Source organism: Chelon labrosus, assembly GCF_963514085.1.
Source record: "Chelon labrosus genome assembly, chromosome: 23".
NCBI classification, from domain to species: domain Eukaryota; kingdom Metazoa; phylum Chordata; class Actinopteri; order Mugiliformes; family Mugilidae; genus Chelon; species Chelon labrosus.
This window is the reverse complement of record NC_140356.1, coordinates 649598-721686: the sequence shown is the minus strand read 5'-3', so window position 1 is coordinate 721686 and position 72089 is coordinate 649598. Positions and strand designations below refer to the sequence as shown.

The following is a 72089-nucleotide window of genomic DNA, read 5'->3' as shown; positions in this document are numbered from 1 at the left end:
GTGCCAGAATATACATACAGCCCAAACAACAGCATACAGTGCAAAAAGTACAGTACACTTTTATAACAGGTAGAAATAAGAGGCACAGGTTATGATCTGAAAATATTAATATAGCGTCATTAACAATACAAATTGTCTTGAGACGCTTTACAAAACCAGCTCTGAAACTCGGCCTGAAACCCCCAGATCAAGCACGAAAGCGACGGTGGCAAGGAAAAACTCTCTTTTAACAGCAAAAAAAACATATGGAAGGACCCATCTGCTGGGGGTCGGCTGGGTGGAGACAGAAAAGGGGAGAGAAGAGAGGGGAGATGGAGAGAGGGACACACAGCTGTTAACATGCTATACAGTAGTAGCACACATTGCATGAGTAGTAATAGATAAGAAATTTGATTAGAAATTAGAGGACAGAACCGCGGTGCCAGAGAGAAGACATTTTCCTCAGTGCATCGTCCCCCAGCAGCTTAGACCTATAGCAGCATAACTAAGGGATGGTTCACTGTCACCTGAGCCAGGCTTAACTATAAGCTTTATCAAAAAGGAAAGTCTCAAGCCTTACCTTAAAAGTAGAGAGGGTGACTTCCTCCCAAACCCAAACTAAGAGTTGGTTCCACAGGCGAAGGGCTTGATAGCTGAAATCTCTACCAGACTTTTGACGTTACAAGACCTCCCTAAGTGTTCCACACCTGATATACCTCTGTACGCTCAATCCTATTTCATGTGGTGTGCATGGTTCTTATAAGTAGTTAGGTATAACAGTGGCATCCAATTCAAAATGAAAAAAGAGTCGTCATCCAGAGAGAAAAACAAACAATAAAAAGAAAGGGGAAAAAGAGAAAAGAAAGCAAGTAAGTGGTACGTGAAGCAGATAAGGATGATTAAACTATGAATGAAATGCTTTCAATTAAAATAATTTCCCCTTAGCATTGCATTATTATGTTTGTTCTTTCTATGAGGTCTAACGTGATTAACTTAGCTAGAAGAGAAGTTCCACTTTGTTGTCCAAGTTTACTGAGTGCGCAGCCAGAGAGAGCTGTAGATTTTCATTGCTGGAGCCCATCCAGTGACGTGCGGTGAGGTTTGTGGCGGGTGAGGCACCAATTTACAATTATGAACCCAATAGCTTAAATTCGCCATTCAGTTGGCTGCTTCTACACTAACTGGTTACGTTTCATAACTCAAATGAGCATTCTTTATACACATATAGGTATAAAGTACATATCTGGCCAAAGGAACAATGTCAAATCTATAACAGAGAGAGAATAAGAGAGCAGGTTTGCCGTTGCAATTCCACAATTCATTCATACTAATTCAACATGAAAGTACCCAGTGAGAAAAGACAAACACAAATATTTGAATCTAAAACCAAATCGTCACCTTAATCAAATATATATTATATATAGTAATACTGAGTTGTTAAATCTTCTGATGATTTGACTTGATTTTATACAGACATATCTTGCATCATTTACCACGTAAGATCAACAAGACTAAATATGTTACACTCATACATGAAATGCATTACCTAGGATGTCGAAAATTAGGACACATGATAAAAATGTGCACAACCAATATATTGATGACATACCAAGGACACGAGCCTAACCCAGTTTGTGAGAGATCGCTGCTGCCTCAATTCACGTCATGGTGGCTCTGTATTGACGCAGGAAATATGTAAATTCAGCGACTTTGACTGAAAAAAATGATCTAAATGACATGAATCGTACAGAAATTGCATTTATAAATTGCTTTTATATCACAGACCAATGGACAAACAGTATGATTTATTTTACCGTCATGATAAAATAACATAAAATGATAAAATATGATGATAGAAAATATGATGATGATGCCAAGTGAGGCTCTCACCTGCCTCCCCTGACCGCAGGTCCCTGAGACTATCCTCATTGGGCAAGAGGCGGGGTACACCCTGGACAGGTCGCCAGTCTATCACAGGGCTAACACAGAGAGACAGACAACCATTCACACTCACATGCACACTTACGGCCAACTTAGAGTCACCAATAAACGAGCAAGTCCTTGGACAGTGGGAGGAAGCCGGAGTGCTTGGAGAGAACCCAGCAGACACAGGGAGAACATGCAAACTTCACACAGAAAGGCTGAAGTTATGATCACCCAATGTCAAGTAAGTAAGTAGTAGGTGTTCAGTAGGCGTAGTAGTGCTGCACCCTTCATAGAAGTTGTGGTCAGTGCCAACTGATGAAATGTGTTGCCTTTAACAGATGGTGCCATCTCTTCGTGTAGGCACAAAAGACACGCTCTGTGAATATTTCAGCAACTTACTTGAGACTATGTTATTTCATGGGGATGCACATGAAAGTCAAGGGTTAGGTTGGAGTTGGTGAAATGTAATGCTTCTTTTATCATTAGTTTCAATACTTGTGTGATACAGATCACTGGAAACAAAAGGTTGGACAGAGAGATTATTTAAACATTTCATCCTGAAGGACATGAATTGAAGGATAAATGGAGATTCCAAGCAGAAAACTAAAAGGTCAGTTTGAAGAACCCCAGGATCTGTTGAGGACCGGTTTTCGGTTTCGTTGATGGAGTGTTTCATGGCTTCATCCATCATGATTTCTGTATATGTGGGAGGGGCCTGAATGGAAACAAAATAAATACGAGACAAATGGGAACTGAAAGGTCCATGCAAACAAAGTTGCAGGATCCCTATTGATTTTGTTGCGATTTTTATTCTTATAATAATTATTTATCTTTCTTTCTTTCTTTTAAGTGTCTGCCCAGGACAAACTGCAAGGGCAAAAGCCATCAAACCTGGTAACTGGGTAGAAGTCCATGTCACTTTTCCAAGGTGTCAATACAAATGCCTACAGCTAGGTGGTGCTAGTGATGATGACTGGCTAAGGTAGAGTAAAATTGGGTAAGCCAATCAGCGGCAGGGCAGTGTTCAGTTGGGCGGGTGTTGTTTACACACAAACACGCGTATAGCAGTATCACACAAGCGATCAGAGATAGACTGCAGCAATGGAGTTCGGAGCATTCAGAGGTAAAGTTGACGTTTTCAAGGTGGAAGTGTAGGCACTACTTTAACCCCACTGAGGTAAAAGGCAAAAACGTACACATGAAGTGTACATTACGCTCAGGAAAGAAATTCTAATTCTTGTATTTAAACTTTTTTTTTTTTTTTAAAGTAACGCAATAGTTACTTTCCCTGGTAACTAGTTACTTTTATAGTGGAGTAATTCAGTTACTAACTCAGTTACTTTTTGGGAGAAGTAACTAATAACTATAACTAATTGTAAACTATACAAATAACTATAACACTGTTCCTTACATAGCCGTGGTTCTAATGGACTAGGCCACACCCATTTCCGCCAAAAAGCAATCAGATGATAAGACAGACTGAAGCAAAACAGAAGTCAGTGACCAGTATTTTGTGTCTGACCTCCTTGGCCATGTGAATGAAGTGCATTTTAAATGTCCTGGGTGGAGTGGGACTCATTGGTAGCCAAGAAAATGACAGAGAATCTTGCTGCAGGGGCCAATGTAATATTGGTCTATTTTATTTCAAACCTGTGGACCATGAAAATCTACAGATTATATAATTCATGTTGTGGTATTTAAGTGAACTGTGACTGTAAAATTCTTTTTTGACAGTCACTTCCAGTAACTTCCTATAGTTGTAACCCATGTTGTAACCCAACTGGTAGTTGATCGTACTAGTGATCGGAAATTTTGAATACAGTTGTATAGTTATATAGGATTTTCAAATTAATAGGTGAGACAGTTTTATAAGACTGAAGCTATTTGGTTATTATTAATTTGCATTCTAATAATTTATAACCATATTAATGATTATTAAGGGCAGCACAATGGTGTGGTGGTTAGCATTTATGCCTCAGAGCAAGAAGGTTCTGGGTTTGAATCAACTGGCCAACTGGGTCCTCTCTGTGTCCACTGTTCAAAGGCATGCTCATTAGGTTGATTGGTGATTCTATATTGGCCGTAGGTGTGAGTCTGAGTGGTTGTCTGTCTCTCTGTGTTAGCCCTGCAATAGACCGGTGACCTGTCCAGGGTGTACCCTGCCTCTCGCCCAGACAGAAAATGGACATAGACCTTCTGAGGGTGTCCTCAGGCCTTTGGGTCCTATGGGTTGAGGGGAGGGGCCTCTGTGGATGAGGCTTTTTCCAGTGCATCGCACAAATGGAGCTTACATTTCTGTATACATTTTATTTAAGTTGGCTCCTGCTGACCTTAATTTCTATTTGGTTTCCTGACCTTTTCTTTTCTTTTCATCCTCGCTGACCTTTTATTATGTTGAATATATTGAAATCATTGTCTGTCGACCTCATGCATCATTCAGGTATTTTCATCTGTCAAACCTTCATTTCTGTTCATAATTGCTGACTTTATTTTGTGCTTGGTCTCATGACCTTTTTAGTCGGTTTGGTCTTTGTTGACCTTTTAATATGTTGTACATAGATTCCAACTTTTGCTCTATATTCAACTCATATTTCCGTGCTCCATAGAGGAACCTCATAACAATATAACTAGTAATTTTGTCCCCTCACCTTGCATGGTTATTAACACGGGTTAATAAAATAGTTTATCTTGTGACAACTTTAGACAAAAAGAGGTAGTATTCATAACAGAAGTACAGATTTTTACAAAAGGCTCTGCTGTCACTAAGTAGTATAAATGGTAAACAAAAGGTAATCCAACAAGGAGTCCAAACAACACCCTACAATGTGTTGATGACAATCCACAACCCCACCTATGGGTGCCTTTCTGTCTACGATATGACAGATCTGACAAGATTGGACTGGGGCCATAGCACATGTACGTCTTTGGCTGGGGCCCCTCAGAACCTAGGATCCCCTCCTTGGGTGATCCTGGCTCTGGATTTAGGTCAAGCAGACAATCGGCAGCGGAGCTGAATAAGAGGGAGCCGTCATGCAAGTCATCTTTCTTGTGGGGGCTATCTTGAGGACTAGCAGAGTCTCCAAGAGAGAAGACTCCTCAGCCATTAGGATCAGTTTGTAAAGTCACATTCAGTTGAAAAGTAGGATAATCCAAACACGGTACCACTGAGGCAGGCAAGAAAGAAAACTATAACTTAATGTGACTGCAAGTCTCAAGCAGGCAACATATGGACATTTTATCTTGAAATTAATATTTGTATTCTTTTACTACATAACCACATTTGATGCCTCAGAGACATGGATGTTAAAAGCTCTACTACAAATGTGTCATCAGGGAAACAGCTTAATTATCTTAGCACATTAAATTCCTGTGATACAACCTAAGGCAAAATGATGCCTGAGGAAGTAATAACAATATTTTCACAGCTGGAGTGCTGGAAGCCTGACATGGGAATGAAGAAAAGACCATAAAATATAAAACAGTAAGAAAAACAATGAACCCAAGTTGGAGCAGGAGCGCTGTTGGGTTAGCAAAACAGATGCTATTGAATGATTCTGTCATGTATGACATCTGTGAGGGGCAAACCATACTATATGTGAGCATTCTAATTTCCTCCCAGCCATACTGATAGACAAAGAGTGAGAGTGGAGCTGAATGTGGGGAAAAAAGGTGTTACTTCTCTTTTTAGTACCATAAATTCAGCCTCATTGCTGGATTATTGCTGAAGCAATAGAAGGCAATAAACATATAAGTATGCAGATGATGTAAGAGTCTTTGTTTTTGATTGTCTTGTTTTATTTTCCTGGGTTATACAAGGTCACAATCTATGTTTTCAGCCCACCCTTACACATTACATTCAGCGCAGATTTGTAAAAAACACTAACCGGTTTTTATGATTCATGATTCGTCAGTGAATAAGAATTTAAATTGGTTAATTATGTTAAAATTAAGTTGAACTTGTTTAGTTGTTCCGGCTCAGTTGGCCTACAACTACCACCTACACCTACAACTACAACTACCACAGATTTAATTTTGTTAAAATTAAGTTGAACTTGTTTACTTGTTCCAGCTCAGTTGGCCTACAACTACCACCTACACCTACAACTACAACTACCACAGAGCCACAGCAACCCCTGGGTTGCTGTGGCTCTGTAGTTATCCAGATGTGCCAGTTGCTCCCAGGCCCATGGGATAATGACACACCCAGTGCAATATAACAATCACAGGTAGTACAGTTGAGTAAGATGCTATCTGGTTATTTTTATGATACACGCCTTTACCGCTGGTGAGCTGGGTCGTAACATAAATTAGGTGCTTTGGATATCTGGTTCGGGTGCCTCCTATGCCCCTCCCTTTGGACGTTTAGCGGGCAGCCAAGAGGAGACCCCAATGTAGACCCAGAACTTGCTGGTAGGATTGTATATCCCGTCCCAGATGTGTATGTATTTACATGTCCCGAAACACAAGTCACTATGGAACCTTTTTGACTAAGTGGGTCTGCTGCTATGAAGCATTAAAATGAAAATAAAACAGAAGAAGAACTGTCCAACGTTATTCAACCCATGACTGCTGACTTTTGGGCAGCAAATGAATATATATGAGACAACAATTTCTACATTCATTTATCTTATCTTATATATTGATATCAGGGAGACATAAGCAGACAGCCAACCAGTGCAATCAGCATGTGACGTTACTAGAGATTGAAAAAACTTTTCTTTATTGCTAAATCCCCAAAGACTTCAGACCTTTATCTGCTAATCCTCATCAAAACTGCAGCACATTGATGCAGCAGAAATATATGATAGGCCAAGATTCAGAATATTTCTAAGTTAGCCCTAGTTAGTCAACTCATCCTCAACCCTGAATAGTTGGACTGAAAACACAAGAGACCCTTACATGACTTAGAAAATCAATATTTGAACCATACAGTACTATAGTGCATGTAAGTGATTCATACCCCCAGAAGAGCTCAGTAATTGACATGGCACATTGGATTATGATTCTAAGTCTCCCTATGTGCGTAGTAGTCAGTTTGTATCACTCACATTGATATTCTGTAATGAGTTTCACAGGGTGCAGTGATCAGTTAGCCCTGCTCTGCTGTACTGATTCATAGACTGGGATGTCATTTCATTAAGTACAGCAGCTGGCACAGCTCCTTGCCTCTGGTTGCCCAGAACACAAAGCAGGACACATCCCTCAAATCTGACATGTCTCACTACAGATCGTCATTATGAATTCCAAACCACAGCCAGCCAAAGGGAGGTCTGGTATCAGATGCCTAAAAAGAAATAAAACCCCAGCTCCTTATGTCCACTCTCAGAGTTGTAAAGTGACTACAGAATCAGTGCATTTTTTGGCCTTTGGGTTATATGTTATTTCTTGTTCAGTGAGAAAAAAAATATTTTATAGATGTTGGAAGGAAAAGTGGTAAAATAGGATATGGAAGCACAATGCATCCATTGTCGTTTTCAATTATATTTTATGGATATGTGTGCTCCCAATGAAGTAGAACCCCTTCCCTCCACCCTGATGTAGAATTATCAGCTTTATTACCTATCTTGGCCCAGACACTAGACAGTAAAAGCCAGATTTTTCATTTCTTGTCCTTAAAAGAAATTTTCCAAGTTTATACCGCCTTATGTATCTGCGTTAAATATTAATCTACGGCAACCTGCTGGTTAAATTACATCAGCATAAAGACTGGAAGTATGGGGATTTAAATATGAACAACATCTTCTTTCTCGATTGTGCTTGGTGACCACCAGCACCTTTGGATATCCTTTTCTGCCACTGTGCTCCTTCCAGTTTGAGCTCAACTGAACCAATAAAGTTCAGTTGAGCTGAAATGGAACCCTTCAGGCCACTGGTAATGTGTGGTCGTCAATGTAGTGCAGAAATGTACAGTATTTCCCACTCAATAGCAGCAGAAGTGAAGGATAAAGTAGCAAAAAGTGAACTGCTCAGTAAGAACTTTTAAACTGATCCTCAAGTGTCAGTGGTACACACAGGAAGTGCATCTACAGTTCTGACTAGCGTCCATGGCATCACTAGTCCCTTATAATGATGATGAAGTCTAATACTATTTACTAGACATTCTACTGTGTTATTGAAACCATTTACTAAAGCAAGGTGGTTCTAAATCACAGTAAGTGTACAGATATGACAGATAGATCTATCTATGTGTGTATGATGCTGGAGGCGAAAAGTGAAGTGGCTCAGGAGTTTAAAGGGAAGAGGGTCTGATCAGGGAAGAGGGTTACTCTCATGGCTTACACATTTTCTTGTGTTACATGTTCTAAAATCAGACTCACTGACTGTCTACATTCATCAACACACATAAACATGTATGGGCACACTGTCCATTTATTTGAATCATCATCATATAGCTTGTATTAGCCTCATGTCTCATTGGGCTCCATTTTTGCTGTACATGACTTGAATATATATGTTAAAGGCACATACATACATATAACAACTGCTAAAAGAAAACTACCACAGTTGCCACTGATGATAATAATTCTGCTACTAGTTTCACTACTAAAGCTGCTACTAAACTGATGAGGTTATATCTCATCCTCATGCAGTAAATCCTTCACTGCATTAGCTGTATTTCTGAAATCTCATCCAATGCCTACTGATGTATTGCAATTGCAGTAATTAATACAAGTGATTGCTAGACATGATTTTCAGCCAAGCAGATGTCTTTGGGGACAACTGCTCCACTAGATATTTGTTCTGTCTGTTCAAATACATCTCTAAAGAAAGAGATGCATACAGCAATGACCACCTCCCACACAGCTGGCAGGTTACCAAGTAACAGCCTGCCAGCTGTGTTGTGCTTTGGCGGTGAATTCATTATTTTGCAATGAAAAATCAGATTCAGAGTAATGTGTCAAGCTTAATGCAGAGGTTTGGGGGCTTCACATATTTATGCGCAGAATTCGTAAGTTTAATTGCACTGTCTATACAAGAAACGACAAGGGTATTTATAAAAATATGTGCATATACAACTTTATGCATTATCCATCTGCTGGTATACAAGGTAATTTACACATCCAAACTCCAAATACACTGCCTGGCCAAAAAAAAAAAAAAAGTCACCACCTGGACTTAACTAAGCCTCCTATTGGATAATTACTGCATTTCAATTAAAGGTTTTCTTATTCTTATTCTTATTCTTATTATCTTTCAGCTGGCAACAAGTTATTTAACCCCAACTGACCCAATGAGTAGCTTCTCATTTCTTAAACCACCATGTTGAAAGACACATCCCATGGTCATGGAAAAGTTAGTCTGTTTGAGAAGGGTCAAATCATTGGCATGCATCAAACTGAGAAAACATCTAAGGAGATTACAGAAACTACTAAAATTGGGTTAAGAACTGTTCAACGCATTATTAAAAACTGGAAGGATAGTGGGGAACCATCGTCTTCGAGGAAGAAATGTAGTCGATTGATTGATTGTGATTGGCGATCACTTAAACGTTCGGTGAAATCAAATCAGTACAGAACAGTAGAACTCAAGGTCATGTTTAATAGTGAAAGCAAGAGCATTTCCACATGTACAATGTTCAGAGAACTCAAGGGATTGGGACTGAACAGCTCCACGTGTTGAGCTCCAAGTGTGTTGAAAAATTAATGCAGCACTGGATGGAAATAAATTTTGTGAAATTGGAGAAGCTTATGGAAACAATGCCACAGTGAATGTGTGCTGTAACCAAAGCTAAAAGTGGTCCGAAATATTAGAGTGTGTGATCTTTTTTTTGGGTGACGACTTTTATTTTGGCCAGGCAGTGTATGATCAACACACTACTTGCTATTATTTCAGTGTTCAGATGTGTTGTGTGTGTATATGTACATATATATGACACAAATATATAATACATGCAAGGGATGCACAAAACAACAAACAACACGTCTCACAACTAAATAACCTTAAAAAAATGATGTAATTATGTTAAATCTACTGCGGCCACATTATGGTTTCAAGAGCCTGCACTTAATGAAAATATAGTGTGTGTTTACAGTCAAGCTGCACAGGACAACATCGACACTGCAGAGTCTGGAACGCTTTTAAGAAATCGCCCCAAGCTTTCTGACATTTCCCATTCGCATATTGGAGTATCTAATTTTTTTCAAGTTTTAGGCAGGACATGGTGTCTTGCAGCCACTGTGTGTGGGTGGGTGGAGAAGAGTCCAACCCCTTGAGCAGAATCGCTCGACGTGCAAGAAGGGAGGCGAAGGCCAAATTGCGTTTCTTTTCTGTGGTCAATTTAACCTGTCCTTCCATGACCCCAAATACAGCGGTCAAGGGCTTTGACTCCAGTTTGACATTTAACAGCTGAGATAGTGTAGAGAAGATTTCTCTTCCATATCTAGTCAGGCTAGGACAGGATCAGTACACATGAAGAGAATCTTCAGCAACATGACATCTGGCACAGCACGGACTAACTGCAGGGTACATGGAAGATAGTCTTGCTTTTGAGATATTTGCTCTGTGCACTTCTTTGAAGTGAAGTAGGCCACATAGTAGCCTCACATAGTGAGGAGGAGTTGGCAGTCTGAGTATGTTAGCCCAAGCATCCACTGATATGGAAAAACCCAGGTCTTCTTCCTATTTTAATTTGAGCTGACCTATAGGGGCACATCTAGAGTCAAGCATCATGTTATACAGATTTTAAATAAGACTTTCCATAGACCCCTTTAAGAAAAGTCTTATTTAAAATCTGTATAACATGGAGTCAAGCATCATGTTATACAGATTTTAAATAAGACTTTTCTTAAAGGGGTCTATGGAAAGAAGAAATTCTGTCCACCATAGGTGAATCTAAAGAAGTCTGACTTATTTAGGCCAAATATGTAACTAACCCAATTTATGTATTAGTCTTAGAAAGAAGATAGTATTTGTTGCTATGATGTATCTATGTCTTACGTTAAATCTGAACTTTGCTAACTTTTTATTTGAATAGTTATTTAATTAAGTTAGCATTAGCTAACGTTATTTAGCATTAGCCAAATATGAGCTATTGTTAGGCTATGTTATGCAGTGAGACTGTGTGGGAAAGTACTTAACATATTATACTTTGTTGTTTTGTGTTTTGTAAACAGCTCTTATGTTGGTTTTGGGATTTTCATTAAAAGCTGAAATTATCAGTTCTAGTGTGAGACCATCTTTTAGTGGGATATGCTACAAAATGTATAACTTAGAGGAGAAGTACTGTTTTGTACAACCTGGACCTTATTTCTGGCATAAAATATGATCGTTTACTCACCCATATAACTTCTGTGTGACTTGTAGTCCTTCGTGAGATATTTAGATCTGCGTTTATCCATATGATGGGAGTGACTGGGGCACCGTAACACAGCCTCTAAATAACACATTATCTGCCGCGAAACTCATTAATTTCACCAATATTTTGTTATGATACGCTAGTGCTATTCCCCGTTGAGTCCGTAGTTACCTGTTGTCATCTGGGGTCTGTAGATTGACCTACAGACCCCGGATGATGTCTTCTGTTTGGAATGGGAATAGGCTAAAATTCCTCCAAGCTGTTGTAGATGACTGATCAGAGGTTACCGGAGACATTAAGTTCCTGTAATTGCTTCACAAGGGGGTCACACTGGATGCTGGAAAACAAAGGCCCACATAATCATGCATCTCACAAATACGCACAAATTACAATTTTTCTTGAATAAATAAATGCACGATTATAATATTTCTGTTTCATTTGTTTGATTGGGTTCCACTCTGTCTACTCTCAAGACTTTGACAATGTTTTGAGTCAGCACCACCAAACAACATACAATCAACATTTAGGTAGATTCTGAGAAGAAAAAAAAAAAAGAAGAAGAATGCACTGCTGAGCTCAGCAATGTAAAAAGGCCTGGACATTCAGAAAACACAAAAGAGATGGATCATCTCGGGATCCTTTCAGAGATGACTTCACAAGAGCATATTCAGAGGATTCATCCTACAATACAAACCATTTATAAACCTGAAAAATAGAAAGGCCAGATTAGACTTTGCCAAAAAACAGAGCAGTTTGCCAGGGCAGTTTTGGAAAAGCATTCTTTGGGTAGTTAAACTAAGATCAACCTGTGCCAGACCGATGGGAAGAAAAAAGTATGGAGAAGGCTTGGCACTGGGTCTCTAGTGTTTATTGATGATGTGACTGAAGTCAGAAGCAACCGGATAAATTCTTAAGTGTATAGGGATATATAATATGCACTGTACAGAAATCTATAGTAAGTACTTTAATGGGAACTCTAATTTGATTCTTGCACTGATTTAAATTAAGAGAGCACTTTGAGTTCCAGTTTTGTAGTATTGCTTTCTTTGCAATAGTTAGTGAAATCAACAAACAAAATAAAAACAAAGCAACATATTGTATTTGGCTGGTATGTTAATCAGTGCAGGCTCTTCAAGCAGACAAAGAGAGTGTTAAATGGGGATTCTGCTTCTTAGGATGGTGAAGAGTTTTTGTATCTGACAACCAGAATTATGGAACTGGTAGACCAGTTCAAACTGCATGAAGGTCTGTGACACCCAGTGTACATTGTACGCAGAGTAATCCCATTTTGTATTTTTTATATAACAAGTAAAAATGTTCTATCAATAATTTTGTACTCAAGCTGAGCTGTAAGTTGGTGTTGTCATTGTGAATGTGGTTTTACAGATGGCTATCCATAAATCAGATGTAGGGCAGTAATCTAATTTAAAACTTAGTTGTACTATATATTAACTACTGAAAGGGGTCAGTAGCTGATGGTTTGTGTTAGACGTTCAACTGGTTTTAGTTACGCTGTTAATGGCCATGTTTATATGTGTAGCCCGGTGAACAAAGGGGCATTGCAGTATCTGTGCAGTGTGGTATGTATTGTGTATGAGGGAGGAAAGCTACTGATGTACTGTAGATGGCATACTAAAAGTCTTCATCAATTATATCATTTGACAAATAGTATGGAAAATAAGGGTCATTTTCAGGTCAACTATAGTTATACTTAATTTATATAGTAATGTATATATGTATAGCTGCTGGATAGGTCAGGCAATGACTTTGTTACAAGGGTTTGAGCCTCAGGAGGAAGAGTCAGTACTGATAAAGTATTGATGTTGGGTAACCAGGGCAACCTGATGACAAGTTGGCTACTGGAACAAAATATTCACGGACAAGAGAGCAATGAACTAATTGATTACTTTACCAGCAACCCTAGTGAGCGGGGTAACATGCAGAGGATGTGGGACCTATGGAAACTTCCAAATGCAACATGAAGATTTACATTGAAACAACTAGCAACTCAGCGTTACAATATCTGACAGTGGTAGCTACAATCCCAACTAAGGACTGATGAGGTATGACACAAATGCAGCGGTCAGGGTGACAGGTCAGACAGTAGATATCATCATCGCCACCATCCAAGATTGGATACCAAGCTCCAATAAGAAACCCTTCAGAGGGGAGATATTATCATCTCCACCATCCGAGACTGGATACCAAGCCCCAATAACAAACCCTTCCCAGATCAACACAAGGACAACTAACTTGAGATTGAGGATCAAAAGCAAGCTGGACACCTGAAACCGCAGAGGCCAGTTACCAAGTGAAGGAGTGAAAGTCTACTAGAATACACGAATGCAGCATTATGAACAATCCCTACTATGACCATCGTGAGGCCAACAAGCTGATATATGAAACAGTGATCCTAGAGGAGCACTATCTGCCATGGAAAGAGAAGTTGGTGCCAAGATCAAGGCCAGCTATTGTAACTACAGAAATATATGATGTGAAAGGGGTTACCTAGAGGAACTAGAAAAGATGTGGAAGATGAGCGTATCAGTTGTCCCCATTGTGATGGGAACACTCGGGGCAGTTACCCCCAGTCTGGAAGAGTAGCTTCAGCAGATTCCAGGAACAACATCTGAGATCTCTGTCCAGAAGAACACAGCCTTCAGGCTTGCTCTGGGGGTTTCAGGCTGGATTTTGTAATGCGTCTTGAGACAATTTGTATTGTTATTGATGCTATATGAATAAAATTGAATTGAACTGAAGAGCGCAGTACTAGGACCTACTAGGTCAAAGGCCTCACAAGGGGTAAAGGAAATCAATACTCAATAAGCGATAATAGTAATAGTAGTCAATAGTAATAAGCCTGATATCTGACTCCAGCTTATTGACTGCCACTTTTCATTGATTTTTTTGGACGTAAGTTGTTTCAGTTTGATGAATATCAGTGTTGAAAGCATATTGGCGAGGGGTGGTTACATAAGATTAGGATATCTGTATTCTCTGCTGTAATATGCTACGTGTTGTTATTACTAATTCAAGAACTGTAGAGTTGTAACTGTGGCTACAGTATGGCCCCTAGACTGATTTCATTTATGCCCCGGGACACAGTGGTATATCATTTGTTGACCTGAGTTAATATGTGTACATAAATTATTCAGAAAAGAGCAAGACAGTGTGAGTCATTGAGTTATTGATTTTGCATCAACGCTTTGATTGAATCTCTGTGTCTCCTTGGCTAACTGTGGTAAAACACATCCCATGACCTTTAATAGTATAGTCATGAAAAGCATTTTTTATTCCAAAATGAAATGCTGATATTTAGTGTCAGATCTTTGGATTAGTTGTCTCATAAATTTGCCTGATTTCACTATATTGATCTATATATTTAGATAGGGCATATGTAGGTACATAAATGTATACCAACACCAACCAAAAGTCATAATCTTTGAGATAAATACACTTATTCGCAATTAACCTCTCACACATATGAAATCAAACTCATTCATGGATTTAAAAATAAAATAATTAAAAATCACTCTTACAATCTCACTTTATTTTTCTTTCAACTACTTTTTAATGCCAAAGACAGTTTCAAAATTTTTGAGTTTCTGAAAAAAAAATGTTTTACGAGAATTATCGTATTACTGAGGTAAAAAAAGAATCTAACAGATTGATTTGTTAACCTAAATGTGGATCACAACTAGAAATGTGCATTGTTTATAACAACGGTGAGCTTGTTGCTATTCGCCATCCTTATGATGCCATGATTGCCTTGTGATTTAGAGCCTTGTTCGGCAAGGTCTCAAATAATTAATCACCTTCACTTGTGTTTGTGCGGAATAAGTTAATTAATGCCGTGGCTCACAGTTTATCATCTGACCAACAGTCCATTAATCAGTCAGTGGTGAGCTTGTTGCCAGTATGATACAGATGTACTGGTCTTTTCTAGACCCTTTTTAGGTGGACGGCATGCCCATTAAATTCTTGGCTATTTATGTAGGATGAAAATGGCAGATGGTGTTTTCCCTGCTTTCTGCCTTCAAGGTGTGTTTGTGGCCCAAAGCTGTAGAACAAGCAGATGCATTTCCTTTTTCAGCTGAAATTACTTGTTCATCAAAGCAAGAATACACACACACACCAGCAATTTTTATTTGCTTCCCATTTTGATGTATTTTAATCCATTTATAGGTAAACCCTCACACTAATTTGTACTAATCTTTTAATCAGCCTGTTGTCTGCTTTCATCCTCTCTTACAACGGTTCCATTAGCCTCTATGTGGCCTCTATTCACAAGTGAGTGTTAGGCAGTGTTAGGTTGATAACAGTGTTAGGCAAGATTCTTTTAAAAAGTAATTAACTAGAGTTAGTTACTTCTCACAAAAAGTGAGTTAGTAACTGCATTACTCCACGATAAAAGTAACTAGTTACCAGGGAAAGTAACTATTGCGTTACTTTTTTTTTTTTAAGTTTAAATTTTTTCTGAGTAGGTTTCATAAGCCAGTTGCATAGAGTAGAACTGAAGACAGGTACCTACACAGAACTTTTAATATTTATTGCACCTCAACAGACCACAACTGGTAGACATACTCTACTTCAAGTACTTTCTTAAAAAACAAAAGTAAACACTTTAACAATATTAAGATCTTTTAAAATAGCACTGAAAAAGTACATGAATTTCTTGGAAAAATCCAGGTTTAGCCCCTAAACATTCATTCCTTCTTCTATCCATCCATACACTCCTTCCTAACACTTATCCATCCATGCATGCATTTATTCATCCACCCAGCCAACCCAGTCACCTAACCATCTTAGCCCTTAAGCCAGTGATTGTATCATAAAAGTAGAATGTGGAGTAAAGTCAAGCTTTCACAGGGTAAACAGTCTCTATACGGGGGCACTGGATGGAGTGGCTGCATTGTATTTGAGTGAAATTATCTTTATCAGTGGAAATCCATTAAGAGTGTCCATCCACTCCTGATTAGAAATAATCGGGGAGTTGACTTTCAGCTGTAGCAGAGGTGTCATCCTCGTCCTCAGAGGAAAAGAACTCATCCTCTATGGCTGAGTCTGTGTGTTGTTGGTGTGCTGGTAGTATCCGTTTGCTGGTTTTCGTCTCAGGCACTTTTCCGGCCCTCTGCCTTCCTGTCCTGTGACCGCAGCCGACATAGTTTAAACCTGGGCAGAGTCACAGCAGCCAAGGCAGCATTCTCGTTTTCCAGCACCTCTGCAAATCTTGTATTGATTGCCTGAAATGATATACTATAATGCAAAGAACATATTATACTGAGTATCTACACACACACGAATGTGCACACACACGCACACAACATTACACATTATGAGAATTGTTGTGGATATCACGGTTCCAACTGGAGCCACACAAACCACCAGGAAACAGAGGTTGCTTTTCTTTTAGTTTATTTGTCTCAAACTTTAGTGCTGATGCTACCAAGTGCCACATAGCAAACTCTGTTGAGCACCAACACATGCAGAGTCTGGAGACAAAGGGAGAAAAGAAGGAAGGCCTCATCCAGGCCTATATTTATAAAGTGGGAGGATCACTGAGATTGCAGGAGGACTGAGATTGCAGTTTGTAACAAGCATATTAAAATATATTTCATTTTACATTCTATTTTTTTCTTAATGTATGGATGTATTTAATGTATTTAACGATAAATCATAGTTCTTACCGTAACCATTGCCTCTGGAAGGTCATTGAGGATTTGCAGGCCACTTCAGGTCCAGGGTCTTGAACATCAATGTCTCCAGCGTGGGTAGGAGTGTGCCATGGAAACTGTTGTCTTCTCCCTGAAGAATGTCTGAGGCTACGGTTAGTGGCTTCATTACCATACAGTACTCCCTGAGGAACTGATTCTCCCGTTCTATGAAGGCTTTCAACCCGAACTTGGAGGAGATGGTGTTCAGTCTGTTGTGGTGACAAAGTAATCACAACATCATCATTATTATCATCACCAACACTGTTTTGCAAGACATCGCTGATGTTCATAAATGTCACCTCATCCTCATCATCTCCAGAGTCATCGCCTTGACTGGCTGGTACTTTTTGAAGGCCATTATGAAATTAGAGCCTTTATCAATGACAGTTGATGTTATTTTGTGGGATATGCCATAGGATGAGTGACTGTTGTCAAGCTCAGTTGCAGTACTGTCATGAGTATGACAGCCCATAAATCGTCTGTATGCCAGGGCTGCTTTCCTTTGTTCCATGCTATGTGAATGTATCCAATGAGTAGTTACACCAAGATAACTTTTATTATGTGCAGTCGAAATGTCTGCAGTAGTATTCTATTTCTTTAAATCCCTTTTTGAGCTCGGCATTAATTTTAGTGTGCTTGGCATCTATGTATTTAGAAAATGTCTTTATGCATGGCGGACCGGCACCTGCTCTGAAGGAGTCTGAGTCAACTGTTCAACAACATACCTGCCTATCATTCTATTCAGTTGAGATATGATTCATTAGATTTGAGTTGCTTACAACGGACGTGGACAAACTCCTGGACATAATGTCCACTTCATGTGTACGTTCTTGCCTTTTACCTCAGTGAGGTTAAAATAGTGCCTATACTTCCACCTTGAAAATGCCAACTTTCCTATCAACTCGCCATTGCTGCAGGCTGTCTCTAATAGTTTGTGTGAGAGTGCTGTGAGTGTGTGTGTTTGTGTGTAAACAACACCCCCCTCATCAAAGGAAAAAAAACACCTTTGCAGCTCTTGTGGCTGGTCGGATGACAGCTTCAGTGACTTGCTTCACTTCACACTTCATTGTTGGTAACGGTAACGGTGTTGTAACGCTGGAAATAGTAATTAGTTAGATTACCCGTTACTGAAAAAAATAACGCTGTTTATTTTAACACTATTATTCCCATTACTGGTTGATAATTAGGTTATGCTGACACTGTTTATACCTAGCTAGATTAGCCATAGCTTTTGCATTCCCTTAATATCGTATAATACAACCTTTGACAGCATCTCATGGTCTTCCTCAGTGGAAGAACTTTTCTTGTTGTCATCTGCTGAGGAAGTCCATCTTACACTCCACTCCAAACAGTCAACTGCAGCCACTTTGGATTCTTACATGAAGGCCATTAGGAAAAGTCATGGGAGCTCCACTTAAACCCCACTTCTCAGTTGTAATAGTTTAATCTGTTGCCTCTGCTCTCTGTCTGTTTTTGTGTACAGAAGGGAGGGTATGAGCTTAAGGTTGCGGTTAAGAACCTGTCTTTATATATAGATATATAGGTACACATGACTCCATACATGAGCAGAGCCCAGATTGGTTGGAACACCAGGGGAGCAAAGAACCAGCAACTAGTAGATATCTGAGACTGTAATACTAAACAAACTAACCTGTGTACCACCTGGATTGACTGCAAGAAAGCCTATGATTCAGTGTCTCACACATGGATCCTGGCATGCCTAGAAGTTGTACAAAATCAATAGGACTCCAAAAAAACCACAGTGGGGCTGTGGAAAACAATGCCAGAGGCCAACTTCAAACCAAGTGCGGCATATACCAAGGAGATGCTGTGTCCTCACTGCTGTCCTACACAGGTCTACACCCTCTCAGCCATATCATTACCAAGAGTGGGTATGGATACTGTCTACGGAACAATGTAACCATCAGTCATCTCTATATGGATGACAACAAGCTGTACACTGGGAGTGAGTGAGACACTGACTCACTGATCCACACCACCAGGATCGACAGCAGCAATACTGGAAAGTCATTCAGATTTGCTAAATGTGGTCAGATGATAACAAGAAGAGGGAAGTTTGTTAGAGCAGAAGGGATTAAATTACTAGAAAGCAACATAGCAGATGTTGACAACTACAAATGTCTTGGAATCCAACAAGCAAACTGAAACCATGAAGAAGCCACCAGGAAGTCACTTGCAAATAAAGATAACTGTACATACATAATGATAAAAGTGACCCACTGTTATGAACTGTATGCATGACCACATTATATTTGAACATCCTGCTGTAAAATGCTCCATAAAAGCAAGAAGCTCAATGACTTCAAAACACATGAAAAAACAGTAGTCACCAAAACCAATCATCAACTTTCTAAATCCTAAGACCTCAGTTATCAAAAGATGGCCATTTTCTTTAAGCATGTAAAATTGATCGAAGTGAAACTGAACTAATTAGGTCATTCTGCAATATTTAAGGGGATTACACCAGAGCAGAGGCCAGTCTGACATTTGCACAGAGTGTGCATCAGCATGCAAAACAGAGTACAAATTCACACTATTAGAATGGATATTATTCTACACAGCTGGAAAAATATGCACATGGGAACATAAATATGCACTGAGAAATGAGCAAGAGCTGTGGACAAACCCCTGCAGGCTTTTATTTGGCAGGAGAGCCACATATTCTAATTTAAACGTGACATTTGTCTTGCGAGCAATTTATTCAAACCAAAACTGCACATATGCAAAATATTCTCTAAAGTAAGTTTCCTTCTTCCTGCATCATATTAGCTTCATGATAATGGGAAAACTTTCAAAACAGAATTCCTCCCATTATTCATGTTAGTGTAGCAGGTAGGCCACATATAATAAAATCTAAGCCTTTGTTCGTATGATCAGACCAGACCAGGCACCCCCACCCCATAGCAATGACACTCCTTGATGGCAGCCGCCATCCCCAGCAGGATGCTGCCTGACACAGGAACACACACAGAAACGATTTAGGAACAACTCAAAAAACATGAAACACAGCGCAAGGTGTTGACCTGGCCTCCAAATTCACTAGATCCCAAACTGATCAAGTATAAATGGGATGATCCACAGAGGCCCCTTCCCTCAATCCATAGGGCCCAAAGGCCCCCACTAACAACATTATGTTGCCAGACACAAAAGGACACCCTCAGAAGGCCCATGTCCATTGTCTGAGTCTAACCCTAACCGATCTGGAGGGACAAGGGAGACCGACACAATATTAGGAAGCTAAAAGTGATCTAGGGAATAGTATTGAATGAATCTGATGTGGCACCAGTTCAGCAGTCACAACCAGGGTGGCGACTGTGGCTCAGTCGGTAGAGCGGGTTTTCCATGAACCAGAGGGTTAGTGGTTTGATCCCCGGAATGTGCCACTGAAGTGTCCTTGACCAAGACACTGAACCCCCATTTGCTTGTGTGTGTGCTTGTGTGAGTGAATGGATAGATGTGTCTGTGACTGTAAAGTGCTTTGAGTACCAATAGGTAGAAAAGCACTATATAAAAGCAAGGCCATTTACCATGTCCAGAGCCAAGAAGTCACTCTTGGCTATGAATCCATGCATTCCACAAAGAAATATATCCCTCTTAAATCAGATAAAGGCTGGTCAGCAGAGATGTGTCTGTGTGAACATTTTCATCCCACTTTTCAAACTGAAACTATTAATTGATTGCATTACACAGGCAATTTCACTTTTTGTGTGAGCTAATTTAACGGTTGATGAATATGGCATGCTTGTTAGAATATGACTGGTGGAGTGTAAGCCAAATAAACACATTGTAATACGTTAAACTGCTGTGCATACAATTCAGTGATTTATCATTAAAGCAGCTGACCTTTTTTAACACAGATTTCCACACAGCAGCAGATAAGAATAAGTGCTATTTTTTGAGGGGCAGTGTGGTAACAGTCTTCTGCTCTGAATGGAAATTCCAACTGCGATCGGGACAAAATGAAATGAACTGTAGTGGGGGTGGTATGATTTTCCCAAGAATTTGTTGAGATTTTTAGTTCATTTCACACATAATGATCGAGGGGGGCCAGGGTGACACAAACAACAAAGGTTGTGTGATTGAACCATTATTCAAAGTAAGGTACCTGATTATTGTTTCAACTCTGAGAAGTCACCTTGTCACTGCTGGCTGCTAAACAAGATGGAGTTCTCACAAAAATCTCTCTCTCTCTCTCCAGCGTCTGAATTTGTGTTGCTGTCATTTAGTTTGGGCTGAAATTGCCCTTCTTTATATTTCTCTTGCAGAGAATTCCTTTTAAGATGGGTTCTACAGCAGCAACAAATGTGCATCAGATCCAAGTGCAATCTAAGCATTGATCAAATACACCGATCAGGCATAACATTATGACTGCTTGGCTAATTTTGTGTAGGTCTCCCGTGTGCCTCCAAAACAGTGGTGAATCATCAGAGAATGGACATGGACCTTCTGAGGGTGTCCAGTGGTGTCTGACAACAGAATGTTATTAGTGGGGGCCTTTGGGTCCTATGGGAAGAGGCAAGGGGCCTCTGTGGATCATCCCACAGATACTTGATCAGTTTGGGATCTAGTAAATGTGGAAGCCAGGTCAACATCTTGTGCTGTATTTCATGTTTTTTGAGTTGTTTCTAAACCGGTTTTGGGTGTGTGCCTGTGTCAGGCTGCAATCCTGCTGGGGATGGCTGCTGCCATCAAGGAGTGTCATTGCTATGGGGTGGGGGTGCCTGGTCTGGTACCACATTAATCTCAAAGCCAATTTTCTTTGTCTTATCCGAGACTGGCCTACGGGTGCAACAGGCTAAGAATGGAATTCCAGACATCCTTCTCTTAAGCAACACATTCTAGTTCATCCTGGGGGATCCCGAGATATACAATCCCTCCAGCAAATTCTAGGTTTATCTAGGTTCTCCTCCCAGCTGGTAGTGCCCAGTAAACGTCTGAAGCGAGGAGCCCAGCAGTCATCCTTTCCAGATGACCGAAGCACCTCAGCTGGCCCCTTTCAAGCACCTTTCAGCTGGCCCCTCTCTTCTCTGAGCTCCCTGAGCCCAGCCTCCATACAGAGGCATTGCCATTCTTTTGCTCACTACCCAAAGTTCATGACCATTGGTGAGGTTTGGAATGTAGATGACCTGGTGAATCAAAAGCTTTGCCTTACAGCTGAGCTCCTTCTTCACAAAGATTCGATACAACACAAACATTACTGGAGCCACTGCACCAAACTGCCAGAAAGTCCACATTAGCTGTGCTGCTTGGCCTCTAGATGACCGTCAGTGTGGTAGCTTTGTTTGTGGTTCCTTTATATTTTGTTGATAAGGTATACCTTTAATTTTTATTTTTGTATTGATTTTGTGTTCTTTTGCTGATTTGTTTTGAATGAAGGTACTGTTATGTTTATTTTTTGATATGAATATTATTTTTGAAAGTGTTCTCTTGTAATTCTTTTCTTTGTGTGGACTCTCACTGATTTTATGTTGCATTTCAGAAGCTGAGAGCCTACAGTGGAGGTGGCTGGGCCTCTGTGGTGGCGACATCCATCTCCTTCACAGTACCCTGTTTGCTTGTTTACGTGTGTGTGTTGGCTTTGTGTGTTTGAGGTGGCCCTTCTCCAAGATACCTCCTCTTGCTAGCCCTCCTCTCCACCGGTAAGCCTCAGCTCTGAACCAACTTTTAATGGGTGAGTGTGTGACAGTCAGCTCTTTTTAATATTTGGAGCCTCGTCTCCTGCCTGTTTGCATTACGAACCTGAGTATGGGGCCATTATTGTAGCAAAACTATCTACAAATGTGTATTTCAATCCGTGTGTGTGTAACTACATTTGCAAATGTGTAAAAAAAATCTGTGTGTGTGTAACTGGATTTGCAAATGTGTGAAAAAAATCCGTGTGTGTGTAACTGGATTTGCAAATGTGTAAAAAACATCTGTGTCTATAACTAGATTTGCAAAAGTGTAAAAAAAATCTGCGAATGCGTACATCGATCTGTATGCGTAGATAAACCTGTAAATGTGTGATCTGTAAATATCTGGCCTCTCCATTGGATGTGTTCTTACACGTGACTTTTGCTACACTTCTGCCGCGGCAGATCCGCAAATGCGCGCAGCGATTTGCAAATGCGTGTGGAGATTTGTCTGTGTGCCTCCGTAGCTATACAGCTACATACCACCAGTGGGCGCTAGGCTAGCACCCAATGATATTAGCTACCGGCTACCTGGGCTGGCTGGTACCACAGACTGTATGGCTGGGACGAACGGTGGGGCCCGATCCCGATGCAATGGAGGCTGGATGGCGTGCTGTAACTACATAACAGGGCTCTCACGCATTAAAATAAGTTCATCCTCCCGGGCTTCCACTTCCAGCTCTTCTTTGACGTGTGCACGCGCTACTATTTCACCTGGCGACTAGAAATACTATTTTGTCCCCTCGATTTGCTGATAGATAGGTCGCTGATTCAAGCAGAGGAGTCTGCTTTCGCCTCATCCATTCGTAGATTACTCATTTTAAACAGCCTATGTTAATAATTTGCGGCGAATTTTATCACTTCTCAGCGTGGCGTGTGAGCGTGTGAACTTATTGAATGTGTGTGTCTCATTTGAGAGCCCTGTTATGTAGTTACAGCACGCCATCCAGCCTCCATTGCATCGGGATCGGGACCAGTATATGGTCTGTGGTACCAGCCAGCCCAGGTAGCCGGTAGCTAATATCATTGGGTGCTAGTCTAGCGCCCACTGGTGGTATGTAGCTGTATAGCTACGGACATATGGCTACGGAGGCACACAGACAAATCTCCACACCCATTTGCAAATCGCTGCGCGCATTTGCGGATCTGCCGCGGCAGAAGTGTAGCAAAAGTCACGTAAGAACACATCCAATGGAGAGGCCAGATATTTACAGATCACACATTTACAGGTTTATCTACGCATACAGATCGATGTACGCATTCGCGGATTTTTTTTACACTTTTGCAAATCTAGTTATAGACACAGATGTTTTTTACACATTTGCAAATCTGGTTACACACACATGGATTGAAATACACATTTGTAGATAGTTTTGCTACAATAATGGCCTCATACCTGAGTGCCTTATAAGAATTTATTTATAATTTATAATTTCACCACCCTGAATGAAATTCCCAGGGTGGCGTAGTTGGATTCTTCAAATTCAATTGGGGCCACCAGTAGCTGCCCCCTCTTGCCACACATGTTTCCAACAATCACAGTAAATAATACATTAAATACATATTTGGACCTCAAAAATAACTAAATTTGGGGAATAGATTGAACATAAGCAGCGCATTTTGGGTTCTGCCATCCTCCAACAGTTGGGTTCCATGTATAATGACATGCAGCAGCTCAATAGATTATTATTAGAAATTGATATGGAACAACGTTTGCTTTTTTTATTGGGTGATAAATTCTGTTTGGTTATGTTTACGTTTCAGATGACGGCACAAAGATTGAAGGAGGATAGAGAGGAAAAGAGACATAAAACTCATGTTTACTGAGTAATTAATTCACTGTTATTGTTTTATTTATCTATTAATTGAAAGGCGCTGTATGTTTGACATTCTGAATTGTGGGCATGCTTAATATAATGCTGATGAATACAAATATGCACGCTCAGAAATGCATTATTTTTCCTTCACTGAATTTTGACCTTGACTTCTTTTATTGTTTTTATACCCCCCAGTTGGATAATCAGCCTTCTATAGCAGTGTGGTTATGCTAGATAGTACAGATTTAAATTTACACAAGTGTAGTTGTAAAGGTTTGCTCAGTCTGATATGAATCTGACTTGAATGCAAAAATGCTCTTGCACAGACTCCAGTCTAACCGGCGCAAACAGGACAAGGAAATGAGAAGAGGACATACAAGCCAGAGACTATACATCTGTAGTAGAGTTTCGTCTTTTAAATAGACATATAAGTTTAATATAATGGGTTCATTTGAACAGCAGTGATAAGTATTTTGTTGAGCATATCAAACGTTCTTATTCTGAGATTCCACAAACACATACACTAGCAGAGGGCTTTACATTTTAGTCTTGTTTGTTCTTGTTTGTGCAATAGTGTCCATTAATATAAATAAAATGGAGTTATCTGTTACAGAAAGGTGAGTTGTTGTACAGCTGGACTGAGAATGGTATGAAAGAAGTCCTGTAGCCTTCACTGTAGGAGCAGACCTGGATCAATCTGTTGGAGAATGAGCTCCACTGCCCTTCTATTGTCTGGTGTAGTGGATGAGATGGATTCTGGTTTGACAGGAACAAGTGATACCAGTTTTTGAAGAATGATGTGTGGCCGAACACAGGTGAAAGCAGAGCTAAAATCATTGAAGACTAACCTGGCATATGCAGAGGGACTCTCAAGATGTTTTAAAACTAGATGCATTATAGTTAGAATGGGATCACTCGTACTCTGTTTCCTTTTGTACACAAACTGATATTGATCCAGGTGTGACTCCACCTCTGTACGAAGCTCCTAAATTAACAGTTTCTCTAATGCTTTCATTATATTACAGGTTATAGCCACCGGCCTAAAATCATTGTTTACTTGGGGGCATGCTTTCTTAGGGACAGGAATAATAACTGATCTTTTCCAGAGCTCAGGTACTGAATGAGTGTCAGTGGAGAGCTGGAAGAGTTGATGCCAAACTGGAGTGAGCTTCTCTGCAAATGCAGACATATTGTCTGCCCCTGTTGCTTACTTAGTATACACTGATTTTAAAACCCAAGTGATCTATTGTGGGTTAACTAAACTTCTGTCCTCATGCAAATTACAGTTAATACCTTCTAAAACTCTCCTCCCAGTCACCTTACCATGATGGAGGAGTTTGAGTGCCCTAATGACCCTAGGAGCTTTGCTGTCTGGGGCAAAGGCGAAGGGAAAGACAAAGAACGGTTCAGAAGACCCTTTATGGAGAAGAAAATCAAGAGTCTGTCTACCCGGCCCGGAGGGTTACCAGGGCCCCACCCTTTAGCCAGGCCTGGGGCTGGGGCTTGTGGCCGAGCGCTTGGTGGCCGGGCCTTTGCACATGGGGTCCGGCCGGGCCCAGCCCGAACATGGGCTCGGCTCCTTGTAGGTCCACCACCCACAGGAGGAGCATGAAGGGTCCGGTGCTATGTGGATTGAGCAGCAGACCAAGGCGGAAAGCTTGGTGGTCTGATCCTTGGCTATAGAAGCTGGCTTTTGAGACATGGAATGTCACTTCTCTGGCTCTGAAGGAGCTGGAGCTTGTGGAAGAGGTTGAGTGCTATCGACTAGATATAGTCAACCATCTTCTTTGTTAGAGTTGCACCAGGTGGGAGGTGGAGGGCTGGGGTTGGCTTTTTGCTTGTCCCCGGACTCTCTGCCTGTACGTTGGGGTTCTCCTGGGTGGACGAAAGGGTTGCTTCAGGAAATGGGTCCTGACTGTTGTCTGCACGTATGCGCCGAGCCCGCTGGTGGACACCGGAGGTGAGGGGAGCCATCAGGCTGAAGAAGGAGGCCTACAGGGCATGGCTGGTCTGTGGGTTTCCTGAAGCAGCTGACCAGTACCTGATGGCTAGGCGGTCCGCGGAGAGGGCAGTCACTGAGGCAAAAACTCGGGCGTGGGAGGAGTTCAGTGAGGCTATAAAAGAACACTATCGTTTGGCTCCGAAGAGGTTCTGGCAAACCGTCCGGCGCGTCAGGGAGGGTAGGCGGTAACTCGCTCACACTGTTTTCAGTGGGGGCGGGTAGCTGCTGACGTCAGCTGGGGATATCGTCGGGCGGTGGAAGGAATACTTTGAGGAGCTCCTCAATCCTACCAACACGTATTCCATAGAGGAAACAGAGCGGGAGGGCCTGGGGTTGGATTGTCCAATCTCTGGGGCAGAAGTCGCAGAGGCAGTGAAACAACTACATGTTTCCTTTTTGTGTCCATGTTTGTCACGCGACGGATAATAAAGTTGTCATCTTTAGAGTCATTATTTTCTGAACTGCGTTTGCATCAGCTGAGATGAATAACATACATTTTTATTGAAAACCGTGCTTGGATGCTCTCCACCCACTGTTCGTTTATATTTAGAAGGCTAGACCAGTCAGTGTATAGATATTTTGCATCTTAAGCTCCACATCAGTGACATGTTTTAAATTGCATGGAGAAGAGTGACAAAATAGCTGAGATAAGACACAAGAAAGAAAACAAACAGAAAAGAAATGTACATTTGACACGCCTCAGTGAACTGGAAATCTAAATTGACACAATGTTTGGGTGTAGGGTGGGAGACTGTGGTGAAAAGCCCATACTGAGTGGACAGAGAGATTTATTTACATTCATACTGAGGAAAAGTACAGAACTAAAGAACCGTCCAGACTTAATTTTCACAGTTATGGCCATCATCACCATTGCACTCACCAAGACAAATAAAAATGACAGCATTGCATAATTTAAGGTGAGCCATGTAGTGTAAAATAGATTTAGAAGATCACAGCTATACAACCATGATTGAAAGTGTGCATTGGGTGTACTGTATGTTGCTGTGACAACATAATGTCATGTGAGTATAGCAGCATGCTTGAACTGACTGTGAATTTTTAGTTTTCACATATTTTTAGATATTTTACTTGATTTGTGCACATAAGCAGTTACCCAGGCAGTCTGGTTTAAGGGACACTCCCCTTGAGCTTGACACCACATGAACAGAAGCTTGTTCAGCCACAACAAGGAGCTGTTAACACCTTCTTACACTAACCCTGTTCATAGGTTTAATTTTTTTTTTTTATCACACCTTGCTGGGCCCCCTTGTGATTTTTATGACAACCTGAATTTAATCTCACAGTTTTAATTTTTAGTTTCCAATTTCTGATATAAGCAGTTCTGTACAGGCAGTTCTATTGTGACTCTTTTAGAATATTGTGGATTTCATACAGTTCATACATACAGTAAGTGTGTTCACATGTAGGAGGTAATCTCTAATCTCTAATGATTAACAAAACTCGGAAACAGGTGAGATCAATGAAGCAAAGTTTGCTATACAATATATGAGGCTTAATTGTTAGCCTCGCATATCGTATAGATAAATGATGGATGATAGTATTTTGCGATCAAAACAAATGGCACGTTTCAGTTGATTAAACCCCCCCCCCCCCCCCTTTATGTCTCTTCAGGCTTCACAGAAATTGTGTTTTTCCCCTTAAACAGGATGCTGCTTTTCTCTTCTTGGACTGTTGTAGGGGTCAGTTCACCAACTTACCACTAAAAGCAATTTTTTTAATAACATATGCTATCCATGTGGATAGAATTGCAGCATTTTGTTTAGAGAAAGCATTTCAAAAACTATATCTCTACACAGTTGATAACTGAAAGTTGGAAACCCTGTGCAGCAGTAGCAAGGTTCTTACTTCCCCCTTTAACTCCCCCTGTAAATAAGTGAATAGTGAAAATCTTGATGAGGACATTTGATCTCCAGGTGTAGTTATACGATACCTTATCAAGCCCTTCTAAAAAATACATTTACACTTGAAGTCAGCTGACAATCCAGCATCTGAGCAGATAGACTGCAGTTTAATTTTGTTCTTCCTTTCCTGGTGGAGGAAGCACATTTGGCTTCTCTAATAAAAATAAAAAGAGGAGAATCAATTGTTTCCGCTGCACACACACACGTGTTTTTATCTTCGGAGGACATTCATTAACATAATGCATTCCTTAACCCTTTACCCTAACCCTAACCATCTCAACTAAATGCGTAACCCTAATCCTAACCATAAGTCTTAACCCTCAGACAGCCTTGAAAAGAAATGAGGACCGCCAAAATGTCATCACGTTGCACAAATATCCTCACTCCGATTTAAAACTAAAAGTGGTCCTCTGAAAGACAGCTCTACAAGAGCACCCACACACATATGAAACCTGTTTGTTTTAGATGAGCTTCTATATTATCTTTTCGTTACAGTAATCTTCATATTCTGTTTGGTTATGTGGCATCACACCCTGCTGGTCCAGATATAATCAAATCAGTTAACATCAGAAGGTGAAAAGCAAACATTATCTATTAAATACACTGCCGTTTCAAAGAAGGGCAGCTGTGGCTCAGTAGGTAGAGTGGTTTGTTCATGAACCAGAGGGTTAGCAGCTCGATCTCCGGGACACACCACATGCTGAAGCGTCCTTGAGCAAGACACTGAACCCCCAGTTGCACCCAGTGCTCGTGTGAGAGAGTGGGTAGATGTGTTACTGTGACTGTAAAGCGCTTTGAGTACCAAGAGATGCAAGTTTGGTGTAAGTTGAAACGTCTGTCTTCCCTCAAGTGTAATGGAAGATGGTCATCTGGAACATTAATCATCTGGAAAAGTTGGTAGTGATGAATTCACAGATAAAATGGAAGTGATCCAACAAGTAGACCTCCTCAGAGACATCTTTCCCCCAGAGCAGAAAGAAGATACAATGGTGAAAAGAGAAGCTTTCCCCATACAGTGAGTATGATACACATTAAAAGAGATTCTACAAATCACAGAACATGATTGCTCTTAGTGAGCGTGCTGCTGGCACTAAGCACAGTATAAACAGAGTGATTAGTATAATTAAGCTGCAATTATAAGAACACATACTTAACCTCCCTACATGCGCAGAACTGGATGGTTTTTAAATAATAGGACCTTGGATGAGCAGCTAAATAAATAGTTATTTCATCTGTTTCCTCGGTAACCGCTCAGTGGAAATTAGACAGACACAAGAGATTTTTTTGTAGCTTTTAGCTGCGTTGCTGCCATTTTTTCAATTCTAATTGAGGTTGCCAGGCTAGTGGGAGGCTGCTTCTTCAAACTAGAATGATGATGTACTGGTTCCCAGTATGGAGGCGATGTCCTCATTCTCATGAGACAGTTTCATCCTCACAGTGAGAGTCAGTGTGCTGCTCACTGCTCACTCATGGCTGGGTCGACCTCTTTGTGGTGCAGCTGTGGATGTGCAGGTAGAAAGGCAGCTTCAGAAACTGAGGTGTGGCTGTCCACTGCTTGTATGGAATAAATACAATCCAGAGAAAAAAGTCCTTGTGAGTATTTAAATACATGGCAAATAATGCTGATTTGAATTTGACAGAGGATGAACTGGCATAATAGTGTACTTGCCATCAGCTCTGATCTGTGCTTGATCCAGGCCTGTGCTGGCATCTTATGGAATGTGAAAGTGTCTCAATCTTTAAAATAATGAATAAATAACAATAATGAAAATCAACACTGTTGGGAGGTGGGCCATAAGCTGAGAATAATATTGCGTATGTGCAATATTTGTTCGTAATTGTTATTCTGGTGTAATTGTTCTAGGTTGTGGTCCAGAATTGTGAGTGCTCATTGTTGCTCTTGACTTGTGCTTTTCTAAAATTGTAATTTGTATATCTTTGCACTTCACATTTTAATGCTAAGCATACCAAGTTGCTTGATTTCAGTTGCAAACATTGCAGTTGCATACAGTTGTCTTAAATCTCCTCTTTCTTTCACCCACTTATAAATATGCTCATTAATAGCTATTAGTGCAAGTACATCAAACTGTACCATGTTCATTTGTATCAAGGTTTCTGAACCAGCAAAATATGTGTTCAATTTTAACTCTGGTGCTTTTTCTTGGTCCTTCTCAATGCTTGTCCTTGGAGTCCAGTATTAATAGTTTTTCTTGCCCCTAAAACAGATAACAGACCCACGCTATTCAGAAACATGGCGACACAGCCCCAGAGAAAGGACCCTCTTCAGTGCAAACACAATGACATTCGCCCTACTTAAATCTAGTTCAACCTTTCCCCCAGTGTTTCTCAGCTAAATACTCTCTAAGGACAGCAGCTGGAGCAATTTAGAAGCTGGCAGAGCTGACTTGGAGCAGAGTGATGGGAGTTATTGGCCCATGTCATTGAAGAGAGAGATACCTCTAAGGCTGCTGGAGGGACAGCCAAACACATCCACACCATGGGCCTGCAATAGGAACATAGCTTTTTTGTTTGTTTGTTTTTTTGTTTTTTAAATAATGCAAATGCTGATATGTTAGGTGGTACATTTTTCATTTCTTCACACTAACTTTTATCATCTTGATTATAACTAGGCCTGGGTTCCAACAACAGCCACACACTCAAGCCATGACAAGGTCATCAAGCAAGCATTCAGCAAAATGCAAATTATACAAAGCTTTTGTATAATTATATAAATAAAAAAACATCAAAACATCATGTAAAATAGCATTAGTTATTACAGCCACCCTCATCCCACCTCACCCATCTTCATGTAGGTCCAATGGGTTTAAGTTATCTGCTCTGTAAGTACACCAAGTTTTTAATCTTGTCATTCTGATTAATATTTTTCTCATTCAGCCCTTTTTTAGAAAACGGGGCATGGTTCTTTCTGGTTGGTATTTTCGAATCTCAACAGCTTATATGGACATATGGAAAAGCTTGGTATAAGTAGTGCTGCTGATTAAATCATTGACAGCTGGTAAACTATTCTTCACACCTGACTCCTGTAAGTAAGCACAAGAAACAGAAAGGGGAAAGAAAACAAGCCTCCACGAGACAGAGGGCAAGACACTGGGCTGGTTGATGGGGCCAGGAGACGCAGTTCAGGAGCATGTAAGCCAGAGATAATGGAGATCCTCCAGTATAACTAATGATGACCAGGGTCCCCTGAGCCAGCCCTAACTGTAAAAATACTAAATCTGCATTTAACCTATTCATTCATTCATAAAGTAGTGTGTACACTCAGAGCAGAGGGCACCCAGCTATGCATTGCCTGGGGAGCCCTGTCCATGAATACAAAGGGATGTCAACCTGTGACCCTATGGTCCCAAAGCTACCTTTTTCTGATCCCTCTTTTCCTTGTTATTGTGAAGTTTTAATGTTGAGTGTGAAGTTTCTCAGTCATCCAGGTCATCGTATATCCAAAAAAAAAACGTTTAAGAAAGGCAGTTTATGCTGTTCAGTGCGAGGAGGAATGTACAGACTTGTACAATGGAGAAACAAAACAACCCATCTACAAACACATGCCCCAACACAGGAGAGCCAGCTCATCAGGAAACGATTCAGTGGTACACCTACACCTGAAGGACAAAGATGTTCCTTTGAAGACAACAACGTCCAGAAGACGGATGCTTTAAAAGAGGAGTGTAGGAAGCATCTATGCCAAATTGGAAAAACCTTCTCTGAACAGGGGAGGTGGACAGAAATATAATTTGCCATCAGTTTACAATACAGTCTTAACAACTTTCCCCAAGAAGTTTCAACCCCATTCACATCTTGAGACTGGAGTCTGATAATTTGTTGTTGGAGCAGGGATAGGGACAAACATTCCCCCCTTAACGACAGGTAAGTATCTAGCCATTAACAAGATGATAGTCGTGCCAGCATCTGGTCGTTAACAGACACTAGTTAAGCAAGTTTCTGATGGACTACATTCACAGATGTTCCTATTTAAACCTCAACTCCCAACAGTCCTTCACAACTGAAGAAGCCTCAAGAAACTCTACAAGTCCAGTTGCCTTTCTTCAGCATTTTTGGATAAATGTTGAGTGTTGTTTGCAGAATATGGTGAGTAAGTAAACTCTGTATGACTGTGGCTCTATGGTTGACCTTGGCACTCATTCGCTGATATCAGCAGAGAGAGATCTGCAGAGAAAATAAGCAGCTAATAGGCTTTGTCACCGACTCTCCACATTTAATTAGATTAAGATTCACTGCATTTCCCCTTTTCACCTCTCTTAACCAGCTGTCTGCAGAAGACACTGGGTAAATGCCTAGCAGCTGCAAAGTGACTGGAAGAGTCCAGCTCCAAAAAAGAAGAATTATGTGCTCTGTCAGTCTGTTTGATCTATGGAGCTCTTTGCCTCAACTCCTCACAGACAAAATGGAGATCTCTGCTGAGTAACAGCCATTTGGAAGATCAATACAACCTTGGACATTGAATAGAGAAAGTTCATTAAGCATGCAAAGACATGTCACAATGAAGACATCTGAGAACAAATGCCTGTATTGATTTCTGAGGGGGAGAGCCTAGGCTTTGAGGGCTGCCTTTGGAGAATTTCTGTGTACATAACATTTGGGTTTTGGCTGTCTTCAGCAGACTGAGCTCAAAGTGCTGAACAAGTGAGTGTCCTTTATTAAACCTCCAAACTAAAGGCAACAGTGTCCACACAAAAGAGAATTAACTGTGTGATTTGTTGCTTTGTGAGTAAATTGCATCCTAGAAGATAAGACAATTTTATTTTTGATGATGTTTCTTGTTCGTTGCTTGTTCACATTATGGATGATAGGTCTGACTGGCAGTGCATTTCATTCAATGTTAGATTGCACAGAGGACTAATAAACCCAAATCTACTGACAAAATCTTTAAATTATTTACTAAACATTGAAAATTCATGATCCTTGTTCCCTGGTTTCTGTAATGAAAGGTGGAGGAGGAAGACAAGAAGAGAGAGGGATGGGGAGGTTTGGGGTTGAGAACTGAGACGAACAGAGAAAGAAAGAGGGTTAGGACAAGTACGTTTTATAAGTAAGTGCAGGAAATAGAATGATATGGAGCGTGGTCTAGTTCCTCAACTGAAGTTATAGTGACTTCATATAAGGCAAACAAAACTTACAGGACAGGAACAGGGACCAGGACCTTTTCAGCATAAAACAGGAAAACACCCAACGCACGTTAGAAAAATCACACACGCTAGAAATAATGCATCAGAACCAAAAATTCAACATAAATTACAATAAAGGTGTTTTCTGATTTTGGAGTCTGTGTTTCCACAGTCCTACAGAATCTGAGCACTGTCCATTATTTGTTCTTGCACACCATGACATTGTTTCAGTATTAAGACTGTAGATGGGCTAGGCCCACCTGATTTTCTCAGTGCCCATCCATACTGTGATTTCTGACAAATTTCTGACAAATTTCTTATCTTTGAAAACTTTGGAATCTATTGCATTGGATGTTGCGACTTCTGACTGAGATGTTTGAGCTGAGATGAGGTCTCATCTCATTGTTATCCCTCTTTGTTTATTTTCCTTTCCATCTTTCCCTGGACACATGCACCCTTCGATAAGAGGGTCATGTATTTTTCATGTATTTCTCCAACCTGCCTATACCTCATTCATACATTATACCAAACTCACCTGTAATGTTAATGTTGTTCTCTTGTTTTCTTCTTGTTTATCCTATACCAGCACACTGTATAGCCACTAAGCGTTTCTACAATAAGTATTTTGGTTCTCTATTCATTATTTTTATTCACAAACCCCTATGTAACATACATCACCCTTGTTTGTGTAATGTTTAAATGCTTTATCCAGATGTATGTTTGAATGTATCTTGTTCCTCCTGCTGCTCTCTTTCTCCTCCTACTTACAGCGCCTTTCTTCATGTCATCATGTTTCATTGTAAAATGGGATGTTTTTAATTTTAGTTTACTTTACAAACTTTACACAGCAACAATGGACATTGCAGAACCAAACCATTTCCATGTCAGTGAAGTGAACACAACGACTTTTATAACCATCTTTATCTGTATATTTGTGGTTGCTCAACCTTGTAGAGATGTGACGTTTGCCAATGAACTGAATCTATTGAATCTATTGATTGATTGGCTCTTTAAATGAACGATGGGAACTGAATGATATGTTAAATTATTTTCTGCATTTCACATGGATGCATTCACAAGAAGGAGAACAGAGACCAGGGGAGGGCAGAACAGTACACAAGCATTGCTTATTGGATCATTTGGAAATATCGCATAAAGTCATCTGAGTAGTCCACACTGCCACCACGTGAGTGCCTCAGTGCGCAGTGGTCTCAAGAGGGGTGAAAACACGATTCATTTCAAGAGAGTGTCTGGCGACTCAAAAGGACAGAATGAGCCAAAGAAATCACAGCACCATCTGGATGCACATTTGTGATGACAAAAACTGTAAAGCAAAGTGTAATATTTGCCAGAATATCATAGCGCTACAATGGTGAGCGTAGCTGCCTTCCAGGCAGTTGATCCAGGTTAGATTCCCAGTCAGCGCAAATGTCTTTACCGAATTTCTCACGGAAGAAAGTATCTCTACCATCACCATTTCAGCATAATACAAACTCACGTAGCCCACCAATAAAATATGAATTTGTGGGACGTCTAAGTATGAATGATTCTGATCTAAATTTTACCACATAATTCCACGGATTATTTCCTGGATAAAATGCGTCTATTATCTTAAAAATAAATAAATATCAAAATGTCTTTTAAACAGCTCTTTGAAAGGAACAGATCCACAAGATCAGCTCCCTTCAAAGAGCCATAAGTCCCATCTTTACAACCTTGGTGTGTAGCCTACTGGCAAAAGTGATGCACCCTTGAATCAAAGGAAACAGCACTACGTCACTACAGAGAACTGGGTGGGCATTTTTATATTCAGGCAACAAAAACTCGAATTAATATAATTTTTAATTATGAATGATTATTGATATTTTTGGTTGGTGCTCAGCTGAAGAACTGAGCCTCAAAAGGTGTTTGTAGCATACACTTCCACACTGCAGAATACTTTACTGTATTACTGTTGTGGAAACTTAAGTCGTCACACATTCCAAGCGTACCTTTCTCTGTGAGTTCCAACAGATCTATACTTATCTAAAGAGAATATAAAGGATATATGAAATTACATAGGCTATTAATTTCCATTACAATTACCATGGAAACAAAGCATATTGAAGCTGGGCCAAGCAGCTCCAGTCACTTGCCTGAAAGGTTGTCCTCTTAGAGTAAATAGTTCTGCCACTGTTAGGTTCCATATACAACAGCCAAATCACAGATAAAAGGTGAGGAAAGAGTTGATGAATGATTAATTTCAACTGTAAAATGTTTTTAAGAGACAATGTAGTCCAAACAATCATGACAGGGGGACCAGACCGGCCAAAATGTGGACATTTTTCTGCATGCATGTTGTATTTTGAGTATGCACATACTTTACCAAGCAGTCCCAGTTGAGATTTACATCAGATACTTTACCAGTGCCAAGTGAATAGTCTTTGTCATAATCATCATCCCTGAATCTTTCACGCTAATCTTCACTTATGCCTTCCACGGTAAAACCTGCACCTGCAGTGTTGTACCGAAACCCAGCCCTCACCCTAACAAGGAAGATCAGCATTAACACCTAGGAATGGCAAAGCGTTAAAGTGCTAATTTAAAACAGGATCTGAAACTGCTGCCCCCTTGAATGGAAAGCCAAGGACTGAGATGATCAGACCGCTCCGTACTGATTCGTTCAGGCCGGGTTTCAGACCGGATTTTGTTGAATGTCTTGAGGCAAGTTGTATTGTTATTGTTAGTGGTGTCAATTACAGTCTAAATTGTCTCAAGAACCTGAAATCCCATAGTGATCACTGAAGCAGCAGTGGCAAGGAAAAGCTCACTTTTAACAGGAAGAAACCTTGAGCAGAACCCAGCTCATATGGAGGGACCCATCTGCCTAAGGCCAGCAGAGCAGAGATGCTACTAATGTATTAGTTGCACTTGTCTGTGCTTGTCTCATGTCTCACCGAAGAGTGGCTGCTTATTGAACATTTCCTTCTGTGAGTCCTGCCTGCCCTGCTTCAGTGGAAGTGAACAAAGCCATATGTCAACAACATCCCTGATCAGAGGTATTCCTTTCTCTGAGATGTCATCTAACAGAACGACAACAGACAGGAAGTTTATTAAAAAAGTTTTTTTTCTCCAGTGAAACTGTTCAAGATCTGTTTATACAAACCCTTGTGTGCCAAACTCAGCTGTGGACTTACCTGGTGGCGATTAATTTGTGTTATGATGTCAAGGGTGAGAAATAAGTACAACTGCATAAGGTTTAAAAGGCAAATTAAAATAATAAACACACTGAGGCCCCCCCAAAGAATGCAATTACAATTTTTTTAATGAAAAAAACACACCTTACCGCAATTATGGTTTTATAAACATTAACATCTATAGGTGGTAACCCCTCAAAACCCACATGACACGGGTCAGTTAACAACCTGAAAACACCAAAAAATGTAAATTGTGTGTTTATGTGTGGTTATAAAATGGTTTTCTGTACTCCACGCCTGGGCGTGCACACATACCCAACACACACTATGTGCACACAACTACAAAACATCAGTATACATTTCCACAAGGTGCCTAATTAGTGTTATCGGGGCCTGTTAGCCCAACTGTAATGTCAGTGTATTCTGTAGTTAGTGCAATTAAAAATCTAAGAGGAGAGAGGAGATAGCTAGTGTTTTCCCAACCCTGCCTGACATCAGCGCTTTCCTCGGGCCATTTCTGGCCTGTAAGGGAAGCATCAACATTCACTCCTGACAGGATGAAGCTCTGCTAACAGAGATAAAGAAATAAATAGACACAGCAGTTTTCATTTGTGCATGTTTTCTTGTTTTGTTTTGTTTTTTTTTCCACCAAGTGTGGACAGTGTGATTGAAGAGAAGACTGTCTACTGCAATTAAATGAGCTGAAGGTCTAAGGCAATATTACAAAGGTCCATTGTACCAGCTGGTGTCCGCATTGTCCATTAATTCCTTGTTATGGAAGCTTCAACGGACATTATTCCACCTAAACAATGGTAAAGTGTCACAGGAAAGAAAAAGTCCATTTATGTTTTAGTGTGATTTAATACATCATTTGTTTCACCTGGTATCCATAAAGTTATAATACGATGAAAATGTTGCTTATTAACTCAGTAAATTGAGCTGAAACTTAGATCCTGCTATGCTATCCTTTGTTTAGGGTCACTGAAGTACTACTCTGTGTCTAGCCTTTTCTTATCTCACTTACCCTCCAGTTCGTGGATACCTACTAAGCCCCAGCTTTTGATCACATGCTTACATTGCAATGGTCAATCAGGAACAATTAACCGTATTAGGCATGCTTTTACACATATAGGCGAATCCCTGTCCCAGGCTGGCAAAGAAGGGGCAAAGTTCAGCCTAGTTAAGTTGTTAAGTTTGGCTTGCCTCCTCTTTCTGTTTCTCTGCAAGCCACTTTGCAACCCAGGTCTTCCTTTCCTGCTGTGTCTGTCTATTAGCGTCAATACTGTGTCAATGATGCTTGCTCTGTTCTGCATCAGGTATTTGCTGCAGCTGTTCCCATTGCCTTAGACTTTCCATGTAAGCATAGGGAAGGTGGGCTCTCCCTGCAGGGAGGGCAGGGACTGTAAAGCACTACAAAGAATTAACCACACTACAAGACCACCTAATAAAAAAAATATAGAATGTCAATTTCACATGAGAAAAGAAAAGAAGTGAGTAACACCTTGGGCACTGGAAAAAAAATTAGATTTTTTATTTTTTTTTGCAGAGATAGAAACTTCTTATTCCTCTTCAAACTTTATATCTTATACTATATGTTCGGCTGTGGCTGCATTCCTTGTGGCCTCTTCATTAGCAAATAAAATATTTGCTTGCAGGATTTCAAGGTACCTGTAGTTCTGAATAAGTGGTGAGGATCACCTGTGCATCGTGTCCACCTGAAACTCACATGATTAGGGTCTGTTAACGCAATTATGTTGTTAAAATGAACGTGGGTGGTATCTTCTTTTTTTCACGTTAAGCAGTTCTCTAACAGCACATTAATGGCCAGAAACTCTCTGTACTAAGGGCTCCATACTACCTTACTAGAACGTGAAAGCCAGATAAGTGATGTCTAGGTCCACCTCTCCTGTGAGAGAAGTTTTTCAAGATGGCTTACTTTACTCTTCCTTCAAACCATTTGTCTTCAATGCTTATGTTGTCCTCAAACGCGTGTGCTCATCCCTCCCTATTGACAAGAACCGTATAATATAGATACAATCCCGGTAAAGAATTTTATACATTTCAAATCATCAGTGGAGTCACAGAAGTCCTGAATGTAGACAAAGAAAAACCCAATCAAGTACATGAAAAAATATATATTATACTTGTGTATTTGTTTATTTAGGAAAACGAGCCAATATTACTTGCAGAAATGAATGCAAAAGTAAGTGCACTTCTAAGATTACAAACTGATTTCAAGGCCAGATTAAAGTTAATCTGTTCAGAAGTGTTTCCAGTCAATCAGACGTAGGTGTCATTTACGGCCCTGTTTTGTTTAAAAAAATCAGGGATTTGTCACAGTTTGATCTTCACAACACATGTTTTATGGAAGTGTATGATGGCACGGACAAAGAAGTTGTCCGAGGACCTCATAAAAATAGTTGTTGATGCTCATCAGGTTGGAAAAGGTTACAAAACCATCTCTAAAGAGTTTGGAATCCACAAATCCACAATCAGACAGATTTCTTCTGCAGGAGTGGTCGATCAACAAAGATCACACCAAAAGAAAGTCATGTGATAGTCTGAGAGGTCTCAAAGGAACCCAAGGTAACTTCTTAGCAACTGAAAGCTTTTCTCACAGTGATTAATGGTAGTGCTCATCAATCAACCATGGTGTGCATGGCAGAGTTGCAAGAACAAAGCCACTGCACCTCAAAAAGAACATTTCTGCCTGTCTGCAGTTTGTTAAAAAAACATGTGGACAAGCCAGAAAACTCCGGTAGCATATCACGACCCTCCCGGCCGTTGACAGATGGACTGTTTAAATGGACGAGCCCTCGACGAAGCCAATAGTGGGGGTCCGCATCACCGGCGTAATCCGCCAACAAGCATCTGAGACGGAGACGGGAAACCGCCACCTGTCAAAGGTCCTCAGAGTATTGAGAGGTCTTACTCGCGAGCCTAAAGCGGTTACCATGCGAGCAGCACACAGGTGTTCGTAACAGGTTTCACCCCAGATACTAACAACACTGTTTCACATCCACACGAAACTCAGATATCTACAAATGATTTATTTTCTCATATATATGTGTGCATGTGTGTGTGTGTGGCCTTAAACTGCCCTTTTTAATGATGATCACCAAGGTTCACCCTTTTGAAATGCTTTACAAACCCTTTACTACATCTATCTTCAGTGTGATTTGTTTCTACCTTCAGTTTTATGTGCATGCTCGATCAGACTGGGACTCGCTGACTGCAGAGTACTCCACTTCTTTACCTTAAGAAATCCTGTGTTGCTTTTACAGTATACTGTAACTTGGGTCATTGCCTATGTGCACTGTGTACCCCAGTCCAATCAATTTTATTTGGCTGAATCTCAGATGAATTTATCTGTATATCCCGATACACACAGGTTGGGGGCATCCCACTCCTTCCATAGGCTCCACAGTGCCACTGGAGATTAACTACTTTGTACAAAGGCACCTTGACAGTAAATGAGGGAACAAAGAGGGTGATTCATTCATCTTCCTCCTCCCACATTTTCCTGAAGGATGTTTCATTCTGTTACACTGTGTAGGAGGATTAGGTTCTTCTAGCTACAACATACTGTCATATAAATAAAGGTACCCTACTGTAACCATGGTGGTGATTAATGGGAAATATGACATGAGAGACAGGCAGTCTCTCAGTGATTTTATAGAGGGCTGTAAATATGTTTTATTATGTGTAGACGGTCTAAACATTGCTGGGAAATTTAAACAGTCAGGTCAGAGCATGATGCTCCACACCGTTTCACACCTCTCTGCATACATGACATATGATATCAGCTATTAGTGGTTTGGTCCTATACAGGATCTGCTGTATGACTGTGTTTTCATGTTTGTTATAGTGTAGTGTGATTTCAACACAGCCACTGAACTTGCTTCCACATTAGTAATGTAAATGACAACAGTTTGACACAGATTTGTGTCTAATTTGACTTCCTGTGAAATTAATTGGATCACAGGTCAGGTGTGCGGTGTGTACACACATTATCTTCACGGAAAGTTGCTCCTTGCGGAGTCCTTCACATCATTTGAAATTTTCCCTCAGACAGGTCACAGACATAAAGGTTTCTAAAGAAAATAACCAAAAATACTGATTTCTATAGTGTCTTTCTATTTTGTCTGCTGGCAGCCTATCACGATCGTGACAGCTGATTCCGTTTCCCAAACTGTTGGAGTTCTGTATAGTTCTTCATCTGCATTCTGGACCACCCTGTGACCAAAAGCCCTTTCTCTGTCATGGACGTCCTTCCCTGAGGTAGCCCAGGAATTCATTGGGTCCAGGGTTGCTCAGTTTGGCCCACCTGACCAGTCTGGGGGGAAGCTTGCTGTGGGAAAAACTGTAAGAAATAATGTGACAGGTTAAAAAATACCAGATAGATGCTCACTACTGGCTCTTATCTGAGTGAATCCTGCAGCCATTTAGTTCCAACATATACCGGCCACAGGACCTCGGGTCCATCCGCCCACCTGCAACTGCTGTGGGTTCCAAGGGATTCTGTCCAGAGCACCACAGCTAAACATCAGTGGTCTTGCTCCTGGACAACACCAGAGTGTCAGTATTGCCTCTCACAGTCTTATGTCCCAACAAGTCTGTAAGTGGTAGACTCCGTTATCACCCACTGTGGTACCTGCGGCCTCCCTGTGTTGGCCTGTCCCGTCTCTCTTGGAGACAGCGTACAAGCACTTTGTTGTAGATTGTTGCCAGTGATCTGCACATTTCCGTGGACTGCCTCAAGCTGCTTCACGTGGATTTAGAACATCTAGTTGGACTGGCAGAGCCTCCAAGCTGCCAGACCGGGGATGTAGAACACATACAAAGCCCTAGAATCTAGGGCCTAGATTACCTGAAAGTTGTGAAGGTGTTGTTGTGTCTGTCTGATTGGTGGATACAAGCCCTTTATTTTTCTGTCAAAGTTGTTTCCATTGTAAGCTATAGGGGTTTTGCCGTCATTGTAGTCTTGTTGTGAATTGACACGTCTAGTACAGTCAAAGAGAGATATTGTCTGTCCTTGTTTTCCTACAATTTCTAATAGAAACTGTATCTGTGTAAATTCTTAGTATTTTTTTCTTTTTCCTATTTGCACTGATCATTACGCATGTATATGCAGTCATAATACTTCATTATGCTTAATGAGTTCCAGGAAGTATTGTTTTTTCCATCATTATCATTGTTTTTAAACACCAGTATGTCAGTGATAGTTGCCACAGAAAATGCATTTGTATTTCTGCACATTTCTATGACCCTGAAGTTCTGTAGAAGAGCGCTTCTTCCTGTTTTTGACCTCACATAAAATAACAACTGGGTTCCTACTTATTAAATTGTCAAGCTTGCTGTTGCCAACACCTTAGGCCCTTAATAAAGAAAAGCATTTAAATAATGCTAAAAATGGAAATGTATGTTAGACACTATATGTATGGATATGATCTTTACTCGACTCTGAATTCATTTTGCTATTAAACAGAAAACTGCAACAGGCATCAAACCTTAAAGGGGAACTACTGTTTTTTACAAGCTGGACCTTATTTCTAGCATAAAATACCATTGTTTACTCACCAATATCACTTTTGTTTCATTTGCGCTAGTGCTTTTCCCCGCTGAGTCCGGAGTTACCTGTTATCATCATCTGGGTTCTGCAGATTGACCTAGAGACCCCGGATGGTGTCTTCTGACCTGGATGATGTCATCTCTGAGCGGGGTGCGCACCCGCGACGGTCGGCTTGTTTACCTGTAATTTGCTACTGCTAGTTTTTTGCAACATGGCTGAATATTTTTCTGATTCTGAGGTTGTGGACGAACCATAGCAGTAGCAAATTACAGGTAAACAAGTCGACCCTCGCAGTAGTTCCTGTTTAAGGTGTAGGAAGGTCAAGACTCCAGAATCACTTCTAGTTTAAGGAACAACTTTTTTTAGTCTGATGTGTTTTGGCTCATGGCCTTCTACAGGGTCATCATGAAACACACAGCAAAGGATTATTTCAATAATGTGTGAAGTAAAAAAATGTTTAATTTTAAATGGAAACAACCAATCACATACATGCACATATACACTGCATGGCCCAAAAAAAAAGGTCACACACTCTTAATATTTCCTTGGACCGCCTTTAACTCTGATTACAGCATGCATTCGCTGTGGCATTGTTTCAATAAGTTTCTTCAATGTCACCAGATTTATTTCCATCCAGTGTTGCATTCATTTTTCACCAAGATCTTGTATTGATGATGGGAGAGTCTGACCACTGCACAAAGCCTTCTCCAGCACATCCCAGAGATTGTCAATGGAGTTAAGGTCTGGACTCTGTGGTGGCCAATCCATGTGTGGAAATGATGTCTCATGCTCCCTGAAACACTCTTTCACAATTTGAGCCCCGTGAATCCTGGAATTGTCATCTTGGAATATGCCCGTGCCATCAAGGAAGAAAAAAATCCATTGATGGAATAACCTGGTCAATCAGTATATTCAGGTAGTCAGCTGACCTCATTCTTTGGGTACATAATGTTGCTGAACCTAGACCTGAGCAACTGCAGCAACCCCAGATCATAGGTTTGTACACAGTAGGCACATAATGGGTGTATCACTTCATCTGCCTCTCTTCTTACCCCGGTGCGCTGGTTCCCCACTATCCTTCCAGTTTTTAATAATGCGTTGGACACTTCTTAACCCGATTTTAGTAGTTTCTCCAATCTCCTTAGAAGTTTTCTCTGCTTGATGCATGCCAATGATTTGACCCTTCTCAAACAGACTAACATCTTTTTCACGTCTACAGGATGCGTCTTTCGACACTCATTGCATCAGTTGGGGTTAAATAACTTGTTGCCAGCTGAAAGATAATCACCCATGCAGTAATTAACCAATAGGAGGCTCGTACCTATTCGCTTAGTTAAATCCAGGTGGCGACTTTTTTTTATTTGGCCTGCCAGTGTACATCAAAGCCAATAGGGAAGCTGCAAGGTGGACTTGGTCATGTGGCTTCTGGACAACCAATCACATACGATCACATACACACATACCAGCCAGAGTGCCAGGGGGTATCTTATAATGTGGTTTCAGGCCTAATAAGGCCGCTCCTTATACTACAAGTGCTGCTGGAGCCTTGGCCTTCCTACAATTTCTTTTCCTCCTCCGTGCACCTTGGTGGCAGGTGACATTGCGCCAGAAATACAATTTTGCCTATCAAACTTTAAGTTGACGGCACTGTTGACTGCTGTTTCTTTCACATTACACAGGTAGATGCTGCCACCATATGGATGCGAAATGTTTTCAAGTCTCCAACACATCACCATCACATACAGATGACACACAAGCCATGCTACAGTTTTCATGCACTTCTTTAATATATCAGTTTTTCATATTCACAACAAATACATTAAGCTCTTTCTCCTTATGATACAGCCTTAAATATTTTTACACTCCACCATTTTTTCTTAGAAGTCTGCCTATCAAAATGTCTTTTAATCTTTATCACTTTATTTTGAACATTGTGTAATTTGTTACATTAGTCTCCATGCCTCCTAGCAAACTGACAATATTTCTTTTGTACAACTATTTACAGGTGAAAAAAAAAAAAACTAAACAGAACTAAGTTTTACATAATGGTTCTCAGTTGACAGGAATTGTTGGGTTGGGTTTAAGGTGCAGGCAGAGAGGACGGGGAGGGAATGTTTGAAAAAGGAAAACGGAGGTTAAAGTAGAGAAAGACTGAGTAAGGAGGAGCAGCGGTGGGTGTGTGGCGAGATCAGAGGTGGGTGGAGCCTCAGTGATGGAACTCAGTGCGTGCTCCTGTAGTTTCTATGAAGCTGTAGCAGATATACATCGGTGATAATATTGTCTCAGAAAACAAAACTCTCAAAGAAAACACAAAAAGCAGTCTGACAGACGTTACGGTTTGTTTCCACAGGTTCAGTCATGTGAGCAAACAGCTGAACCGAGTGCTGCGGACAACAGTTACTGCTATCTGCATGTACAGCTCTGTGGTGATACTGCTCCCTGTGGAAGAGGATAAAGGCCATGTGCTATGTCTTGTGAGGCTGACCTCAATTTTAACTCACTCTTGCCTGTATCACATGGTCTTCATAAGCAGATGTTGTCTTGACCTTTAAATTTCCCATGAGCTGACTATCTCTGGACCTTTAGGTTTGTGTGGGTTAAAAGGTTGGCCTTGGGAGTCCATTCTTCACGTTGGAAACAATGTTTACCACAATCAAAAGCTTGAGGACAAGGAAGTAAACCTAAAGCCAAGATTGCTTTGGCAACTGCAGTACGTGGTAAAGCATGAACTGTCAAGGTTAACCTTTGGGATTACACTGTGGAGAATGGACAGTGTTAGACAATAATACTTATAAAACTTTGAACAATTCCACTTCCAACTGTGTGATCTCAACAGACCATATCAGAACTTGAGAACAAGTGTGTACATGGCCTTGGGTTAAATTGTTTCCTTAACAACCTCTAGAAGTATCTCTCCGCCCAGATACTTTTGGCTTTGTTTCCAGTTTTGCCAATATATGTCGACACCTGCCCCAATACTATTACCAAGGTCAGTGGCGTTCAGTTGCTCCTAGTGTTGAAAAACCTTCAACAGACAGGCAGTACATTGCATAAGATTCACAATTATGGAATTCCTCTGGATAAACACGCTTCACATGGACTATTTCATCAGTAGAACTTAGCATTAGTCCTTCTGAAGTCTGCAGATGGTCCAGTGTAACAAGTGACCCGTTCAATGCACAGCACACCAAAAAATTCCATCTATCGCTACTGTACTGGACTGCAGACCGTGAAAGGATTACAAAATCTCACTCACTGTCGATCATTTCATCATTTTAAAGTATTCTTCCTCACACAAAACTGAATTTGAGAAGCAATATTTCTAAATAAAGTGAGACCAAGTGTGGAAAAGTGTGCTGTATGTGCTCTGCCGAAAGTAAAAATCGATTATTTGACACACCATAGATATTACCTATCAGCCCAGAGACAGAAATCTCAAAAACACAAAACCTATTCAAGATGCCACAGAAGTGAGAAAACAGTTGTAGTAATTTTGACCATTACATTGTTGGATGACAAACTGTGTTCTACGGTCAATTCTTAAAGATGAAGCCCGGATTTTGCCCAACACATGCTGGCAAATATGACCAAGGCAAGCTGGCGGAAACCAGAATTTGAACACAACCATCCACGATGTATATATTCAGGGCAACCATTGAGGTTCATTCTCCCATTTAATCTGTCCACGTTTCTTATCCCCGTCCTTTTGTGCCTTTTTGACAACAAAAAAGTATCAACTTCTTTCTTCTCAGAATTCAGCTGCCGATGTTAGAATAATCCCAGTCATAGACATAATCTAGTGTTCAGTCAGACAGATTTTCTCTTCATAGTTGCAGTGATGCAGCATATAGCAAGCTTCAGAGCCAAATCAAGTGCACTATACTGAGTAAGTGGCATCATCTGTGAGTGCCACGTGGCAGACAAAACCCTACTTAAACCAGAAGATAGCAATCTTCTCAAGGACTTAGTTTCATTCTCTTTTCCTCAGTCACACCTGAGTGGCTACGACATTTGGTATGGCGAGAATCTAAAAAAATAATGCAAAAAGGCAGTCTTCTCAGTATTTAGAAGATCAGCATCAGGTGGGTGAAAATTAGCAACAACAACAAAAAACAAATGTTCCTGGAAATTAAACACATCATGTAAATTGCAAAAGAGTGTGCATGATCAGCTTGTTTCTCATAATAAATTCAATAGCGTTCTCAGTAACAGAAATGTCCACATTACAGGAGGACTGGGCGAAGTCATAAGACTGTCCTAAATCAGGTCTAGCAGGACCCACTTGTTTCCAGTCTTTGTGCTAATCTAATTTTGTCACTGCTCTGTGTCAGTCCTAGACACTCAAGTAGGACTGATATGTATAACAACAAGTAACAATGAGGTGGACGGCGGTGCCTGTTCACAATAGAAAGACATGTGATCCTTGACAATCGAAAACAACTGGGTTTGCCAACTGTGTGCTCTATCTCTACAATATCAGGCCAACAGTCTCATTCACTCTGACAGCTCTCATCACTGTAGGTATAGTGACACATCAGCTGCCAAAGACTTTGCCAGAGACAGTCCTTAAAACTGAACACATCCCCACAAAATATTCGAAGTCCAGCCCCTGCAGATGACACATTCACTGGAAGTTGAACGGCGAGTCATCTGCTTCGTATGTCACAATTTATTCTTCAGTTTAAAAAAAAAGGAAAGGCAAGTCGCTCATTTGCTTCAATCCATCTCTACAAAGTGCAAGTACGCAAGTCACAAAGACTAAAACAACTGTAAAAAGAAAGACTGATCGTTTCAAATAAAGCAATTCTGAAAATAAATCCGTAAAACAAAGAAAATCACATAAATAAGTAAATATCTGCAGGCCTGCCTGTACAGAAAAAGGCAAATGACGCTGATAACGAAAAAAAAAAAAACTGTAATTACACCTACGACCCTTTATAAGCTGGAATGAAAAAAAGTATGTATACAGAGAAAGTAAAAGGTGATTGAACAAACATTTCCAGAATTCCAAAACTAAGAGAATTCTACAAAAGATCGCAGTCTCTTCAGCAGGTAATGCTGCAGCCCATTGGTCAGCAGCTGCAACAAGTAAGGTCCCTGTTGTAAGCGGAGTGCAATTTTAAAGCAACATGATCCAAAAAAAAAAAAAGAAAGAAAGGAATGACAACATGCACTTGGTGTCAAAAAATCTGGGGAAAATAGTGAGAAGCAAAGGAAAAGCCTTGTTCCAAAGAAGCTGTGTAATATTTTGGAAGTTCAGAGAAGCCATAAGTACTATACAATGTGGAAACACTGGGCAGCAGCTTGGCTCAACAGTGTAGGAAACCTCTTTGCATCATTCCTCCCTACGAACATCTCCAGTTGTCAGAAAATACTAGACTCTGGACTTTTCTATGAAGAACGCAAGGAAAGAACCACTTTTTTTGCTTTCACATAAATGTGAAATCCTTATAAAGTTGGGGCATGAAAGCTCACAATACTAACATCATTTGTTAACGTAGACCAAGCTCTTTAACAGGAAAAAAAATCCTTCTCATCTAACTTCCATCAAACAAATTAATTAGTTTTTCTCTCAAAGAATAGCTCCTTTTGTCAGTGGAAAATTGGCAGTGGAAAAGTGCAGGCTGTAGAATTGTATAGAATCTACTAAAAGAACGCTTCTCCTGCTTTAACATGAAAGGTTGGAATTTTCTCAGTAGATAAGAGAGCTCTTTCTTCACAGATGTTGGAGACAAACAAGGCAACATACAGTATTTTGCAGAATCTATTTTGGGTGAGGCAAACAAAAAAGGCCCTTTGTGGCCGGGAAGAAAACTTTCTTCTAACATGTCTGCCATCTCTTTAAAGGATGATACAGGAAAAAACAGCTCAGCATTCCTAGCAACTGCTAGTCTGAAATACGAGAAACAAATGAAAAAAAAAAAGAAAATGAAAATAATAATAATAAAAAAAAACAAATAGACCCATCTTTCAAGTCATCTTACTTCGGGGTTAACCCCTGCTGAGTGACGGTCAGCTCATCCTGGGGATGGGCTAACGCCTGGCCTTTCATCAACAGACGGACGGGAGGACCCTTTCTTCTTCCACTATTCCCACTCTGCCGTCGTTCAAAGTGCATTTCAACGGCCTGGCGGATGACCCATCCTTCCCTCACCCGCACAGGAAATGACGGGACGAGTTGCACGCAAAGTCTCGGCTTCTCTTCTCACGTTCATCTCCTTTTTCTTTTGCCTTCAACTGTTCCCTGCAGAAGGCAAGTAGATCTGCGGAACCGTCTCCTCCTCAAAACCATTTAGGTATGGATAGCTTTGTGTGTTGTTTTGTTGCTTTTTTTTTTTTTTTTTTTTTAAACTTCATGTGCAATTGGAGTTGTTTAGTTTGTTGTCCTAATTCAGTTTTGTCTGTTGCTGTGGCTGTTTGCTTGCTGTGGACAGCTTGCTGTTGGAAGGACTCCAGTGAGGCTGCCTTCTTCAGGGAGACAGAGGAAGAAAACAGCACATTCTTCAAGACAATTTTTTTCAGTTTTATTTTCAGTAATGAATGAATCCACCGCAGGAACACGTGACTTTTGAGAAGTGACGAGGGATGGACTGGTGTGAATCTGCAGCACTTACTTAAATGCAGAAAACTCCCCTGAAAAGATATGAAGATACAGAGAAGATTAGTTTGTGGACACTGCTGCAGCAGCCAGCAGTGTCAGTTATAAGGTGTATACGCTAGCTATTTATCTCTTTTTTTTATTAAAGTTCACTTTAATGAGATGCAAAAATGCCACTGGGACACTAAATCACGGCATTTACCCAGACACAAGGTTGACTGTACTGGACTATAATCAGATGTTGCATGAAGTGATGATGTACATTTGAGTTACAGCAACTTTTTTGAGTAACAGCAAAGGTATGATTGTGCATGTGCTTTTTCTTTTCTCCTTTTCTCCCAAAGATAATAAACAACTGCAGTCCTCAGGCTTCCAATATGTCCTAGATTAAAATCACGGTTATTTAACATCCTGTGAAGTGAAATGAAGTCTTCACGTGTCCTGTTAAGAAAGATGTCTGCAAAGTATGAGCTCACCATAGCCACCAGCCTGGATTGGGGTTTTAGGTGAGGCGCAAGCATATAAACTGAAGTCCTCTGTCTGAAAGCCGGCCCGGTTTAACGAAGGCTCTGAGGCGCTGCGGTGGATTTTGGGTAATGAGCGAGCCAGCAGCTCAATGGATGCCAAGATCTGAAGGAATACACAGCGCAGCCACAGGGTCATTAGTCAGTTATTAGTATGATCACTATCCAAAAACAAATTTAACAATTTCGTTTAACAAATCCATTAATTGCAAGTAACTGCTTCAGTTCTGCTGCTCATTTAACAACGTAAACCTCTGAGGCCATCTGGTGGCAAGGCCAAGCAACTCCTGCTGATAAAAATCTGAGGTTGCAACACACCTCAAATATTAATGATAGGAAGTTATCCGTTACTAGCACATCCAAAGTGTTGTTGAGGTTCGAATCTGAATATCTAACAAAAGAGAAGTCTTTATCAGGGGAAAATAGCATAATCGTGTAAAGTAGTAAGTCCAACATTTGTACACAATTAATTATTAAGCAACATACAAAATCACATCCAGCAGTTTTTTTCTAAATTTTTCAAGAAAGTGTTACAAGCAACAAAATTAGAGTTTCCAACACACAGTATGCATAGAATCAGAGGTTGCGCAAGACTTTTTTTGTTGTCTGCCATTTGGACTGACAGGGTCATTAAAATCCCATCATAATCTATTTTTACCTATTTTTTAAAAAAAATGAAAATAATGAGATATTCAACATTTCATTTTCATTAAATTTTCATTAACTTTAAGTACTTTTTCAGAACAGTATTGACTTTAAATGGTTTAAAAAAAAAAAAAAGTTTGAGGGGCCGACACGTCTTGTCCGTACTCGGACTGGGACTGCTAGCGCTAACAGCTCTTAGATGGCACCGTAGGGTTGAAGTGCTTCGGTGGTATGCAAACTTTTTTTTAATTTTTGCACAATTCGCACAAAACTCCGCTTTTATCAAGGCTTCCATCAGGTAGTTTTTTAAAATAAAATTTGCATTCCATCAGTCCTAGCAATGTGCTTTCATCCGATTCCTCCATTTCGGTAGCCGTTAGCCGCATAGACATAGACATATGATATACTGTATATAAGTCTATGGTTAGCCGAGCTCTGATGTGTGCGTCAGCATAATCGGTGTACCAGGAAATCGTGCACTAACAAAAGTTCCGCGATGTTTGGAATGCAAACTGTGATTAGAGACAAGAGCCAATTAAAAACGTCACATGCCACCAAGGGGTGTGAATTGCAATCTGTCAAAATGACAGATGGCCTTCAGATTTTTCCGTAACAGTTTAAAAAAAACGGTCAATGACGAAAAATATTCGGTTAGTGCGACCCCTGCATAAAAGTAATGATAAAACCTGAATACTAAGATGCCTAATAATTGTATAATTGTGTAATTGTGTGTGTGGTGCTTTTCTTTATATAATGTGCATCATGACCATCTGTCATCTCCCAGTGATATGTAAAAGCATTTATTTCTAACCTGAGGGAAGAGAGGTCGCTCCTCTCTCTTCTTCTTCAGACAGTCGGCCATCAATCTCTTCATGGCCTTCGGACAGTTGCTGCGCACCTTGCTGAGGTCAGGAGACAGGTAACCTCGGCCCACCATGAATATTATCTATGGGAACAGAAGGTACCAATCATGATATTTGTTTAAAATGGGCTGATAATAGACCTCAAACGTCGACGTTAGGAAGTAATCTGCTACCACCACGGAGGGAATGTTTGCTTTGCTAATGCTGGTTTGTAAGAATTTGAATGATCAAATTCAGTTTTGATATATTTTGCAAATTTTGATAGAATTTGCCAAAAACTCAGAATATTTGTCAAAAATGATGTGAATTAATATTGGTCCAAATCCATGTGTGGAACAGTTCTCTCAAGATGCATAATTATGTAGCCGACTTGTTGGTGGGGGCTACATCATTTATATTCCTGAAGGAAAGATATAGGAACATATATCTATATCTATATACGAACAGCATATAGATATAGATACAGTGCGGCACTGTATCTATATGTATTTGCTGCTGTTACTGAAGCAAACTGAAAAAAAAAGTTAAACAATTGGCTTTACCTCATTGGTGTGCCCTCTCACCTGGTCTCTGTTGTTGATGTTGGAGTACGGCAGCGCTCCCGACATGAGCTCGTACAGCACAATGCCAAAGGCGTAGACATCTGACTGGAAACTGTAGGGATTCTTGTCCTGCAGCCGGATCACCTCTGGAGCCTGACAGAACACGGGTAAAACTGACATTTAAATGTGCCAAAGAAAACTACACCCTTGCAGTTAACACACTTTTCTTTAAAATTAAGTGATTTAATAGGTCTGTGTCAAGTGTAGTCTTACTTAAGAGCGCATATTTTTATTGTATCATTAATTTCCTTGAAAGTACATCAGATAAAGAAATATATAACAAGTGAATGCCGATGTGACGTGTTTCCCGTTTAAGATGAACACTGACCATCCATAGTATAGAGCCCGAGAGTTGTTCAAACTGGTGGGAACCACTCCAGCGGGACTTGACTGTGGCCAGCCCAAAGTCACCGATCTTCACTGTCAGATCCTCGTGGAGGAAAATATCTGGAAAAAGAAGAGGTCAAAGAAATATTCTCTTCTCTGACAAGGAACACCTTTGGTCTAAGGTTTATTCATTTATTCATTCATTCATTCTTCTTCCGAACCCGTTTATTCCTGTTAAGGGTCGCGGGGGTCTGCTGGAGCGTATCCCAGCTGTCTGGTCTAAGGTTTAACCCAGTAAAATGTTTCCAAAGGATACTGTTGCTCTTCAGATCTCTGTGGATGATGGATTTGGCGTGCAGGTAACTGATGACAAAAAAAGGTTATTAGATCAACCATACACCTGATTAAAGACGACTGCTTTTGTGTTTGTGGGGGAACTCACTCCATCCCCTGAGCGGTCTGCCGGGCAATGTCAATCAGTTTGATCATCTCAAACTTGGTCTCAATGATGTGCAGGTGGTGGTACAGACTGGAGCCTTCACACCACTGGGTCACGATGGCCAGTTGGGGCTTGGTTGTGTAGCCCATGAACAGCAGGATGTTCACGTGACGTGTTTTCCTAGTACAAGTACAAACCACTCAAATTATGGAACAGCAGTCATTTCATGGACATTTAACAAAGCAGGAGCTGATGATAAAAGAGGAGAGGGCAGAACTTACCTGAGGACACCCACTTCATTCTTGAAGGCCTGAAGCTGTTGTGGCGTGGGAGCAGTGACGTTCAGCATCTTCACTGCCACATCACCTGCGGGCAGAAGAAGGACAGGCCGATTAGGAAAATATTCCTAATTTGGTTTTAAAAACATGTTGCACATTTGAGAGAAATAACCCATGATTAGTGGCTGCCTCACTGCCTCTAACTTAACTTGAGCCAGTTTTGCATCCCATAAAAAGTTTCAGAAACAGTCAGTTACTCAGCCCTGCTATTTGTATTTATGAAATAACGCTAAACTGTCTGCCTTATCTTTCAAACAATAAATGATAATGAGATAATGTCTTATAAAATAATACTTTAAGGTAAGATAATCCTTTAATTTAATTTAATAGGATAACTATTATAATGTACTTTATTCTTTTCCCACCCATCTTAAGCCAATGAATCCATTATCATAATCCATGAAAAAATAAAGTTATATCTCATATTCAGGCCAAAAAGATGCAGCTCTAAGACTTGATAGTGATGATAGTGAAAATAACCAACAGTATTTCCATGAGAGATGATTCCTAGAATGTGTAAACCGTTTCCTTAAAACCAAGTGTGACATTAGTCTTACCATGCCACTTTCCCTTGTAGACAGTTCCAAAGGATCCAGAGCCTATCCTCTGACCCAAAGTGATCTGACCCTCTGGGATTTCCCAGTCGTCACTGGAGTCCCTTCTTCCCAGAGTTTTCTGTTAAACATGACATTCAGTCAGCTTGAGCACACAGAAAGCTACAGCACAACTTCTGTTGTGACAGTCACTCACCATCTTATTGCGGTCCTCGGACGAGGATGAGGACTTGCGCTCCCTCTGTTGGCACGGCGACTTCTGTGGGATCTTGACACTGGTCAGAGAGCCAGGCAGAGAGGCAGGGGGAGTGGCCGACAGCCCGGTGGTTGATCCTGGAGATGAAAAGTAACAGTAATAGAAGAAAGGTGAGGAGCATGTGATATACAGGTCTAACAGAAGATGAGAGAACGAGAGGAAAGAAAAAGGTCTAGGAGAGGACAGGAACTGAGGCTTCTGCATCAGTTGTGCGTGTATGTTTGGTAACATGCACAGGAGAGGTGAGGTGAGCTCAGTGGGATGGCAGTTAATGGTTAGATGCCAAGTCTATCATTGTTTTTGTTAATCATTTATGTCAAGATCACTAAGCACATTATGATGTCTGAAGGCCCAGATTCTAACCGAAATGATTCAGGAACAGGTAAGAACCATTTTCTCTTTTGAACCAAATAAAAAACTTACACTGATTATTTCAAATAACATGAGCACTAACAACAAGTGTCCCATTAAACAGGTAAATTTAGAACAGAAAAATTAATTATTCCATATTAATTTATACCAGGCCTGAAGAATTGTTAATTTCTAGTGAATAAAATGTAGCTGCAATTATAATTCTAACTTGTTAACAAACTATATTAGTCCAATGGTCCTTTTCTTTTGCTTTGAGAACGTACCCGTTAACCCAGTTTGATGATACTATTTACACTTAACCAAGGATGTCTATACTATCCATCTGGCAACATGTCTTAATTAAAAATTTTGTAACAAAATCAACAATCAAAATGTTCTTAATCACAAAAAATGACTTTGTTTAAATGTTTGCTTAACTACATAAATTAAGCAGCCAAGTAAAAATTGATTAATCTTTCACTGTAATTAACAGCTGACTGAACAAATGACCATTTTTATGAATGAAACCACCATCCACAGAATAAGTAGTGTCTGATTAAAGTAAAGGTGAGATAAGATAATCATTTATGTATCCCACAGTGGGGAAATATGCAGTGCTGCAGCAGGTTGTGAGGTGTCACAGAGAGAGGACATGAGGACACAAAGGATATAAAAGTGGGGACACACAGTGAATGTGACACAGGGAGCTGAAGTTGGTGTGTGTATCTGTGTGTGTGTGCCTGTGTGCGTGTGTTGGGGGGGGTGAAGAACACAGCAACACACAGAAGCCTAACTACCTCGGAAAACAGGCTCGGGCTCAAAATCAAACACTATGTCATTGGGGTAGGAGTATAGGAGGGGGCTTGAGGTCCGTGTTCGGTGCTTCCTCAAGCAGCGGGCGGGGTGGGTCGAGGGGGCTGCAGGGCAAAGAGAGACAGACAGACCATCACTGCTACTCACCCTGCCCCTCTCTAACCAACTAACTATGGCTACAGTCACTCAGGGTGTCTGCAGTGCACACACTGCCAATTTAATATTAACATATACAATATTGTGCAAATGATGAGACTTGCTAAGGAACAGTGCTCACACCAAATGCTGATTTGATGTAGTTTTAAAACATGTTAACTGATAAGTAAAAATGAATCACTACATCAGTTTTGAAAGTATCCTTACTTTAAGTTAGAGCCCCGAATTACTACACTCTACTGTATGTATATTTCAATGTCAACAGTCTACTTGAGTAAATAAGCATGTCACGCAAGTTTGTCTGTGCGTCTATTTCTAGGACATTCTGAAAAAATCAAAAATAATAAAAAAAATATCTACTGAAACCCTGTTTCTGAACCTCTCTACTTTATAGAAGTAACCAGTCATCTTTAAGTCATGGAGACCGCAATGAGCCCCTATATGAGCCCCTATTTTAGTCCTGTAAGATTTAATCATCACTTAAATTAAACCTGTGGCAAGAAACTGAACAAAAAATTATAAGTGTTCCTCTTCCTAAGTGCGCGAGCTTGACCTGGCAGAGCAGAGAGGCTTAAAAAAACAACAACCCCACAAATGGGGAGGGTCAGATGCAGTACTACGCCAAGCTGGTTCAACGTCTAAGATCTGAGCTTCACACACACACAAAAGACCAAGAACACAGAGACGCAGGATGGTGGAAAAAAAGAATGAGACAGAATTTCATTCTTACCTCCATCTGACCTCTGTAAGCCCTGATCTCGAATTAAGTCCTGAAATGAAGAAGAAAAAAAAGATGAAACAAATATGAACACCAGCATACTTTCAGTCAACAAAACACAGCGTAAATAGTCATGCGATTGCCTTAGTTGTCACAAACTGAGGAGTATTCAAACTAGCTGAAAACGTTTTAATGACTCCATCCTCAAAAAAGAGCTGTGGAGCAGAATGAAAAAAGAAACCACAGATGTTCTGCTTTTTCAAATGAATCTAGTTTGAACAAATGAGAACAAGAAAAGGAATTGAGTTCACTGAGAGAATGCAACAAATAAACCTTCATTCTATGTTATGTCTTAGAACTAATGTTCAGTTAATTCAGTGACAAAAAGATTTCTTGTGCCGTCACTGTGGGGTATTTACATTTTGGAAAGGCAGTCAACAGCCTTACCTTTATGAATAAAGGGCACTGAGCTGTAACAGGGCAGAGGCTGAGAACAATGCAGCACTTGGATCATTGATGCCCATGTTCAAACCAAAACGTGCAAACATTTGTTTTAGACTTTACCGCTTTTGTAAAGCTTAGCGACGGAAGACTATGCAAATTCAAGAAAAAGCTTTTTGTTTTTTCTGCGTTTGTGTGGATGTAGTTTTAGATTAATAACTGGCAACACTATATAAAAACTTGTAACATCACTTTAGTTCCCATTGCCACACAGAAAGTCAATGCCGTTTGCTGGCTGTCCAGTCTTACTCACATCAATGTTGACAGGCTCAATGGTGTTGATATGGACATTGGGAGCGGAGGACGAGCGATCCCGCTGGCCAAACTGGTTGCGGTGGTCCTCCTCATTGGGCCGGAAACTGGGTGGGATGGGTATGGACTTGGATGGGGACACAGTGGTGTGGCATATAGACCTGGAAAAATGATGTATGTAGTATAAATAGAGTGCAGATTTAACCCAGTAAATACACAAAAACACAAGTTGCTGACTCCCCTTTCCGTTGTGTTGCAGAAGAACAGAAGGGAACACCGAGGATGGTGACAGTAGAGGACTCACCCGGTTGAGTCGGATGGGGGCAGTGATGGACAGGCCTCGGAAATAGGGGTCGTTCCCTCTGAGGAGACCTCTTCCTGGGTGAAGGGATGATGCTCGAAGAACTTGGACACAAGCAACAAGCTGGAAAACACACATTATGAAGGTTAATTGGTTTTGTAAATGATTACTCTGCCGTTCTAAACACAGATGGATTTTAGTCTAGTAGTTTAATAAACAGATGTGTGTTACCACTACAATAAACCTTTAAGGCATCATAATCGAATAAAGCAGGCACACCGAATGTCAGTATGATTAGGTGTAACCCTTAGTTTTGTCCTACTTGTGTACCAGATCTTTTAAAGCTGAACTGAGAAAATAGAAATAAAAGAAATGAAAAATAAAGAGGGGCAGCTGGGATAGGCTCCAGCAGACCCCGTGACCCTTAACAGGAATAAGCGGTTACAGATGATGAATGAATGAAGGAATGAATGAAAGAAAAATAAAAAGGAACCATGACGACTACAAAGGAACCATAACAGTAAGTACAGGATGTGTGTTACATTTCAGCTAGGACTGTAACAGCTCATAAATATGTCAATCTGCGTGAAATACGTCAACGTTTTGTAATTTACGCTCATCCCCAAATATGACAACCCCTGCTGCCAGGAATGCTGCAAATAACCAAAGCCTGAACCCTAACATCAAAAGTGTGCAATTTCATTAAACTGAGACTCCATAAGTAATTGGTAAATGGCCTTGTTTTTATATAGCACTTTTCTACTTATTGGCGCTTTTCTACTTCAAAGCGCTTTACAGTCACAGACACATCTACCCATTCGCTCACATGAGCACACACACGCACTGGGAGCAACTGGGGGTTCAGTGTCTTGTTCAAGGACACTTCGACATTGTGGGGATCGAACTGCTAACCCTCTGGTTCGTGGACTGCCTTAAATGCATCCACTATACCTACTGAGCCACAGCTGTAGGCTGAAACAAAAAATGGAACATTTTTTTTTATAAAAACTGCCCACACTATAGCACAGCCATGTGCAAGTAGCCAAGTGCAGCAGCTTTCCAGGGAATTTACAAGTTGTAAGCAGTTTATGTACAAAATGATGTAGATTTTCATTAACATTTCACTCCAAACGTTTGCAGATAAACAACACAGGTGCAGGTGCAATGGTAAGGGGTGGTCACAAATCCAAATATAACCACTTAGATAGTTGTACTTTAACAATACATAACTGTACAGTAGTAGAGTATGTGCATTGGGTCCTTCTTGTGTTGTACTTACTCTAACTGGTCATAATTGACACACATGAGAGGGACCTCAGTGCTGCAGCGCTGGTGGAACTTATAGCCACAGGTCTGACAGCGGAAACCCTGGAACAAGAGCTTTCTGCAGAAGTCGCAGAAGGCCAGTGTGAAGAAGGTCTTCCTCACCTGTCAACCAAGCACATAGGGTCAGGACCAGGTGGGGTGTCATGTGAGTCATGATTGAAATTTTGTCTAATGGTACTTACAAAGTTGTGTGTGGTGAGAGGCACATTCTCCAACACTTCTACATGCAACTCCTCTCCCGTCAGCCAGGAGATGTCTGTGTCCCAACCAATAGGCTTCTTCTCTCTGAAACAAGAGTGGAGATTATAGGGAACTGTTAACACCTCACACTGCTGTTGGTTTAACCACCACACTAAATGTTGTGAAAACCTAATGATGGTTAACAGCATTAAACCTGCACATCCTACTGCTGTTCACTTACATACAGTTATATTTATATCATAAATAAACCTCAACAAACTTTTGATTGTAGTTATTGATTTAACTACTCCACAGAAATCCAAATTGGTATTTAATAATATTTCATAAGACTGATATTCTGATTTTATGATACTTATAATATAATAACTTATAATGTCGCGGCGCAACAGTGACCGTTCTAGCTGGTGGAAGGCCAGCGGGTGTAAGGCCCAACAATCTATAAACTTTGGACAAAATCTGAACCAGTGTCTTAAATTCCTTAAATGCATCCACTAACTGGTCAAGTTGTAATAAAGGTAAAGAAAGACCACGTTCATTAATGAGAAAATACAATACTTATATGTATATATCAACATGTACAAATCCCCAATTTACCATATATTAATAAACATTTCTTTAATGACGGAATAACACACATTCTATATTTTAATTTGCTAATTTATTCTTGCTTAGATGGATTTTTTTTTGTGTAAACAGTTTTGTTTAACAATGCTGCTTTAACACTTAACAGCTACAAGGATGTTTTAAAATGCTCATTACTAATGAAAAGACAACACTGAAGTGCTTTTATCTTTTCTGGCAATTGGTCCATCAGTGGCCAGTATGCTGGACACAAGCGGCCCAGACCACTTTCAAATGCAGTTTTAATCACTGGATCTCAAATGTGTCCTAAACGCATCTTGAGTAGTTCACATCTCAATTTTAAACTGGCCACTGGAACATTCAGGACCCACAGTAACACTAGGTTTGAACAGGTCCTACTGTATATGTTTGACTGACTACTCCTTCTTTGAGCATACTTGTGCTCATTTGTGAGGTCAGTTCAGGGCGGGTCTTGAGGTTGACTACTTTTTAAACTTGGCTGTAAGTAGGAGGAAGACATGAGTAATGTCATAATGTCTTATTGGTCACAAGTCTTACAAAGATCCTGGTCTCCTCTGTCCAGTGAAAGATGTTAATGGGACACTTACCCATCCTGTATCCTGTAGACAGCACAGCACTCTGGAATGAGTCCTCGCATCATTAGAGCTTTCTTCAGCGAGTCTCTTACAGTCATCCCACATCGGGCCGGAACCTGAACAAAGCAAAACACCACTCAATTGCTTCAGCTCCAAGACCCCAACATGTGAACTAAGTGACCCACAGAACATTTTTCTTCAGTCTGAGCTACAATGAAAAACATGTTCCCATTTTGTTTTGATTCCGACTGCCAAATTACCATCACACTTAAAGTACAAAAATGCACAGTGCAAAGTGGCCTTATGTCTGTCCGGCCCGTATTTGGCATGGTCTTTTTATGGCTCAACGGCATAACCGGCTGGCTTTCAGATATCTTCTGAAGAGTTACAGTAATGAATCTGCCAGTATTAGCATATGACATACATCGCAACATCGCATTTAGTGGCATGCTTAAGAAGTTTTAGTGCGGCACCTTATAGACCTAAACTTATTCTGCAAAACAAACATCGTCATAAAGTCATCCATAGTCACAAAAAGAACAATGAATTCTGCTTTAGATGGCCCCAGATAAACTGTGTGAAAGAGTATCGAGGAGAACTTGTGCTCTTTTAAAAGCAAAGGGTGCTCAGTCCAATTTTGATTTAGGCATTTTCCTTATGACGTCACTTTCTTAATTGATTAATATAAACTATCCATTATTTGTTTGGTTTTGTTTATGAAATCATTATCACTATGCTTTTAGGAACATTGCATGGAAAATAAACCGTTCATATAAGAATCACAATTCCTACTGATTCTGAACTGATTCACTAACTTCAACTACATTACCACTAATTAATAATGTTATGAAGATGGAACAAAAAAAAAAAGCAGAATTTCAAATTATAAAATGAAAAATTATAATCTATCAGTGTGAGGCTAGGCTAGTATCAGTCACACTGCAGTATTCTTATACATGCAGTATGATGCTTTAGGGTACTATTTAGATTAAACGGCGGTTAAAAGAAATTGGTGTCACAGTTAGAAGAATTATGCTAAAGGAAGAGAATTCAAATTAACTCCCAACCATAGACTGTATAAAGATGGACGACAGAACAGCTCCTCAAAACCTGTGCAACACAGGTCATAAGCTCCACCCCCTCCATGTTAGTGGATGGGACTTGGGCCAGATTAAAATATTAAAATATACGTGAAAAACATTTTTTCCAAGGATGATTTCTGTCATTTTACATAGTTAATATAATGCTGATGCATACTCAAGTGTCCATTTTTCTGAAAAGTTTTATTTTAGTTATTTGACACTACAGAAACAGGATGTGACGTCATGATGACTACAAGTTGCCATGCCAACCGCTCCATGAAGCAGTCCTGTAAGGCTGTGAGAGTTGGAAAAATAATAAATTAAAAAATGAGTACAGTGTATAATCCAACATTTCTTTGTAACTGGTGGAGGTAGAGCAAAGTGCAATATTAATTAAAACGAAAACACAAGCAACTCTGGCAGAAGTGTGGATGGGTCATCATAACGTGGCTCCGTTTGACTCCACTCTCAGACCGTGCTGCGCAGACTCTGGCTTCGAATTTGCAAAATGGGGCACCACATATCCTCGGTACATGGAAATTGATATTAAAGAGTTTGAATCTATTTCCAAATTAAATGTGTTTCTTATGATATTTGATCACAATAAATTAAGGCTAAAATTAAACCATCTAAATACAGTATATTTCCTCATCAGACATACCACTGTTCTTTGTTTGTTGGGCAGGAAGACCCTGACGATGGGTTTCTGGGGGGAGCGAGGGTTTGCTCGACCAGTGTCAGTGGGGGTCTGCAGGACAGCCAAGGTGTTGGGGGCAGAGGAAAAGGTCTGGGCTCCTCCAACGACCCCGCAACCTCCCATCTTGACCTCCAGAAGGGCTGGCATGGGAGAAGGAGAACAGGAGAAATCTGCACTGTTGCCCATAGCCTCCAGCAGCTGCTGTTCCCTCTGCTGCAGGGCATCCAGTTTACTGGTGTACTCCTCATATGCCTGGAAGGGATGAGACACAAGACAGCACTGACTCAAGAGCTTCAATAACTCCAGTGAGGGAAGAGTTAGTTTTCTCCAAAGTTATATTTACTAAAACAAAACGATTCTTACCTCTAAATATATGGAGGGAGGGTTGTGTTCTCCACCAAACTTGTCCAGAAGAGCCTCTAAATGTTCTTGTGTCAACTTTATCATCTGTTTGATATTCCAGATCTGCGGGGAAATGTTTTTTAGTGTTAACATAGTGCTTTCAGTAATGAACAACAACCAGAGTTTGTACGTCTATTAAATGACCTGGTCTCCCCCCCGTCATTTCAACAGTACTGATGATGTCCAGAACATTCTCAGAAGTTACACCTATGCAAAGGTCAGACTACACAATAGCAATAGATTCTGGACATGACTGAAAGACAAAAATTCCAGTTAATCACAATTTGGTGTTGTTCATAACTTGGATGCATTGAGGCAATCAACAAGAAAACAAGAAGGGAGCTATATGATGTGGTCTGCATGGGCATTTATTGAAAAGAAATATTAGACCCAACGTTCTTCAGTAGTTCATGAAGAAGAAATGGGGATGCACCGAATATTCGGCCACTGAAAGACTTTTATCACCGAAACAACATGGCCCAAACAGGATGTTGTGATGACGCAAGCGACAACCGCAGCCAGCACGGGCATGTCTGCCGTGTGGACGTATTTCAATATATAAAGTAATAAATATATATATAAGACCCACTGATAGCGATTTGCAAAACGTGTGATGCTGAAATTTCAAGAGGCGTGCATCTGCAAAGTCAGGTTTAATTTATAACCCAAATTCCAAACATCCAAGCAAGGAAGTTTCCCAGTGATGGTGCCGGTGCCCATTACATCGGTCACGATCGACCGGTAGATCGCGAAGGCAGTGCGGGTAGATCGCGTGCCATTGGGGAAAAAAAATAGTCTAATCATTTATCTGCTGCACTTCCAAAACAAACAGCAAGACAAACGTTCATCTTTTTGTTTTTTCACTTTTTATTGCGACATGTCCATTTAGCGGCACACATCCACAGCTGTGCACAGCTTCAATTAAGACTACCGTCTTTCTTAAATGGACAGCACTAGTTTTCTGAAGGTGCAGTGCACCCATTTTTTAAAAATAAAAATAAAAACAAATATGCTCAGTCTAACCGCACAGTGGATCGATGATGATTTCCAGCTGCAAAAGCTTCTGCTCCATTATTATTTAATGTACACATGAGTGGAGTCAAGTTTAACATTTTATTTTGAATTTTATTTATTTAATACTGTGCATTGTTGGAATGTGCTAAATAAGTATTTTCATAATTTTGTAATTGATTTATTCTTTGAAAAATTAATATTAATTTATGCAATTGCAATGCCTTGATTGTAGTGAGGTTAGTACACAGTCATAGTCATAAATGCAATGATACTAATAATTGTCATAATTTCTTTCGGTGTTTCGGTTTCGGCCCTGGGTTCTCCATTTTCGGTTTTGGCCAAGAATTTTAATTTCGGTGCATCCCTATCAAGAAAGCCTTTGGCCAAATCCTTGTCAGAAAAAAAAAGTGGGCAACTATCAACACAGACCTTGTCAGGCAGCTAGATGGGTCAGTAAGGAGAGGCTGAAAGAAAATTGGAGAATATTGGAACAACCATCTATATCTATGTGGAGAGATCTGATGTGAAAAGCAAAAATTGAAGGGCATAAAAGGAACAAGCTCAAGTCTTGGAAACAAACAGAAACACTTCAGGTAGTAGCCTCAGGAAACAGTGGAAGAAGCTCTTGAGGCACTACAGGATGATATGAAGCAACACCTTACAACACTGCAAAGAACAGAGTGCTTGAGGAAGCAACAAAAGTACAGAGAGCCAGGACTGTTTTCTGGAGAGATCTTCAAGCTGATTTAGGGTTACTGTCACTTACTTGAGTGCAATATTAACATACACTGTGAATAACGCTTAATCAGTTAAATGGTGCACACTAATTTAATTTAAATACCATGCTTTTCTTCTACTAGGTTGGTCTTTTATTTACTACTGCTGTAGCTTCAATATTGGACTGCATTTGTCCAGTGTATAGTCTATTTATTTATTTAGTCCTTTTTTGTGGAAAAGCAACATCACCTTGTCAGCCAATCGCTGATTACAATAAACTGTTTTCTTTTGTTTTAGTGCAAAGAAGTACAAGTATAACATGAAAATGTTTAGATTTACTGAGATATCCTTTTACAAAACATTTATGAACCTGGAATTTAAAAAAAAAATAAAAGCATAATTTTACTGTCATCTACCGTTTAGTTCTGGATGTTGTGTTCTGTCCACTACTCTTACTATAACAGTGGACAAATTAGGAATAGCAGTTACTTTTGTAGCGCTCCGTTCTCCTATTTTACAAGAGGGTATAACCTGCCTCAAAACTAGTACTCACTAGTAATCACTCTTTGCATGAGTGGATGACGGATCTACAAAAGTATCACATTTGGGATGTGTGTATAGCAGCAGTCAGAATGTATGACTCTTTCTAGGGTGCAGAGAGACCTGGTTAGCTTCTTTTACAGCTATGCTGCCCATGTGACCTCATGCATTAACAAAACCACTATGGCCCCATAGTTCCCTACTCGTTAAAAGTAAATACATTATGACAACTATACAGTTCATAAGTTTACATACCCTGGCAGAATTTGTGATTTTTTTGGCCATTTTTTTCAGAGAATTTGAATGCTAAGAAAAAAAACTTATTTTTCCACTCATGGTTAGTGGTTGGGTGAAGACATTTATTGTCAAACAACTGTGTTTACTCTTTTTAAATCATAATGACAACAGAAACTACCCAAATGACCCTGATCAAAACTTTACATACCCTGGTGATTTTATAAAACAAGAAAGGGATATAAAAAAAGATATCAAAGGAATTGAGAATGCCAATCAGCATGGAAATTGAGGGATTCTGTTATAACCAAACCACAGTCGGGTAGATCAACAAAAATGTCAGCCACAACTGCCAGGAAAATTGTTTGGGATGCAAAGAAAAACCCACTAATAACTTCCGTTGAAATGCCGGACTCCCTGAAAAAAAGTGGTGTGACTGTTTCAAGATGGACAATAAGGCACCTTGAAAAAAAAAATTACTACGCAAATGCCAAAAAGCATCTCACTTACAATGCGCTAAACAGCACAGAGACACGCCTCAAAACTTCTGGAACAAAGTGATGAGATCAAAATTGAACTTTTTGGCCACAACCATAAACGTTACATTTGGAGAGGAGTCAACAAGGCCTATGATGAAAGGTACACCATTTGTACTGTGAAAAACGGAGGTGGATCGTTGATGACTGGGGAAATGTGAGCTAAGAACGCACAGGAAACTTGGTCAAAATTGATGGCAAGATGAATGCAGCATGCTATCAGAAAATATTGGAGGAAAATTTGCCCTCATCTTTGCACTCATCAGCCCGGAAGCTGCACGTGGGACGTACTTGGACGTTCCAACATGACAACGATCCAAAACACAAGGCCAAGTTGACCTGTCATTGGCTACAGCAGAATAAAGAAGGTTCTGGAGTGCCATCTCAGTCTCCTGACCTCATTATCATTGAGCCACTCTGGGGACATCTCAAACGTGCAGTTCATGCAAGACAGTCCAAGAATTCACAGGAACTGGAGACTTTTTACCAAGAAGAATGGGCAGCTTTACCATCTGAGAAAATAAAGAGCCTCATCCACAACTACCACCAAAGAATTCAAGCTGTCATTGATGTTAAAAGGGGCAATACATGGTATTAAGAACTGGCATATGTAAACTTTTGATTAGGGTCATTTGGGTAGTTTCTGTTGTCATTATGATTTAAAAAAGAGTAAACACAGTTGTTGGATAATAAATGGTTTCACCCAACCACTAACCATGAGTGAAAAAAATAGTTTTTCTCTTATTCATATTCTCTGAAAAATGGCCAAGAAATCATAAATTCTTCCAGGGTATGTAAACTAATGAGCACAACTGTACTTCGAGAAGCATCCATAACATTTATTTTTGACCAGGTGGTGGCCACCTTTTAATATCACTTAAGTCCATCAATTAAGTAAAATAGTCTATGGTACCAAACCGTTGGCGCACGCGCATGTTGGAGCTCATCTGAATCCAGTTCACAGTGTCTAAACAGTACTCACAGTTCCTGGGATGCAGGATGCTGTTAGATATAATTTGGCAAAACCCTCCTTAAGCAGTGTCCTGTCACTGTGGTGACGAAACAAGTCCTCAGGCTCTGTCCACGTTCATAAGCATCTAGTAGGTTCTCAGCAGCTGCAACAAGTGTTTCCCAAACACAAGTCTCTCATACTGCTAGCATGAAGAGCTATCTAGCAACAGTCTACAGTGTGGTCACGGTTTAGCATCAATTAAGTAGAGTTCCCAACGGAAATAGACTCCCACTGAGCATCCAGTCTCTAAAGCAAACAAATACACTAAATCATGCAGGCAAGCACGTAACTAATTCACACAAACTTAAAACATTATAGTTTACTGAACTAAGTTTTAGCAGTGATTTTCTTTCTCGCTACATCTTTCTTCACTAACATCACTAATAGGCTAATCAAACAGATTGACACCTGTCCATACCATACCACAAGACTATGGTGCATTCAGGAACCATGTTGAACATAGGACATTCCATATACTTAATGAACCTTCCCAAATACTAGTAGTCTTCTATGTAATTACCGCATATTGCACTTTGCAAATTCCTGCCACGGGCCAGATTAGATCCTCTGACGGCCCGGTTTTGGCCTGCGAGCCATATGTTTGACACCCCTGCTCTAGATCATCCAACAAACGGTGAAAAGCTGTGTGCTCTACTACAGAAATGCAGAAAAGGGCTGATCGTCCAATGCGATACACTCAGTAACCCTCATTGTAATATTTTTCGTCTTGATGCTGTATCCAGTAAACTTTTCTAATCTTAAATGCAGAGTTCAGTGGTTAATGTTGTTGTTTCGGTGCAGCCTTTGCCTGGGTGTACTCGATGTATTCCTTTTGGAGATTTTTCTTGTAGCCGGCAAATCAAGTTGGTAGTACTGAATGACAATGTTTTCAGTGGACAAAAAACACCTTCATTCACTCCAATGAGACTTTTCAACTAGGGCTTTGACTCCGAACTTCGTTATTCGAATATAATTCGATTATTTTAAAAATTTAACGAATTTTAGGGATCTCTTAATATTCGAACCTGTATGGGAATTATTTTTTGTAAATGTGTTTGCTTGTAAACGTTGTTTTCAATTCAGATTCCGAGTTTTTTTTTTTCACGCCTGGTGAAGTAAAATCGCGAGCTCATTAGCAAAGCTATTGTTGGTCATCTGGGCTCCTGTAGGTAACGTTAGCATGCTAGGTTCCTGTAAGCTTGTGTATTTCCGATGGAGCGTTAACTGTGTCGTAACAGCATCTTCTGTTATATTCTGCTCGTTACATCTTCATTCCGACACTGCATATCTTGTTTGCTTAATAATAAAAATTTTAACACGCATAAATACTCAGCCTTTCCTGCACGTAGTCTATTAACATTGACTGATACACTGCCCTCTGGTGGACAGAACATATAGAACTTAAGTTTGATACCAATATCAGTCTTACTGAAGACATTTAATGGTGAAAATATAATTAATAAATATTCGAATATATTCGAATTTTAATATTAATAAACAAACGAACTTCGAATATAATTTTTGGGCAAAAGTCAAAGCCCTATTTTCAACACACTGAACCACTGGACATCTGAAGGTCAACTTGGCCTCTGGAGACCTGAACTCTATATTTTCTAAGGTTGACTTTTAATCAACAAAACAATGAATTGTTCAAAATTGAGAAAACTATTTCTGAAGTAATTGATACTGAATAAACAGTTTTTGTACCTTCAGAATTTACTTCTTCATAAAAATTACTAAAACATCTGCAATTTTTTCGTCAGCAGAACCCGATCAAATTATTGAAATAGAAATATTATATCTGTGTATTTCTTTATTCAGGAAACTGACCCAATACTACATATCTGTGTAAGAATTATTGTTGCTCATCAGGTTGCAAAAGAGTTTGGAATCTACAAATCCACAGTCAGACAGATTTAAGGTCATTATCCTCCACAGGGGTGGTTGACCAACAAAGATCACTACAAAAGAGCTCACAAAGGAACACAGAACAACCATGGTGTGCATGGCAGAGTGGCAAGGACAAAGCCAGTGCTCTCCAAAAAGAAGATTTCTGCCTGTCTACAGTTTGCTAAACATCATGAAGACATGACATTCCAGCATCAAAACCTCATTCTGTCCATGAGGGGTGGTAATGTCCTTCTTTGGGCCTGTTTTGCTGCATCTGGGCCAGGACGGCTTGCCCTCATTGATGGACCAATCAATTCTGAATTATAAAATTATAAAAGAAGATGTCAGGACCTCTGTCCTTGTGCTGAATCTTTTAGAAAAACTGGGTCATGCAGGAAGACAATGACCCCCAAGCACACAGGTCTCTCGAGAATAGTTAAAAAGGAACAAAATCCATGCTGTGGAAAGGCCAAGCCAAAGTCTTAACCTTAATCCTATAGAAATGTTGTGGAAGGACCTGAAGCAAGCAGTTCATATGAGGAAAGCAACATCTCAGAACTGAAATGGTTCTGTACTGAGGAATGGGATAAAATTCCTCCAAGCTGCTGTTGACAATTAATCAACACTTACTGGAAAAGTTTAGTTGCTGTTACTGCTACACAAGAGGGTCACAGCGGGTTTTTTTATTTTTATTTTTTTTCATTTAATAAATTCACATCTTTAAATCTTTTCCCTTTTATTTGTTTGATTGGGTTCTCTTTTGGGTTAATAATGGAGCAGAAGCTTTTGCAGCTGGAAATCAGCATCGATCCACTGTGCGGTTAGACTGAGCATATTTGTTTTTACTTCTATTAAGAAAAATTGGTGCACTGCACCTTTAGAAAAATAGCGCTGTCCATTTAAGAAAGACGGTAGTCTTAATTGAAGTTGTGCACGGCTGTGGATGTGTGCCGCTGAACGGGCGTGTCACAATAAAAAGTGAAAAAACAAAACAAAAAGATGAACGTTTGTCTTGCTGTTTGTTTTGGAGGTAGAGCAGATAAATGATTAGATTTACATCTAAAACATTTTTTTTCCCAATGGCACGCAATCTACCTGCACTGCCGGTCGATCAACATCATCACCAACATCATGTTTTGGCGATAAAAGTCTTTCGGCCGAAAACCGAAAATGCACTTTTCGGCCGAAAATTTTCGGTGGCCGAATATTCGGTGCATCCCTATTTAATATCTTATGTCAAAGCGCAAAGCAACGTGGACACAAACACAGACTGTTTTCTCATGGTCTGACACAACTCATAGAGGTTATCTCTGATTTAGCTTAATGCATGTCTCTCCTACTATCGAAGCAGGTGCTTGTTTTCCCTTTCCCCTAAAGATTACAGGCTGAAAACAACAGGAGTTATGATTCAATTAGAATCTAATGAGAGGTTTAAGCAGAGAGTGAGAAAACGTACGGTGGAATTTAAGTGTATTAAAAGTTTATTAACTGTGGACATTTACCAAACAGGGACGGTCTAGCTAAAAAAGGATATCAGTGAAATATAGGATATGGAGATTTTGGAGCTTTGCCAACAGTACTATAACTTGTGTTTTTACCTTTTTGGACTTTGCACTGCTGCTCAGATGCCAATTTGTACTAGCCCATTTTTTGTATGGACTGTTTTTTTGGAAAAATGGAAATCGCTGAAACAAGAACAGACACAATATGTCCTACTTCTAACTGTCAGTTCCTATTTGTGACAAAGTGAGTGAGAGCACACCATTTGTCCACAATTTAAAAGTCATTGCATTATTACATTCTGGTTGAATAGTTTGTTTGAGCCATAATTTAGCCATCTTTGATTTGAACTTCCAGATACTGACTACCCTGGGTTTATTTGTGTTTTGGGGTACATCTCATACATTTTTGGTTTGTCAAACATTTCTAAGCATTGAATTCTATTATTATGTATTGGTTTTGTTTAATATCTGACAATTCATTCCTGTTTTTACCTACCATAAATTCCAAATGACAACTTGTATTTAACCAGTGGGTAGAAGCAACTGTGACATCACGGGGAGAGACCATGTGTGAGGGGGAATGTAAAATTAAGAATGTGTCGTTTTGTCCTTGTAGTACATGATAAAGGTGCCAAGTTCAGTTTAGAAATGTTGGGAAACTGTTCTTTTAATAACAGAAATATGTTCAAGTGAAGAAAATGTCATTTAATAACTTTATCCCTTACCTATTTTCAAGAAGGGTACTATGTATTGTTTTGGTTCAGCCAAGATTGGTTTCCAGCTAATGAAGGATGCTATAAAGGCAGAGGCATTTTAGCTTACAGTGGAGGAGGATATCAGTGTAGCTGTGCACACATGCGGTTAAGTAAAGTTAAGATTTGTTCACCTAAGTTTAGATATAATTGAGTTAAGTCGAGGTAACTCCTTTCCGTTTTTTGTATATAACTATTTGTCACATATGAAGCATTGAGGCACTGTTTTCTTTCAAATAAATCACTTTAGACTAAATTAATGAAGTTTCAAGAGTCTGCCTCCTACACTATTGATGCCACTCTGGCCAGGCTCCCCACACTATTAGTGTACACTTTGAATTACACTTTACAAGTTTATCATTATTTTCAAGGAGGGAGACCATTAAATTAGCAAAGTTAAAAGACAAACATTGCCCCTGATGAATAAATAAACAACCAGAAATTGTAAGATATCTGTATATTTATAATCTTGGAAATAGGCAATAAATCTATACCATAGTCAATGTTACATGTTAACAATAAAACCCTTGCTGATGTGATAAGAAATTTTGGATCTTAAAATGGGACTGGTAGTACAGACATTTGAGAGATAAGGCTCACAGAAAGAGATATTTGACATTTCATGTGTGGAATAGAGAAAATGTGGACCTTTATTTTGTTCATTGTTATCTTACATCTTATAAACTTTTTTGAAGTGTCCTGCTGTGTGGTTTAGGCTGCTGTCACTGTCCAGTAGTGAGGCCTCAGACCTGCACACTGACGGCTAGGCTACATGGTCACTGTGCATGAACTGAGGAGGACACAGCCTGGCCGAATGTGTGTGAGCGTGTGTGCGTGCGCGTGTGCGTGTGTGTGTGTGTGTGGGCCGGGAGGTGGGCGGGTTATTGTAAATCCTGTAATGATAATAAAAACGTCCATGTGCCTAAATGCATCCCCAAAAAATCACAAGCACGACTCCAGCTAGCCTCCACCTCCATCATCATCATCATCATCACGTCTGTCAGTGTGGTAAAGAGACTCGGTGAATTTTGGTGAAAATTCAACTTTGGCCACACTAGAATCCACCGAAAAAATGTAGAAAGCGCTGTAATTGCGCGTCTTTGGCGTCTTTGTTGTGTCAACAACGATGTATATATATGCGTGTTTGTGTATGTGTGTTGTTGGCGCACCAGGCTGTAGCTGCAGTGAGCCTGGAAAATGAAGCAATGAGCGAGTGGAATAAGGCAGGCCCGAAATAAACACTGATTCCATCAAATAAAACCTTCCCCTTTATGCTCAGTAGCCGGTCGCGTTTGTTGTTCAGTGGAAGTCGAGGCTTGTGAGCGGCCGCCGCTAAAAGGAATCGTTCACATTTAGTGCATCGTCTTGTCCCTTGCGCTGCAGCCCCACGATCCGTATTACAGCCGGTGTTTCCTGAACATTTACATTCAATTACCTCCGCTCGGAGCCCGTGTCCCCTGCCCACCTCAGACCCGTAAACCACACCGCCGTAGCGCTTACCTCCTCATCCTGTGGACCTCCGGGAATCCCCGGCGAGCAGGAGGAGTCCAGCCCGGCGGCCAGCTCCTCCAGGCCCCGCTCCCTGCCCGGCTCCCGCTCCGTGGTGTCACCGTTAAAGACGGGCGGTGGGGACTCGGCGCTGCTCAACGCCGCCATTTTAAACTGCGAGAAACTGAGTGGAAAATAATAGAGTGAAACGCAGGCTGGTGCTGAGGACAGGAGGGGGAGACAGAGATGCAGGACGGCGCGATGGATCTCTCAAGCCTCTGGAACTGATGGTGGCGATGAACTACTGTTAACCTGACAACTTATTATTAAGAGTCAGAACTCGAAGGGTTAGAACCATATTGAATCTGTGATGGTTATTATTAACCTTAATATTAATATCCTTAATATTACTATTAGTATTATTAGATATACAGTTGCTTAATGCACTGTCTTCGACCAGAATTAGCTAAAACCGTTATTTTACCAACTCGAAATTATGTGCAAAGCCTCCCAAAAAACCTTATCCGAGCCGGCCGAATTGTGATGCTGTACGTCAATAAGGCCCAGCAATAATTTGATTAGTGATGGGAGGTCCTGGTCTTTTCAAGGATTCGTCTCTTTTGGCTCAGTTCCCCTAGAACCTTAGAAAATCAAACGGCTCCCAAATGGTCTTCATTTAGTTTCACTTGGGACTTCTATTTTATCCTAATTTGGCAATTATCAATGGCTTTACCTTTTTCATAAAAGCCATATTTAATGCATTTTTTTTTTTTCATTACAAAAAATACAGTTACTATTGTCAAACATTTTAAGCAAAGCTTTAAATGAACAACTGATCACAGAACCACAGAAACCACAAACAAATCAAATAAAAGTTTTTGACACTTTAGACAACAGTCTTTAGTGCAGGTTAGCATAGAAGTACCTGATGCCTCAGCTTCGGTGTCCAGTTTTCGCTCATTTCCTCACTTTTTCCAGGCATGCTTGCAGGGTGGCTGGATTTCTCTGTCTCTGTGTCTACTTTGCCTGTAGGATTACACTGT

General features: G+C 40.3%; 1 protein-coding gene across 2 annotated transcripts; it reads right to left on the bottom strand.

Annotated features, from left to right (window-relative positions):
* Nucleotides 1-43106: 43106 nt before the first annotated feature.
* On the bottom strand, nucleotides 43107-71229 carry braf (B-Raf proto-oncogene, serine/threonine kinase; the record flags this gene model as incomplete). 2 transcript variants are annotated; one of them, XM_084573452.1, is made up of 20 exons in its annotated part: nucleotides 43107-48870; nucleotides 49312-49465; nucleotides 50816-50950; nucleotides 51431-51562; nucleotides 51798-51916; nucleotides 52113-52159; nucleotides 52239-52415; nucleotides 52517-52601; nucleotides 53131-53248; nucleotides 53324-53460; nucleotides 54532-54651; nucleotides 55434-55473; nucleotides 56176-56335; nucleotides 56479-56598; nucleotides 57755-57903; nucleotides 57984-58086; nucleotides 59193-59296; nucleotides 60924-61211; nucleotides 61323-61424; nucleotides 71059-71229. In XM_084573452.1, the coding sequence occupies 20 exons, from the start codon at nucleotides 71212-71214 to the stop codon at nucleotides 48848-48850; spliced, it is 2469 nt and encodes an 822-aa protein (XP_084429578.1). In that variant the 3' UTR covers nucleotides 43107-48847. The 2 variants fall into 2 exon arrangements, with proteins under 2 accessions (XP_084429578.1, XP_084429577.1); XM_084573451.1 differs by lacking the exon at nucleotides 54532-54651 and having other exon boundaries at nucleotides 71059-71214.
* Nucleotides 71230-72089: the final 860 nt, after the last annotated feature.